The following is a 60001-nucleotide window of genomic DNA, read 5'->3' as shown; positions in this document are numbered from 1 at the left end:
GCCACAGGTAACCTTTAAGAATTGTGGAAGTGTTCGCAGAAACACCCTGTATATATTCTCTCTCTCTATCTATCTCTCTCTTTTTTTCTGATGCAGTGGCCTCTTGACTTTTGCTCCCGACTGTACATAGAACTGGGCCGCTATCTTGTACGCGTTCGAAAATCCAACGTTCGGTTTTCGTCTCACGCGATTGTCCAGGCCGCGCCGATATCGGGGCCTTGGCCATTCTAGGCCAGTCGCATGAGGCGAAACCGAACGTCGGCTTTTCGAACGCGCACAAGATAGCGGCCCTGAAATATATGACTGGCAGCAGAGGCGAAAAAAAAAGAAACGGGAAAAATACAAAGTTTTACGCACCAGTTTGTAGCCTTTCGGTGCACTGTCGCGCTCTATGTGAGCGGCCTGTGAAGTTTCGCGCGCCTCATGCCAGCCCCCGTTGACACCACTGTGTGGCACACGCAGGCTGTGCGGCTGCAGCCAGGCAGGCAGCGTGGACAGCCCGCCTTCGTGCAACCCCGACTCGGGCGTGTGCCGCTGCAAGGCCAACGTGGAGGGACGCCAGTGCGACCGCTGCAAACCCGGCTTCTTCAACCTGCAGCGCGACAACGAGTTCGGCTGCACCCCTTGCTTCTGCTTCGGCCACTCGGCGTTGTGCCAGAGCGCGCCCGGTTACTCGCGGTACAGCCTGATCAGCACCTTCGCCAGAGGTGGGTCCGTGTGCGAACTTCTGGGACCCGAACGACAGGGACGCGGACCCGCGTGCAACAAACACCCACCAAGTTGGCGCGGCCCGCGTAGATGAGACACCACTGGTTGCTGTAAACGGGTGCGAGCGGTGCCACGTTTAAACCAAAATGGCTGCACCACTCTCTTAAACGTGACCGATCCGATACACACTGCATAATTCTTCGCTCTCCCTTACCCCACAAAGCCCACTTGCCTCCATGCAGCATTCTTACACTACACGTGCATCTGCACGCGTCATTCTTCCGCCAACCTTGAACTCGCCGTTTACTTGACTGCATGTCTGCTCAACGTATTTAGATCTGGCGCCCATCCATGGCAGCTTCGCTGCACAACAACAATTTCAGCCGCGGAGCCTTCTCGAAACAAATACGGGAGCGCGATTTTCAGAAGAGAGAAAAAAAAAAATGCTGTCCTAAGCTTTATGGTCCAGCATCAAAACTTCTCGCACCGTCGTCCAAGCAAAAGTGCGCTACTAGAATGAGTGCATGAGCATGGACAGCGCATTTAGTCGGGGTATATATGTATTTCGGAGTCATGAGGGAGGTAGTGGCCGAATACTGCACCAGGCAGGCCAATTCCTGTTCTGGTGAGGGAGGGACTTTGATGAAACTTAGTGGGCCTTCCTAGTTTGGTTGCACCTGAACTAGTATAGCCCCACTAGCTCTCAGCGATATATTTTTTTCTTGCCGGTATCAGGCACCACTCCATGCCTGAAAATGTGGTGGACTCTAGTAGGATTCGAACTTACGACCTTCAGATTTGAAGCCGGGTATTCTACCAGGGGTAATTGGAGATCGCAGGGAGAGGCCTTCGTCCTGCAGTGGACATAAAATATAGGCTGATGATGATGATATGTATTTCAATGCCGTCTGCAACCAACATTTTGTACTCAACACACCCTTGACCACGCAGACAAGGAGCATTGGAAGGCGGCGGACATTCATGGGCGCAGCGTTAACACCCGCCACGAGTACGCCGCCCACCACTTGGCTGTGGTGGCACCCGGAAAAGAAGCCGTCTACTTCCTCGCACCAGGTGAGAGCGACTCTGTCAGTCAAAGCATGCTTTCGTGCATAGCAGTTGGCGTCGGCTTCCCGAACATGGGAACCGACCGTTCTCCAAGTTTCCTTGCAAACGCGGTTTTGCCAAAAAAAAAAAAAAAAAAAAAACTGAAACGCGAGTACGCTTTGGAAGAGCGCGAAGGGAACGTATACTAATAGGGTGTCGATTCTTTGCCTTGTTCTTCTCTTTGTATTAATGGTAAAACTACCAGTGTGTCGTGCGGCGATGCAGGACAACATGAAAGTACTTGTCAATCACTTACGACGCAGTTTCACTTTCTGCATTTCTCAATTAAGTCCACAGGTTTTACTCCCGCAGTTAGGGGTACGTCACAGTCCGTGTTTTGCGGCGGGAAATCAGGAGCCTGATGGAAATTAAACGCACAGGCGGCGAGCTTCCCGTCATTTTCGTCTCTGATTCGGCCGCTGTTCTTGCAGAGCGATTTTAAATGACTCAAATATTCACTCTATAGTGTACTAGCTCATACAGTGGAAGTGGCGAGTGTTAGTGTACGTTGTATTACTACTATCGCGGACTTTATTTAGCATAGTGCCAATACTGTTCGCTTTCTCCGATGACAACGTGTGCAAAACGTCCTGTAGGTTTCCGCAAAGCAAGCTACTATCTCCCCATAAACATTCTTGTGCATGATTTAGACCGCTCTTTGTACATTCTAACGTGTTTGTTTTTTTGTTTTCCGCGAAACAATTGATTGGCCTGCACGAAGCGATAGACTGCCCTTACCAAAGCGCGTGTTTCTCGTTTGCGGGTTCTGAAATGCAAGGCGCGAATACGACGACGGACAAAGAGAGAAACAGACACACAGGGCGCCACTTCCAACACTGTTTAATCAGATATACAACGCCACTATTTTATATAAGTAGCGCTATCACAGTTCATCAGTGCGCAGTCGCGTTCAGGTAAAGCAGTTCTTTGCGCGATAGTGAGATTGATGCAACACTCACGCACCTATCACCTGCCTCAATGATTCTTTTTGCCTCAGTTACTAATCTAACCCATTTGTCACGGCTTCTGGCAACCACAGCGTAGGCGTTAAAATAAATATGATCAGATTTAACAATCTGATCATTTCAGATCATGCTCAACAATCATGCCCAACTATCCATCCTAATCTCTTTTTGCGGCACCGCAGACCGGTACCTCGGCGACCAGCGCGCCTCGTACAACCAGAACCTGACGTTCACTCTGCGCATCGGCGAGGAGGGCCCGCAGTCGTCGGTGGAGGACATCGTACTGGAAGGGGCCCACGGCAGCGTGTCGCAGCACATCTTCGGCCAAGGCAACGGGCTGCCGTCCATACGCAACCTGGAGTACCGGTTCCGCCTGCACGAGGACCCGCGGTACGGCTGGAACCCGACGCTAAGCTCGCGGGAGTTCATCAGCATCCTCTCGAACCTGACCGCCATCCGGATAAGGGCCACCTACGTACCACGAGGTGCGTCTGCTCTATGACCCTGAACACATCCCCGCAGAACTTACTCGGAGGAGGAGGAGAGTTCGCGGAAAGTGCGTGTCATGCGACCATAGAGACAGCCTAAAATCGACGACGGGGACCTGGTTCTGGTTAATAGAAACAGAGCGATTTACAGCTCCCCAGTGAAACTGCTGGTTTCAACGATACCCTCGCAGTAAAACATTAACAAATAGCTATCTCGCCGATGGGCTTAATGTCCAGTGGCTGCACGAACATGCAAATGAGATTCATCATGGCGTACGCTTTATTTTTTTATTTTCATTTTTTGTTCGCAAGAACAGCTGTCAGCTGTTACCTGGTAGTGCTTCGGTAAAGGAAAGTGCTTTGAACATTTTTCAGTCCAGTTTTTGCAAGTCGTCGCAGGTGCTAATTTAATTTTTTTAAGTATAGCATCTTATGCAGTATTGGTGCTATTAGGATCACGTCATCATCTGGCCTTCTAAATGACGAATTATTTCTACCCGTCATCCCTTTCAGTGTAGATGTAGACTTCTACACCGCGGCGAAAACGTCCCTGGCCGCCCTCACAATGTCTCTTGCGCCTCGCAGGCACGGGCTTCATCGACAACATCCAGCTCCAGTCTGCGCAGCGTTCCGCCTACGGCACCGAGGCCGCCACCTGGGTCGAGATGTGCAACTGCCCCGAGGGATACGTGGGCCAGTTCTGCGAGTCGTGCGCGCCCGGGTTCCGGCACGACCCGCCGCGCGGCGGGAAGTTCTCGCGCTGTGTGCCCTGCAACTGCAACGGCCACGCGCTCATCTGCGAACCGGACACCGGTCAGCCTGTCTTGCATGCAACAATTTCGTGCGCCGCAGACGCGGCGGATCACGGAGTTTTTTTGGTCGAGTCCCGGGCACTTGCCTTTTATTTCGAAGTAATTCATATAAACTTCTTGTTAAAAAGAATACTATAAAGAGAAATGCTCAACCAGTTTAGACAGGCAAATGGCATTCCTTCAAAGATGTGCTTGCGCTTGTCTTGACGTAAAAGGTAGATTATTAGCTGAGTAAATTGAGGGCCAAACTTCTCTGTTTTGAATGTGGCGCCCAACAACGCGATGGTGATGTCGGTGCGACGTCACAATTTTCGTATCGTTGTCTCATATAAGGTTAATAAGGCACGATGTGCCATGCATTCCAACAAAACAGGCGCTCACAGGAAGTTGTAGACTTGAAATGATTGACAGGGATAGAACAAGATCTTGAGTCACAACGTTTCGATTAGGGGACATGTCTTTGTTAGGGCTGACGATGAAGACAAACCTCCGTGTCGAAATGTCGGCTTCAGCTGCATTCCTTGTTCGACCACTGTTGGCGTGCCAAGTGTGTAGCATAACTATGACTGCAAATATCGTGCTTGGAATAAAAAAGAAAGCGGCTTCAAAATAATAGAAAAAAAGGTTAGTTAATCAACTGACACGAAATTTGTCGATCTTCGCATCAGATTATGCGCCAATGCATTTTTCTTCGCTAACACGATTAGGGTAGTTGGCCTAAACAAGCGGCATTTAAGGTTGTGTCATAATTGATTCAATTGAATCAGGTCGGCTTTTCTGGTTTGTATGCAGACAACGCTAACTAAAACTCTAATTATGCTCTCACGTGGCTTCGTCACACGCTCAACATGACTAACGGTATTTATGCTAATTGCCGTCGTACGGTACTTTATTTTGGCAACAACTGAGTTTCCAAAGTGAAACATGAATAGAGTTGCGGGACGATGCACAGCCAACGTGCACTTGCCGTTCCTGACCTGGCGCTGTCAGTCGCGCGATAATCGTTAAACCTATATACGCTCAGGAGGCTGCCAAAACAAGAGTACCGTCTGGCGAACTAATTCGTGCAAACGGTCTTCGAATACTATCAGGAAAGGAAACCGAGCTCCTTGGTGTCAGAGCACTGGTTACTGCTATTCGACTGGACAACCAACCTCGGCTACTTATCTGCGGCGCGTCTAAATTATTCCTTGAGTATCATTTACGTAAAGACAAAAAAGTAGGTCGTGCTTCACTGAGTTCGATGCAAAAATCTCGTGACGTATTAAGGATCCTACAAAAATCTAGTTTTCAAGTCCTGTCACATTCGTGACGTGTACCTTGCCCGCGTGCCTAAGATGAAAAGCCCTCCCTCAAATTTTCGTTCTGCAGCACGCGCTCGAATATTTGCATCTGCTCGCTGATTGGCCCACATTCAAGACAGCAGCTGTAGCCTATACTTGAGCATGATGGCAAAACAGGGCAGACGGCAAACAGCTGTGCCCGTGTAGTGTAGCTGCGCTCCGGTCCCGAGTTGTTGCTTTCCTTTCCTATATAGAACTGATCGCGCGGGTGCTTTGCCCTAACGATCTGGTGGTGGTGGTTGCTAACCCCCTGGCTTGCGCGGGTGTAGGGCACTGCATCTGCCAGCATAACACGGCGGGCGAGTTTTGCGAGCGTTGCGCGCCGCGCTACTACGGCAACGCGCTGGCGGGCACCCCGGACGACTGCCAGCCGTGCCCGTGCCCCGACCAGGGCGCCTGCGCCGTCCTGCCCGACGAGAGCGTCGTCTGCCTCGAGTGCCCGCAGGGATATTCCGGTGGGTGGCGCCGCTTAACACTCCTGCCTCTGCTCTCTGGGCGGGCTGCGGCTTCTCTCTTTTCTCTGTCTCTCTCTACTTTTCGTGGAGCCCCGTTTATCGCGTCAGCGAGATCAAACTTACCAACGCGGGCTTGATAACAGTACTGACGTTTTGCAATTAGTGGTATACCATAAACTGCAGTTCCATGATTCCAGCATTACATTAAGGAGAAGTAGAAACGGGCTACACTACGTGTCCTGAATAAAACTCCAGTCATAGTTCACTTTAGAACGAGCAAATGATTCGCGTCGCCTATTTCGTAGTGTGGCGATTTTGCCTGAATCTGTCCAGCAAGCTTGAAATACATAACATTCATCATGCCAGAGTCATCAGTGTATATAGCTCCTTCCAGCACAAATGGACCATGAAGACTCTTTCAGCGGGTCCTCCAAAGGAGACTCCAATAATATTCCACCTTCTCATTTAAATAAATGCTCTAAATTGCCGAACTGATGCTTTAATGTCAGGCCTGCTTGCGGAAAGCTTTGAAAATATATTTGGCTAATATATTTTATAATATATTCTTTATAATATATACACCGCCTTGGTCTCGCTGACGAAAGTGTGACAAAAAAAAAAGTGAACCGTTATCGTAGATCGCTTCCAAGCATAATAGTCCCATTAACTATGGTGTGTGGGGTATCGTCTTCTGCTGCAAATTAAATGTTGCGGAGGCTTGGTATTTCTGATTAATAGGGATCTCACTCTATAACGCCAATATAACCGAAAGTCATCTCAGTGAATTCTGTGAGGCATGTTTCTGTGGTCGCTCAAATGCTCACGGAAACGGTGTATGTTTGAGTGTAAGAAAACATTTGCAACTTCATCCAAGTCAAATGCTGCAACTAAAAAACACAACGTAACCGGGTGGCAAAGTAAGTCTTTCTTTTTATGTTTTTAGAATTTAGAAAAGTACCTGATGCATTGTCTGAGGAATACCTTTACATCATTTATACAATGTATTTTCTTATGTTACCTATTTTTAAAAATCGGCTGTGGTAGATTGTACAATTTTATTTCTTGAGGTGGTATAGTCGAAGCGTCTGCAACACTAAAAGGAACATAGAAGTATATCCGCGTAGTTAAGGTTTTTCTCATTCTATCTTAGAAGCAAGAAAGCCTTCGTTTGTAGTAAACAAAAATGCTTTACTGAAAAGTATTACACGAATTGAGGCTAGGTGCTGCTGGTACAACATATTTGCGGGCGCTGAAGAAGAAATAGGCAGGCAGAAATGGACAGACACGGGGGATAGTGTGTGTCTGTCTCTGTCTCGCTTAGCTCTTTAAACGTGTGAATTGAAGTCGTGAGGTCGATCAACACTAATGCCTGACCTCACGGAAAGGGTGACCCACGGAGCTGTCCCACTTGAACGTGCCTGTGATGCAAGTGCACATTAATTGTGCATGAACATTTTGCACCTGCTAATCTCCGCGCAGTCAGATCTGAGCACCGCACTCCATTTAGGCTGGTCACTGTAGACGAAAGTGACCTTCTGCGTCTTAATTGCTACCATGTCATTCGCGTCACGTGCATATCAGCTCTTGCACAGAGCACAAGGAAAGCGAGACTAAGTAATTGTACTTCGTTATGGTTATATAACGCTTCAACTTGCGTAACGCAGGTTGTACGTATATCTCGGCGATTGACGGACTCCTAAATTCTCAGATTTATTTTGGCAGAGACACGCAAACCCTTGCGTCATTCGCAAGCGATAATCTGTGCGCTATTATCAAACACGCCCGCGGGGAACAGAACTTCTGTCACGTGGGGATGTATTAGGCTGGATCAAAAAGTGCACCAAGAGATTCATCGAGCGCGATGGTCATCGCGTACAGGGCGGAGGTGCGACCTGTGCTTCGACGGACACTACGGTGACCCACAAGGAAACTTCGGGTCCAAGGTTCCCTGCAAGAAGTGCGAGTGCAACGACAACATCGACCCCAACGCTGTGGCCAACTGCAACACGTGAGCGAGATTCCTTTGCATCTCCTTTCGACTAGCGGCTTTAAAGTCACATGCCGTGCGGCTTAGTGTTCATCGGAAAAGAAAGGCGCGGACCTCAACAAATGAAGCGCATCTTCAAATCCGAGTGTTGGACCTTCTCCGTATACTCCATGGTAGAAAACCTGCGTGTCACTGTAGCTTGATTGAATCAGCGCGGGCTTAGCCTAAGACTGACACCGTCACACTGAAGTGCGGAGACGAGTGAAAAGTTTTCCGAGCACACAATGTATACACATGCCAGGGCATTCGCATCACAACTATCGCCGAATAAAAATGCTAACCCGATTAACCGGTATATCTAATTGACTAATTATTCAATTAATCGGATTTGTGGATTTACATACATAAGCGGGGGGAAAAATGAAAGCCGACGAGTTCTCACTATGCACACACTTTGAACAAAGACAGAGCCGCGCTGTATTTTAATCGACAGTTTCCTTTATACTCGAACGGCACTCCGCGTAAGTGGACATTCTAGCTAACACGTGTACTGGACACGTGTGCGCTATTTTATTTCTATTACACACAATAGAAAAGCTACACATTTAGACAGACTTTGCAGCCATTACAGAACGCATATGTGGGCGCAGTTGGCGCTAATGGGTGTTCACCAAGAGAAGCGGGAGCGTCAATGCCGGCGCTTGCCCGATGTTGGTCACGTGAGCTAACCGATTATCCGCGTTGAAAAAAGAAATTCCTCGCGATAAACGCTTAAATCGAATAATCGGAAGGTCTCTCGATTTGTAGACCAGCCCTAATCACAATGTTTTCTGTGTTATTTCTACCACGAACGTTGTTCGAACATCTGTGGAGGTACATTTAGCGACGCTCTTATATAGCTGGAACAGATGACAAGTCTGCCGCTACCTGGAGCTTATCCGCTGGCTCGCCGACGGGCTGTAGTGTGAGCGTGTGCTTTAATTCTATAACGTCTGTAGCTGCTGAACGCATATGAGCTGTTGAGAGCTAACAGTGCCGAAAGATAATAACCAACAGCTAATGTATGTGGTGGTGCCTTTAATAAGTGATTTTCTTTGTGACCTGCGTGGCTTAATTCACTATCTCCTGAAAGGCGCGCATGTGACGGAATCCTTCATATTCTTGGGTTTAAGCATTGCCGCCCCCTTCGTGCCACGAATGCTACAAATCAACAACACTCGAGCAGAATGCGCTTCTCTTCAGGGCTATATATAGCGCGTGTTCACCAGATCCTAATGTGCGGCACATGCATTAGCGTTTTTTTTTGTCGCGGTAACTCAGTAATACGTTCCACTGTCCTGTTTATATTTGCGCACTCAGGTACCTTTTTCACGCGTTTGGTTGCACACTACACGTTGAATGAAACCACTAAAATACAGTGTTTAAAAGCTTAATATTAGACAGTGTCTCTCATTGTGCGTGTTTGTTGCAACTTCAACATCTCTTCTCTCAATCTCTTTCTATCTCTCTCTCTCTGTCTTTATTTCTTTTCTTTGGGTAGCAGAAATTGAGCCCTCGATCTTTTCGGGACGCTGTTTTTATGCCAGACTTGTGTTTGCGTGCTCTTCTGATAAAACTGTTTTCTAATCGGTGGAAATCTAGCGTAATTCTCATAGTATAGCATCATGCAGTGTTTGTTTGTATAGTACTCGTTCATTATTCTTATGCGAATTAGTTTTAGCGGGAAGCTTAGTTACCGCATATACCCGCTACGAGTACACGTGACCTTTCTGCCCCCCCCCCCCCCCTCGGCAGAACGACTGGCGAGTGCCTGAAGTGCGTCTACAACACCACCGGCTTCAATTGTGAGCGCTGCCTGCCCGGACACTTCGGAGACGCGCTGTCCGTGCCCAAGGGAGACTGCAAGCGTGAGTGTATCATCCTGACTGGCGGCGGGTTCTCAATATATACCCTACCCTCAAAAGGGTCTACAGTCGAACCCGGATATATCGAACCCGCATATAACGAATTATTGTGTATAATGAACAGCAGTAAAATCCCCTCGAAAATTTCTGTATGAAATTTTTATTTCATATGTTGAATTACCTATATATCGAACTTTCTAGTGCTCCCTTCAGGTTGGATATATCCGGGTTCGGCTGTTTACGCAAAAGCTGCGGTATAAGGAACGTGTGCCTAATTAGAGCAATAAGTATATCTTCCGGCTAAACGGATGGCATGTTCTCGCTCAAATTTCCCGCAGTATAGTTTCATTTCGCGGTGGAGTCATTTCAGTAGCACGTTCGTGAGAAGAATTTACCAGTTCTGTGTAGAATAAATCGGAAGTACGCGCCGCCTACAGCGATGTCAGACGTAAAGTTCAGAATTTGCGGGAACGGAATAGTCGCACCATATCTGGTCTTTGCTGCGGAGAAACCATACGCTATGGGCGAAAAACGACGCGCGTCTTGTTCCGGCTGTTAAAGTGACATATTAAGTTGCCGTGAAATGCTATACTGACTTTGTCTGGTTTCGCCACAGGCGACGCGTATACTTCTGATCCAGACCACACTAAATAGGGAAGTAATGCACCTAAACGTAGTGTTAAAATTAATCCACCGCGAAATCGTACCTCTATGTGAAATTTGAGCGCGTACGAGCCAGCAGTCCTGCCCGAACTTTGATGTATGCTTGGCGATTTTATGTACGGTGTGTTCGGTAAATACAAGGTGTTTCAGCGAACACCTTCAAAAATTGTTAAAGGTTGCCTGTGGCAGATAGCACAACTCTAGTTCATGAGCTGGTCTACTCGAAGAGGCGCGGACATTACTTGCACAAAAAATTGAAATGCATAATTGACTTATTAACAAATGTTTACCAATGAAGTTTTTGACTAATTACCTTAATTATGGCCCATATTGCAATTTACAAATTCTAGCCGTAGAGTTCGCAAGGCGGATCCACTTGGACCGAATTGTCAGGGTGACACCAGTTTCGAGATACTAACTCCCGAACTTTGCGGAGAAATGCATTGGCGTTCTAGTTACTTGCTTAACAAAACGTCGTTTTATGCATTGAAGGACAAAAGTAAGTGCAACGCAAATACATTTCTCCGCAAAGTTCGGGAGTTAGTATCTCGAAACTGGTGTCACCTTGACAATTCGTTCCAAGTGGACCCGCCTTGCGAACTCCACGGCTAGAATTTGTAAATTGCAATATATGGGCCATAAGGGAATTAGTTAAAAACTTCATTGGTAAACATTTGTTAATAAGTCGATTATGCGTTTCAATTTTTTGTGCAAGTAATGTCCGCGCCTCTTCGAGTAGACCAGCTCATGAACTAGAGTTGTGCTATCGGCCACAGGCAACCTTCAAAATTTTTGAAGGTGTTCGCTGAAACACCCTGTATATTCTCATCCAGTAACCTTGTATGTGTGTTTTGATTGGGCTGACCTGTTCCAATTAGTATAAGCGCCTTGTTTTCGCCTAGCGGCTCGTAGAAGAAAAAAAACGGTTGCGAGCAAATCACAGCTTGAAGAATACCGAGATTTCGGTCACGGTTGTTGTATCTTTATTTTTACGAAATATTTATTTTCTTAGAACGACGTGCTTATACCATTATGGTAGCAGCCCTTTATTAATTACGCAACGCGTATATGCTTCCAACAAACCGGCTATCGTCTGCAAAACGAAGTAAATCATTGAACCTGCCTTCGCTCCAGGGGTTATCCAGGTTAGCGCTTTTTTTTTTCGTTCTTTCTATTGATGGAACTATGCACGCACGCATGTATTCTTTTGAGGCGTGTCACTGGTGTCGTGTGCTACAGTTTGCAGGCTGTAAAACAAAATTGACATAATTAAGAGAGAGGATAGGTAAAGGGCACAAAGAGGTGGAGAAGGAAAGAAGCGCGACGGCACGAGTGAGAAACGCGATGAAATCTTGCAGCGTGCGACTGCCACCGGCTGGGCTCGATGGAGGGCTCCGAGTGCGACCCGCGCTCGGGCCAGTGCGCCTGCAAGGCGAACGTGGCGGGCCGCCAGTGTGGCCAGTGCCGCGAGGGCTACTGGAACCTGCAGAGCGGCGACGGCTGCGAGGCCTGCAACTGCAACCTGATCGGCTCGTACAACCGCACCTGCGACCAGCGCACGGGACACTGCCATTGCCGGCCCGGCGTCACCGGAAAACAGTGCGACCAGTGCCTGCCGTACCACTACGGCTTCTCGCCTGACGGCTGCGTGCGTAAGTACATGTCGCCCCGGGCGACACTTCCGACTCGTCGCTATAAGACGTGTGACTCTATAGATGTTGTCTCCACGCCTATACGAAAAGCTGCAAGGAGCCATTCCCTCTGGATAAACGTAAGAATACAACGCTGTCAATTCACTCATTTGTTTTTAAACTATATGCGGGTGGGGATTGGCTTATTCTTCGATAGCTCGGAAAATGGCCATACGTGGCCCTCGCACCATTAAACTGTACTCGTCGATCAGCTCGAAAAAAAAAACAATAATAAGATAGCGAACCATGCAATCAGAAAAGGGATAATGCAGTTTGTCAATAATTATACGCTTCTAGCGTGTCTTTGGTTGAACCACTTTTCCGCGCTCACAGTTATATTTCTTTACCTCGCACTTGCCTTATTATATTTCTTTCTCTCTATCCCAAAGAACATCATTGTATCTTGAGCAAATTCTTCGTTTTTTTTTCTGCTGTGAGCGCAAGCATAAGCGTCTGTGTACGTGATCGCAATCGCAACACGATGTTAATTTTCATTCGATTACATTGACTAAACTTCACTAATCCAACCGCTGGTGACAGTCCAAGTGCCAGGAACGTACGATAAAGACCTGTGAACCACTACGTATCGAAAACTTTGAAGGTCAAAACTTAAGAGGGCTAGTCAAGTTGGCCTGCGGGCGAATTTTTTCCGAGAAGCCCAGCATCATTTTTTGTCTCCCGTAAACTTTATGGGGAAGAAAGTCATTTCACTTCGGGTTAGGTGCGGAGGTGTCTTCATTTTTGGTACTGTCTGCTAACGTACGTCCTTGACATGTTTAACAAAAAAAGAAGCAGCGAAATTTCGGCATTCAGCAACGCCAGCCTGCACCCTTCGACGTCCTGTTAAGAACGCCCCTTGTTAAATGTACGCGTATGCGAGTATAGGCTTTCCTATGCTTAAAAGTCGTGTGCTGGGAGAAGCCTGCACAACTTGCTTCGTGTTTTGATTGCAAATTTCTCTAACTGTGTGTCCTCTCGTGTCACCCCGGCAGCGTGCGACTGCGACAGCCAGGGCTCGGTGTCGCTGCAGTGCGCCCCTGACGGCCAGTGTGAGTGTCGACCAAACGTGGAAGGTCGCCGCTGCGAGCGCTGCAAGGAGAACAAGTACAACAAGGAGGCCGGATGCGTCGGTGGGTCTCACCGTGCCTTTGCTGCGCCTTTGCTGCGCCGTGCCTTTGCCGTGTCTTTCCCCAGTGACGTCACTGTCTCGAGTCTTTTACGGAGCCGCCTCTCGGCTGAAGACTTCAAAACCTAACGAAGCGATAAGGGACACATGCGCGAGAAAACGAGCGAGTATACGGAACACAAACTTTACTTATAGTATAGACATTTGTTTGCGTATTCAAAGTAGCCTGCCGGATGGCGGGCGAAACTGAACGATCGTCCAATAAAAGCGCGGAAAACGAGGCGACGAAAGAAAGAAGAGACATGCACAACGCTGTATGTCTCATCTACGTTCATCGCTCGTTTCACGCTCTGGGCGGTCAAAATTTCTGCCCTAGAGAAACTCCGATTACTGAGGTTGCACACCCTAATCTCAATAACAAGAACCGGAAGGTACGTATAAATAGGTGTGATACACTCTCGACCCGTGGCATTCAAAGCGGGGGTGGTGCTTTCCTCTTCAAGCTATTTCCACCACCAAGCGCTTTCGACGCCTCTGTGTGCCACGGTTCAGGGTATACAGGTTATCATGCATCAATTTCCCTATTATTTTGACAGTCCTGCATGGCCGACGCCGAGTGACCGTCACTTTGTTTCCTTAAAAACTGAGGTGCGAGCCAGCGTTTTTTTTTTTTTTTCTTGGCACCGCGCACGCAGACTGTCCGACGTGCTACAACCTGGTTCAAGACGCCGTGAACGAGCACCGGGACAAGGTGGCCGAGCTGGCGCGCCTGCTGGACAACATCGAGAAGAACCCGCAGATCGTCAAGAGCGTCGACTTCGAGGAGAAGCTCGAGCAAGTGATGACCATCGTGAACGGCCTGTGGAAGGACGCCAAGCAGGCATCGGGTTAGTCGAAGCAACGATGAGCGCTGAGTGCTTCGCTTCTGCAAAAGAATGAGGAATAGCCAGCTATGCTCCATGTCGTCGAGTTTTAGGGGGTTTTAGGCTTATCGAATAAAATAATATGGTCATTCATTCCAGTGCATGCTGAAACATCGCTAATGCTTCTAAACTCCCAGCAACTTTCGAGCAGGAAAACATAGTAGCCACCGACTCCTTGCAGTGTTATGCTTTGCCGATTTCGCAACCACACTGAAGGTCGAAATTGCATCCATTGACAACTTTCCAAGGTGACGAGACCACCTGTCGATCATTAATATGATAGGACAGAACCGTGACAGATTACTTTTACTTCGAAGTCAGTGCCGTTAACGTATAGCGCGGGTTGATTTCTGTCCATAATTCTAGCATAGGTCTAGACCGATTGAAAACTCACCGGTAGGAATTCTCGTTTAATCTGGCCTCACTGTCTCTCCCCCACGTGACGCGTCAGGCACTGGCGAGAGCCTGGCCGAGCGACTGGACGAGCTCCTGCGGCGCATCAAGAAGGTGCAGGACATCGCCGGCAAGATTGGCCTCGAGATCGCGCTGGCCGAGGACATCGTGGAGGGCGCCGAGCGCAACATGACCAGCGCCGAGGCGGTCGTCGAGCGCATCAAGTCCACGCTGATGCAGGCGCAGAAGTACCTCGAGGATGAGGCGCAGAACGCGCTCAAGCGGGCGCTCGAGCGCTCCGACCGCTACGGCCAGCAGTCGGAGATGATGTCGCAGATCGCGCGCGACGCTCGCCAGCTGGCTGACCGGTGGGTGGCATGGGATAGAAGGACTTTGTACACAGTGGAAACTGATTCTTTTCGTGCGTGGTCGTTGGACCTAGCGGTGTGGCTTCAAATGGACGATTCTGGATTTGCCATTCGAAACAGCGCACTTTTTTTTCCGTCGGCGAAACAGCATTAAGCTAAACATCGTGTCAAAGAAATAGCATAAAGGAGATGCAACAGCTCAATAACACGGAACGTCTATGCGCTGTTTCTTCTCTCTGATAAGTCACCAACTAGCTTGCATGTGTACCTTAAAAAATATATGGGCGGGAGTGCTTGGGTCGACCATGAAAACGTTTCATTTCTCCTCGCCATTGCGTGCGCTCTGAATGCGAAGAGGGCGACGGCCACGTGAAAACGCCCCCAACCATTCACACGTAACCATCTTTGACCATCTTGAGAAAAATTAAAGCGCATCAGATAATGAATGCAAATAACTAAAAAAACCCGCCCTCAATCTTGCTGCAATACGCTGCGCTTCTTTTTGGCTCCTTTTTCGCTTATGCACTTGCGAATGTTCAGTGTTTTTTCATAAGAGCGAATTGGCGCCAAAGTTAAGAGTTATCTTTTCACCGTGCACCAAATCGACGAAAGATAGCAAAAGGTTGAATAAAAACAAGCACTTGTCCCCCAAGATTGCAGTGCTTAAACTTGAAGGAAAACGTTCACATGACGCATTTAACCTTAAGTCTTTACTAAATTACTGTCCACCGCGTGACTGCTCCTCCGGGTGGCGTAGCTGAAGTGCCGGCTTTTCTGAAGGCCGGGTTATTTGTGTGCTACCGCGACTCGAACGTGAGATCATTTAGAGCAGCGTTGGCTGCGAGAGAATATAGTCGAGGTATACTGACTACCTAGCAAACTACCTAACCTACCTACCTAGCCTGTAGCTTTGCGCCGATTCCAGCGGTTGTAACGGGAGACAGATTATGGGGAGCAGCGTCTGTCCAACCAAAGCCCCACAATGACCGCGCAATGGGTGCAAGTCTCGCGCGGTGGCCGAGAACCGCGACCGCTCTCACAGCAACGAGGACGGTACCAGTTGTTTAAGTTTTTGCCTATGGTTTAGTTTGCTAGTGCCTCATGTTAATCGCGTCATGAATGAAACTCTCTGACCTTGGTTCGCTGACCTTAGTACCTTAGCAGTACACAGTCACCAGTGGTGAGCTAGAACATAACGTATGTGCAGCTTCCATCGAGTGCAAACGTTTTAAGGACTCATCTTTGCCGGACCCCACAAAGATGCACCACTTCTACAAATGCTAGCACTGAATCGAGGCTCCCTCTTTTCTATACTTGTAGCTTTATTAAGCCCATCACCTTGGCTATCCTAATCAATAAGCGATTCCGGCACGGGTACGTCTCGAAATAGCCTGGAAATTAATCGTTCGAGCTTTGTGCGGCAAGATCGACTCTGTCGCACGTAACACAATGTGCGTGCTCATTTTGCTTGTCCCACTTTCAGACACGAAAGTGACGCCCAGGAGATCGCAAACTTGGCTGCGGATGCTCTCAACACTTCCATGGAGGCCCGGGCCATCGCCGAAGGCGCGCTCAGCACGCAAGACAAGACAGAGAGCGAGATATACCTTCTCAAGAACAGGTACCGGGACGATATAATAACGCACTTGTGCCTCATAGGCACCCTTCATTCTTTGCTTGTTTGTTTTGCCTCATCACTTGACCAAGGAGAACGGTTTGCCAGTTCTGTAATGTATCGAGGCGTCATGGGCTGGTCAGACAGATGGTTAAAAAGATGTTCAGTGACGCGACGCAGAGTGAAAGTTGCGTCTTTACTCTTCGTTGTATTCACTTGCCTCTTAGCAATAACTTGACCTGGGCTGAATGTGTAAGCCCTCATGCCGCGACGTATGCTGTGCGACTTGCGACGTCAGTACGTTGAGTACTCTGTGCTGTGCTACCGCAATCCTGTGTATGCTCATTCTGTCACCTTTAGTCCGCAAATTTTGCAGCAGGAAAAAAAATTCTAGGTTTCATGCCCTATAGTCGGCCAAGTAGTGTTACGCACGATACGTAGGGCGTCTTTGCACGTGTGATTTCACCTCTACTTCAGTGACCCGTGTGTCACATGACTACTTCGCTATCACCGGTGTTCATCACTCGGCGTACTGTACATCCCGCGTCGCGATACTTTAGATACCCTTGGTAATTGCATGTTGCGATCAGTTCGGCATAGGAATGAGACACACATGGTGCCGTTGTGATGCCTTTACTTTATTTACAACCGCAACTAGCGTGGTCGTAGAACGTTCCTGGTTACGCACGCGTGGATGATTTCAACATGCTTGATATCCAACGAAGCAATCAAAGCGGGCTTTTCCACAGAAGGCCTCTAATTGTGGAGAAGCCAGCTTTTGTGGGAATCTCTTTAGGGAGCTGTACTCGGGCATGAAGAGCGCGGCCTGTAGTCAGACAAGCATGCAACTCATTTCCTGACCTCTTCGGCGTGGTGTTTCCTGGTGTTGCCGCGTCGACCATGCGCGATTACCGAGAAGTAGTGACAACCGAAACATCTATATAAGCTGGTACACTGTGTTGTACACATCGGTTGCCACGACAACTTCGTTATGACGAGCTGTTAAATAGACGCTGCAACGCCGGGCGACGCCACGCCCAGAACATGCCTAAAATACGATACACGTGGCTGCCACTTATTATTACTCGTTCTTGGGCTAGAACATCAGTGAGCGCGAATTCGAAGACAAGGGTATCGATTCTCGTGTTCGAAATTCCGGTTACTGATTTTCGTTGTACAGCATGGATAGTGTTTGAGGCCCGTTGCAAGTACGACATACATACTTGGCTTGCATCATCATTGTTGAAGTACAATACTGCACGCAGAGCGATGTTATACCACTCGGGTCAAAACGATTATATTGCCGAGCTGAAATGCATAATTAGACGCCATAAAGACACAATGAGAAAAAGACGAAGCACACACAACGTTGACTTTCAAGTTTCAACCGAGCGGCTTAATTTCGAAGAAGGAAACATAATGTAGACCGAGCGCGCCTGCGTTTTGCGAACCCGGAATGCCGCTAAATGCTCGAAAAGGGAAGCGACCTACGTGAGAATGAACGCACAAGATGCAAGTCAACGTGTGTTTCGTCTTTCCTTGTGATCGCGTCTTCTCATGCCGTTTAACCAATCCGTTATTACTAACCAGCCCAACAAGCTACTCTATCGCGACTTGAAATGTCGCTGATGAATACAAGTACAGTCGGCCACAAAAGTTAACGGGACATGGTATTTGCGAAAAAAAAAAAAAAGCTGAATTCCCGTCAAGCCAGGGCTCATAGCCTCGAATTCAAAGATTCGGTCTATAATAGTTCTTGCAAGTTAGACAGGGATGCCTTAAATTTAAAGCCCCATGAACTAACAGACGCTAAATTCACATTGGTCATCGAATCTGTGCCGTGGAATCCGCGAAACGTTTTCCAAACCACGACCGTTTAAATTGCACTTCTCTTTTATAGAATAAAAATAGCAGGTTCACACCACTGTAGCATTATATACGTATGTAAAATTCTTTCAGCGCGCTATTCAGAAGAAAATTTTCACACGTTGTCTACTGTGCTGAAGCAGCGGATATTTGTAGTTTGCTTGTTTGTTTGTTCCCGCCTCTCATAAACTTATTGTGATGCGACCGCTTTTGGCGACTATATTCTGCACACAATACGGTAGAACCCCGCTGATACGTTTTTCACGGGACCGTAACAAAAAAAAAAATGTCACAGTTTCGCCCTAAGGGCGAAGCAATGAATGCGATAGCAACACAGCAATGCCATACGAAGTAAGGTGAGCGACCTTGGTAGCAATATGAATTGTAGTAAACATGAGCTGATTAAGTAAGCAGGTGTGCTGCGGCGTAATTAGACCGACATGAAGAGAGACTCGATGACCACGAGAAGGCGCGTGTGAAACGGTGGTGCTGATGAGAAGCGCTTCCCGTGGGCAGCGCGTGCGAAGGGACACACCTGTAGCGCTGCACTGCCGATCCGGGCAGCATTGCATGTGTAGCGTGCGTTGGAAAATGTGGCCCGACTATTACTAACTGAATGAACAAGCGTGGTGTGAGCGCGCACAAACAAGCATGAATAGATCACACTGAATGACTGCAGACAACGACTGTCAAAACGCTGGCAGCAAGCCCATACGCTGCAGCGGGCGAAGATACGTGCGGTCTATCGCTTCAACAGAAACTGAGTGGCGAATGCACAGTGCATAAAGGTCAGAGCCGTGTGGAGATAAGAGACGGTGCGGGCGAGCGACGAGCGCGGTTGTTGGCAGAGAAATGCCCCCCCCCCCCCCCCCCCCCCCCGCGCTTCCTCCGGCGCTGGCTTCCCGCTTCCTTGTTTGCTCGTGGGAGATTGAGTGCGTTCGCTCTCCGTGATAGCGCGCGTCCCCGCACGCTTCCGCTCGGGCATACGGCGCGCGGCGAAGATTTTATCTATACGGAACCTCACGGCGGCGGCGACGGCGACGCCGACGGCAGAAATCCGGTTGAAGTGTCCATATAATTGCTATCGCAATAAAATAATTTGACGTCACATCCGCTAAAAACAGAAGTGACGTCATTTTGTTCTCATAGGCGCGAAATTTGTTTTCGGAGGCCTGCCATTACAGCTGTATATTCAAATTCCCCGCCGATTCGACTTGATGGGCATTCCGAGCTTTCAGCGCGGAAAGCGTTGCAGGAAAAGGTCAGCCGTACGGGTGTCGAAATCGCATCGCTGCACAGAACATGCTTTCTTTGGAGGCCGACGAACGCTTTGGGCGTAGATTGCGTAGAGTACACGTCCTTTCGTCGGATGCCAAACCCGTCGGCCAGCGCTGTCGCACGAAAACAACTGAAGTAAACAAGTATCTGACGGTAGCAACTCACTACTTTTGACTGCACAGGTTAAGAAACAGCATACCTACCCGCGTAACCTAATTCAGACAAACGTCGACATGCAAAACAACACAGCATGTGAGGGGGGCGTACTGTAACAGTTGAACTTTACGAGCGTGCCTTTCCACGCACTCCAAGAGCTGCATTGCATTGCAGGCGATAGCGGCGTCAACGCCCGCCGGTATCAATGAGCGCTCTCACGGTGGGCGCTGAAAAAAGGTATTTATTGATAATGATCAAGTAAAATAGAGGTGTATCTGCTTTTGTCTCCATGCGTATATAAAATGGATTAGGAATTTTATTTTCGTTGAATGAATACAAATGCGTCTCGCTTTAAAAAAAAGCGCTTTTTTCTTTCCCAGCGTTTATTCGCTTCAAACATAGTCGCGCTTCAATCGCTGCTCCCACAACCACCCTTGCTGATGTCGGTGACAATTGGTTCTGAACCGCTTTTCGCCCGAAGCTTCGCGACCTATGTGGATCGACCTTGGCTATCCCTCCCCCCTCGCCGGTGCCTCGTGCGCAACGGAAGAAGGCGCGCTTCCTCCCTGCTTTTCTTTTGTTCGCGCGCGAGATTTAGACGCGATCGTCGGCTTCCCTGGCACGCTTGCACTTGCACATACAGCATACGGCGCGCGGCGACGGCGTTATCACCCTTGGACTTTATACGGAACATCTATGAGCCAAAACGAATTTTACGACCGCAACGCTTAATAGACACCACCTTTAGATAGCAAATACGGATCTCAAGCGCCAGACTTTTGCTGGCGGAAACCGTCATTACATCATAAGTGTCTCCCCCGGCACTTTGGGTGGCCAATGCCATCGTCAAGCAACCAAGCCAAGCGACATGAAAAGCTAAAATGGCCGCTCGGGCCGGCGCGGGGTGGCAGTTCGCAACGTATGATGCGGGAACGGTCCCACAGTTGCAACGTAACAGCGGGGTTACCAATGCAAATGCATTGGATTCTATGGGAGCTGTGCCGGGACCGGCCGGAAACGACTTAACAGCCGGGAAAACGCATCACCCGGGAACGTAACAGCGGTGTTCTACTGTAAAACAACGTATAGTTTGCTTTATCGCGGATTCTTCCAATAGCGCTCTTTAACGCTGTTCTTGCGATGGCACTGCTGGCTAGAATAATTCGCCCTAACTGATTCGCGGCAGCGTGCTACTTGTCAGCGCAAGTGATGCACCCGTGCTGAGGCCTCCGCTGTGTCGCCGTGTGCTCACGCAGGATGCGCGAGATCATGGACCTCATGCTGCGCACTAAGAAGATGGCCGAGGAGGCCAGGGAGGAAGTGCGCAAGGCGTACGACGATGCCCTGAGAGTCTTGTCGGATGCCTCGTCGGTGCAGATGCCGGAGATCGACACCGACGAGCTTTCCCGCAAGGCACAAGAAATCATCGACGAGGTATGTGTTGGCTTGGCTTGGCTTATCGCGTGTCTGGCGACGGCTCGGAATTGGGTCTTTTTGTATAGTTTGACAGTATACGTTTTAACGCATTAGCAGCGCACTTTTTCTGTACATCAGCCCGTGACGCGACCCTCACGGCTCTGTGGTTCAGAAGTCACTGCTGCCCCGAGATAATTTTCTGTCAGCCTCGGTTTCAGCCGCCTGCTTACCTGACCGTTGCACGTAGTTTATTCAATGTGCGATGGCACCGTAATTGTGCTGCACGACATCGTCGCCTCGGCCGAATGACCGTACGTGAATGCTACTTGGTCTTACTGCACGAACGTCGCGCAAGTTCAACCTGCATTTGCAGTGCAAGCCTAGTATAGAATGCAGGAGCGGACGTCACGTACTGCGTGACGTCATTCAGTGCCACACCTTTTTGAATTTCTCAGCCGTCTACGTCATTTCAGAGGCGTTATTTTAAGTCGCGCCTGCCTCCGTTGCAATTGAAGCACGGTGCTATGCTTTGAATCAAGAAAGCCTACGGCGCTCTGATGCTGAGCACGAGGTCACGGGCTCGATACCCTGCCGCGGAGGCCGCATTCAGACGGGGTAGAAATTTAAAACAAAAACGTTCGCGTACTTTGGTTTAGGACCACTTCAGAGAAACCCCGACCCACCGCGGTAGTCGATTAGCCATGGCGTTGCGCTGCCGAGCTCGACGTCGCGGAATTTCGGTCGCGGCAGCGGCGTGGCTCATAATCAGATCGCGCTTGTGGCGCGTAGAACCCCAGAATTTAATTAAGTTACATGACCCCAGGTGGTAAAATCTAAACCAGTGTTTCACTACGGCGTCCCTCGTGGCCCATACACTGCAGTTTCGGGACGTTAAACCCCGCAATCTAAAGAATCATTTTATTTCTTTTTGATTTTGTCGCGTAACGCTTTTACTTTGCCTCCATATGTTGCTTGTCGCCTGCAAATTCACTGGCTCGTTCCAGCGATGTCGAATGCTCAGAACACGGTGCGATTTAGGGAGACATATACCTTTTCACTTGAGACAAAAGGAAATTTTATATTTGTCGGGGATAATGTCCTCTTAAAAAAAAAAAAAAAAAAAAAAAAAAAAAAAAAACACGACAAGCTCGAAGGATGGTTAAAGAGCAGTTTTTCTGTGGCGGCAGTAAAATTTCACCCTGAAGAAAATTGAATTCATACAGCGGGGCGCGTGTATGAAAATGCGCTTTAATGTCACATTGCAGGACCAAACAAGATAGCAGACTTCGCCTCAGATTCGCACAGTCTCAGCCTTGCTCACGTACTTAGCGGGTCATCAGCGGGTTGGGAATTGCCCGCGCTTTTGTCACTATTTCTCACGTCTGCCCGGAATGCGGAAATCGGAAAGGAACACTCGACATTGGTCGTCACTATAACTTCGAACGCTTCTGTGACAGAACACGCTTTACATTGCCTTGTGGTTTCTGTGTGTACGTAAGTTCACGCTTAGGACACCGACTGCAGCCAGGAGCCAATGTGCCGGAGCCTGCAATATGAATCGTAAGCTACGAGGACTGAATTTGCTTCTTTTTCAAGAGACCACGGTGTGGCTTGTTCCACCATGCGAGAGTAAAATGTGCTCGAGTGGTAATATGTAGTGCGTGGCTCCTTCGAGCGACGTTGTAATAGAGTCAAGTATAGGCTCGACAGAGGTTCGGGGCAAAAGAAAAAGCCTCACTGTCTCCTGGACCGTCGCAGGCTGGTCGCATCCAAAAGGAAGCCGACGAGCTGCTGGCCAAGCACGCCGCCGTCCTGGAGAGGGTGGGACCGCAACGCGAGGAGGCCGAGGATCTCCTCGCCGAAGCACAACGCCAACAGCAGGTACGCGTGTTTCCTCACTGTTTCGGATGTTTGCGCAAGTGCGCACGGCAGTCTCACTGTAACTCCACGTGCAAGACTTTACTTCTTAAATGGCGGACAAATGCCCTGCAGTGTGTATAACAAGCAACCGCGCGTGGAGTTGAGTGCGCTTCGCTCTCGAGGCCGCATAGTTAGTAGTTCGTATTAAACTTGCAGTAGTACGGACAGGGTATGGGCAAAGGAACGAGCGCAAGAAACACGGCGATACGTTTCCAACTGACATTCAGTGAAAGATTAACGTGATATACCTAGGAAATGCCAAGATAGCATGCATGTGGTCAAGGAGCGTGTGCAAGGCATACCAGAGTTCTGTACCCGATAAGGACAATGACGCAAGTCTTCTTCATCCGAACGTATTTCGGCTGTTTCGATTATTTCCCGCGTGTACTTGTCCCCGTTATACGGGAAATAATGGTGCGATTATCAAAAGACAGCGATCACTTGCAGCTGCTGCAGTAACGTGGCAGGTTTCTATTGTCATTCGTAGAGCACTTGTGTTGTTCAGTCTTGTCCGTATGCTTTTCTTCGCTCTTTTAATTTTACTATCTACCTTGAACCAACTAGCCCAGCAGCAAGCTTTGTTACGCCCCTGCCTGCTTTGCGAACTAGATTACCGTGCGTTCTTAGCCGGCCGTACGTCTAGGCATTGTCCCGCCTGACCTACGTAATTTCTATCGCATCTCTGTATATATTGTGTTAACTTTCCAATAAACGTATGTTGTGTTTGTTGTACTTGTTCCTTTGATTTCGTACTGTCCGTAGCGCGCGTTTACAAGTTAGCGTAAACAGGATTACAAAAGACAAAGTGCGGAACGGTGGCGTTGCGATAGCTCGCGTAAACGTAAATTCCTCGCGGAACGCAATTCACAAGTTCGCTGCGGCCGGAGTCCAAAACTCAGTTTAGAACTTTGGAACTCGATTAGCGGGCGTGTTATCACCTCAGTCGCAAGAACGATTCTTCTTCAATCACGCCAGTCTTGAAACTTATTCTTTTCAAAGTAAATCTGCTGCGGTTTTACAATCGACAAAAAAGGCGACGCGGTAACGGGTCGACGCGAGTGACGACGCAACGCAAAAGCAGTTGTCGTCGAACAGTTGAACACAAACAAGCACTGAGTGGCTCGCGAAGCAATCAGAACCAAGAAAACGAGAAGAAGCAGAGTGGAGTTCAGGAGACTCGCTTATATACGTCGAGGCACAGTATCTCGAGCGCCCGCAGAAAATGATCACAGCTAGGTAAAAAGCAAATACAAAATTTTAGAGAGTTTTACCGAATATGTGGTTTCAAAAGCAATCTGGTTGCGTCTAGCTCCTGGACTCTGCAATGCCGCCACCTCTATATTTCTTGCGTGCGCAAGCCGCAAGGAGTCGCCAATGGCTCTCGAACTGCCAGCGTTCGTGCTTTAAAAGTTCCCTTGGCCTCCGCCCTGACTTAGCGCGCAGAAGAGAGCCCTATTGCGTCCGTTCCGTGAAACTTGTCCATTCTTGTCTATTCCAGATTTTAAACACTCAGCTTTTCGAAGCGCCGTCACACATATCTTGCGCCGTTCACAGCCGAGTAAAGTCGTCTTTGAACGACATTGTCTACTGTCCCAGCGGGGCACGTCCACTACCCGTCATAGTTCATTCGTAGCATGATGGCCCAGAGAGTGTCAAAGAGAGAGCGAGAGGAAAATGGTGGAACCCACCGCGCTGTGCGACAACTGTTAGCACTAGGGTCGGCATTAACAAAAATGTGCTTGCACTGTATAGAACTGTTTGAAATAGCAAACGCTGTCCAATCGTGTTGCAGGGCAGATTATTAGCAAAGGGGACTGGCCAATGGGGAAAAAAGCACTTACGAACAAAAAGCTTCGCGAATGTAGCCCCAGTTCGTTACTTTCCGAAGTGATCTTGCGACCGTTTCAGGGACGGTGCAATGCGGACGTCGCACCTATAGGAAAGCGTCGTTCTGCACTTCAAACGCGTAACGCACACGTTGGCTGCTCGAACGAAGTAGTCGGACACCTCTCTTGATGTGGTCGTCCGGGAGCGCAATCGCGGTAAGAGAGATGTTCTACAGTGCGCTTTCCCACGCAACGCATAGCGGCACATCCTGAAAGGACGGTTGTGGGAACGCACACAAAGAGACTTTTTTGCCGCAGCAATGAAAGATGTGCACGCGAACAGGCTGCTTCGACGCATTGTGCTGTAGTGGTGTGTGCACACTTATGTGTGCCGTCAGTGAACAACGAGAATAGGATCAATGGACTGCCGCACACCACTGCCATGCCGTTAATGTCAACCTATTTCTGTACGCCTGGCATATACGATACAGATAGACGAGGACAGAAGAATCAGCGGGCATCGGTAGCACAGTTTCAACACGGAACGCTCTTATTGGACGACTATGGCCATACTATTGTGGGTATTCGCCGTGGGCCTAAGCTTATACGCCTTCCAAGGATGCCATGTTCTTTTAGCTATAGTTGTTCTCTGCTATACCACTCGTTCATACAATAAAAGGCCGTCTGAAGTGAGACTATATAGCTGCCCTGTCCGGAGGAGTTTTTGTTTTCATGGTTGCAATGGCGCAGAAGTTCGATAACCGTGCGAGAGCACGGTGCTGCACCCAAAACGGTCACCTGACTTCATGCTTGAGTATATAATTTATTTACATTTTTTTTTGCTTCAATAGCAAAGAGCGCTATAGCGGAGCATAGGTAAGACTGCGTGTAGAGTGCCTATACCAAGAACACAGAAGCTAAAATAAACTCTGGTATTGATAATGAAGAAATACCCGTATTTCAGCCCTTCACTTATAGGGGGCTGCCAAAGGTCGCTACGCACCGAGCCCACATACCGAAGGAATGTAAATGTTACTTTCGGCGGCTTATGTTATTTGAATGATGGCGCGCAGCAAGGCGCAATTGAAGTGCGAATATGACTATGTAGAGAGGAAGTAGTGACATGAGCGTCCTCTCATTCGCCAGACAACGTTAAGATGGTGACACGTTAGCGTTGCAGCGTGCATCGCGCAACTTAGAATAGCACAGGTCCCAGAGTGACTGCCAGTTTCTCCTCTTTTTTTTTTTTTTTACCTCCCTCCTGTACCCGCATTCCTTTAGATCACCGACGGACTGCTGGCTGAGGTGGACACGGCGTTCGCTAAAGCGAAGGAGGCGGCCGCCGAGGGCGAAAGGATTCTCGAGGAAGCCCAGAACACGCTCAAGGTGCTCAGAGGTACGTTCTTCGCAATGAATCGGTGTTAAAATAAAGTGCCAACTAAGTCTAGCGGCTTATTTATTATTATTTTGACGCGCCAGGCCAACGTAGGCCGCTCTTTTGCATTTGGATTCCAGCTGTCGCTGTTTTACCAAGTAAAAATAATATGCGGAGATTGACTATACCCGAGAACGCGCATTGTGAGGCGAGGCTTACACGTCCAAATGCGTTCCGTGCGGTCAGACCTCACTAGCCGCTTTTACATGAACGCGACAGTTGCGCGTCGCATCATAATTCTGGCACATCGCACTCATGTAAATGAGGACGATGCGCTCAGCCTTAGTGCGCCAGCCGGGGGTAGACTGAGAAGTCACCTTTCATGAATTCATTGCCTGGGATCAATGGGGAGAGAGCGAAAGCAAGGCGTCTGGCGTTTGCTTTCCTCCAATCAGATGCCCCAGATGTGGTTGCTAAATACAGACGCGAGCATATTTCGAACGTCATCACGCGAGCGTTGATGTTGAGGGTGTGCCTGCGATGCTCCAATGTCGTATCCGTGTAAGCGCGGCTAGCGAGGCGTCACCATTGACCATGAATAGTGGCGACGTTGAGCGAAGTGGATCGAATGCGTTTCGACGTCAACCGAAGCTTTGCCACGGCGATGAGCTGACGGCGGTGTCGAATCGCGCAGAGTTCGACGAGAACGTCAAAGCGAGCAAGGACAAAGCGTCGGCGGCGCTGGAACGCGTGCCGGAGATCCAGGCGCTCATCGAGGAGGCCGAGAACAAGACCCGGGACGCCCGGGGCGCGCTCAAGGACGCCGAGGCCGACGCCAACGCTGCCAGCGACATCGCAAAGGAGGCGCAGAGGATCGCCGAACAGGCGTCGAAGGTACATTCCGCCGCCTTCTTCGTTCGAGCCTGTGACCTCGCTGCGGGTTTTGGTGCGTGAATACAGCAGGCGCGTGTGTCGTGCGCATGCAGGAACACGCGCGTTACGATGTGCCACAGGCCAACGAGCTCTCTCTCGCCCGCGATGCGAGACGCGACGAGTTGCGAATCGGTGGTCCGTATATATGCTGCCGCACCTGTGTAGCACAAGTCTTGTTGGGAGGAGAAATTGCATAATAGGCTCTTGTTAGCCTTTCTTTAAACAGCGGAGCTGTTTAAGCCGGCCGTTCGTCCCTGATTCGCGAAGAGAAAATGTGGGCCGATTTTGGAGGTTGTGCAGAAAGGGTCCAATCGCAATGGCACATACCCCTGTGAACTAGCGAAGCTGATCCTGGTTAAGTCTAGATAAGCATGGTTGGGACTACTTAAACTTAGTCAGTCATCGATAGCCAATCGATAGCCAATAAATAGCTGATCGATAATCGATCAATAATAAATAAATTCCTGAAAATGCTGCGGATCACTTGGTAGTGCTTAGCCTAGCCCAAATACGCGGCCAATACCTTGCGATAGGCAATCGATAGCAAATCAATATCTAATCGATAATTGTTCAATAATCAATAAATTCCGGAAAATGCTGGGGATGAGTTGGTAGTGCTTAGCCTAGCCCAAAAGCCATGACTAGCTAGGTGCCAATCAGCTCCGCTGTCTGTTCAGCATTGGCCTCCAGTGCTAGCTACGCTAATTTTTGTATCTGTGATAGTTGCCAATGTTTCTTTAGTTGCCAATGTAAGCGGCGGTCTTCCAGAAGCGAAAGACATCGGCAAAGAAGTCGCAACTGAAACTTTATCTGCGGTTGTTTCGCAGACACAAGCGAGTTACTTTTTCGCGCGTGACTGGTGTACTGTCTTCGTTTCGCAGGACGCGATCAATGTGCGTGATGAAGCGGACAACGCTAAGACGTCGGCGCGCCAGTTGGGAGACGAAGCCGAGGACCTGGCGCGCAAAGTCGAGGACACTGATGCGCGCATGCGCCAATTCGAGGAGCAGGCCCGTGGGGACGAGGCACTCGCTAAGGAGGTGAGTGCCTCTGTACAAGAGCCCAACCCCCTATTAATAACATCAATTGCGTGGCATGTAGTTGAGCCGTCTATGCACCATTATGGTGCATCACGTGCCGACTGTGTATGCGAGGGGGGAAGGCACGTTGCTGGCAGATGCACCGGAAAAACAGGCAATGTGCCCCTGGTATTCCTTTTTCCCCACACAACATCCGGGCCTATGCACTCGCTGCATTGCATCGTATATTAGTGTTTATGCTTTATTTGCGTTACTGTCGTGTGCCTGGTATTGCACGACTCTAAACAGCCGACCAGTGCAACTCACTACGCATTGACATAAGTGTGCTACGCGCACTGAATGAACATAGGTCACACGTCTTTATAAAGTGTTTACCAGCTGTCCGAAAACAAACACAAGTGCATAAGAACGAGGACCAGTGAATGTCGCTTAATTCAGTGTACCTTTGCATGGTGCGTTTCTTTTTCCGACCTGCTGTCACATTAAATGTTACTGAGAATGCTTTTAATGCTCACATTTTTATCGTATATTGACACTTCTAGTGTTTACCCAGAAAAAAAGAAGACTTTTCCACACTTTTTAACATTTCATCGTGCCCTATACTGCGCAGGCCCTGGAAAAAGCCAACGAAGCCAGGACAGGTGCGAAGCAGGCCTCGGACAAAGTCAGAGCTGCGCTGGCCACGGTCAACGAAATCCTCAGGGCCCTAGGTATGTGCTGCGAACTGTGGGCTCGTATCATATTCTTTTACCTCTAGGCCCATGTCATGCTTATACCGAGGCACACAAGACGCTCTGTCAAACCGATCTTTTCGCAGCTAGCTATGCCCTTCTGTCTGTTTTCGAGGTCGGTGATGCTGCGGGTCGTTCGCTCCGAACGGTAATAGCTCCAACCATTTCTTGATTTGACATGTGTCTTCCTTTCTCTCTCCTCGCCCACTCATATCTCTCTGCCTATGCGTCCCCACACCAGAGAGACAGCCACAAGCGACATACGTCTGCCACCCTCCTTTTCTTTCTTCCCTAAGCCCCATTCAACCCAACAAGAATTACTTTACACTGGTGCAAAGCTGAGCCGCTTTAGCTGTCGCTTCCCACAGCAAACACTCAGGGCTCGTATTGTTGGTAATAGAAGACGCGAGCCAATCGTAAACTTGGACGTATTATTAGCGGGAGAGGCCGCCCAATGGCAAGCAGCAGTTACGAACCAGAGGTTCGTGAATTGGGCCCCAGGGCCCGTATTCGCAAAACCTTAGTGTAAAAGCCATTCGGCATTGGTCATCGCCGCGTCGATCGCTGTCGTGAGGCGCTCGCCAGAACGACGGCCACTCATGATAACTATCCTCGTGATAACGAGATCATCCCCGCGGTGAGCGTACAATTTCGGATGGTACTTAGACAAAGAAGTTTTTGACCGCACGTGGCCGTACATCGAATTCGCGGAGCTCTGCACATGGGTAAGGGCGGTTCATACTTGACCAGTGCTCCTGTGCTGACCATGCAGTCAGGATAACCGACGTGATCCGAGACGATGGCCAATCATGAACCGTTCTTAAAAATAAAAACTTAAATTATGGGGTTTTACGTGCCAAAACCACGATATGATTATGAGGCACGCCGTAGTAGGGGACTCCGGAAATTTGGACCACCTGGGGTTCTTTAACGTGCACCTAAATCTAAGTACACGGGTGTTTTCGCATTTCGCCCCCATCGAAATGCGGCCGCCGTGGTCGGGATTCGACCCCGCGACCTCGTGCCCAGCAGCCCAACACCATAGCCACTGAGCAACCACGGCGGGTAACCGTTCTTTAGTGTGAAAAGCTTTGTCAATTTGACCGGCAGATTCCCACTTAAAGCGTCTTCTCGGCAAAACCTAGAAGCTTCTTCTTCTTCATCTCTTCGGCAGCGACGGCAATGAAGACGACACGCGAGAGCTCGTATGCCTTCTTCCTTCTGTTCGCCCGCGTGTTCCTACCACTATGATTTCCTAAAATCTAGTACCGAAAAAGGTGACCAAGTCTTACGGAAAGATTGTGCATTATGGTAGCACCTATACCGTGTTCACTTTAATGCAGGTCGAATTAGGCAATCCAATTAATGATTGCCCGCAGTCTAAGTAGTTCGTGATCGTGGTTGGGGTTTGAATGCACGGCTCTAAACACGATCCCACATACAGAATAATGCGTCGTTATCCTGGGTGTGTGCGTGCGTAACTTTGTGACGTTAAACCAAACCATTCGGTCAGCCAGCCAATCACTCCATCAAAAGTCTCAGCCACAGTTGTGCGCCGCTCGTAAAAGCTTCGCAGCGATGTCACGTGACGCTTTTTGGACACCTCTCCGCTCTTTCATCTACACTCCGAATTCATATTAGGATGCCAGCATACAACGGCGCGACCGAGCCGTGGTTGCACCACCAAGCGGTCTTAGGCGGTAAAACGAGAGGAAGAGGATCCCTATACGGGGGATCCCTATACGTGGTATTGAAGCGCAAACAAAAACATATGCAGACTAGTTTAACTAGTATGCGCTTGTTGTGTCTCGGTTTTCTGTGTGTGTCTTTGTTTGGGCTTCAATGCCACGGATATTATACTACCACCTAGCCCAGCTGTCCACACTTCTGCAGATGACAGTTTTCAACGCTGTCTCGAGAGTGCCTGTATCGGTCGCACAGTGTGCGCTCAACACTTTTTTTGCTCTTTCTGCGCAGCGAACGTGGACAGCGTGGACCCAGGCCGGCTCGACCAGCTGGAGCGACGCCTGATGGAGGCTGAGCGCGAGGCGGAGAAGGCCAAGCTCGACGAGCGGCTGGAAGAGCTGCGCACCGCGCGCCAGCAGCAGCAGGGCTGGATGCACGACTACGAGGCACAGATCGAGCAGCTCAAGAGGGACGTGGCCAACGTGAAGGACATCAGCGACTCGCTGCCCAACCGCTGCTTCCGGCGCATCAAGCTCGAGCCCTGAGTTCATCGGACAGGCACGCGGTGGTGCCCCCGTATAACAGCGGGAGGAGCGGTGAAAGGAGGGACCCCAGTGGGAGAGAAGGACAGGAGAGGAAGGAGCCAACCTTCACGATGAAAGCGGTAGGACAGAGCTGGCGAGAACGACGACAGACTCCGCCGAAGGGACGTCGTCGGGGAAAATAGTTTGTGGCGGCGGAACGGCATCTGGAGAGGTTCTCGAAATGCATTAGGGAAGAGACATTCGTAGCGATTCGTATGGTCGTTTTGAAACGGACCGCATGTGCGTTGTATGTGTTTCTTGTCTGTTCTTTGTTTTTACTTGTTTTCACCGCAAACAAAGAAAAACAAAAGGAGCTGTCACGTACATACGTGGACGTCATGTCTGCGTTTAGTATGCATTTCTCTCTCGCCCCGTCTAACGTATGCAACGGAACTTGGTAGTCCAACGCTGTAGCTCCCTCCGTTATTGTGTGTCATTGTGACAGCTAATATTGGCAGTCCTCTTAGCGAGACTGCGTACGATCGGCATTGGGAAATCTCGTCGTTTGGAAAAGAAAAACTGGAAATGCGCTCTTCATTTCATGGTTTCTGGGGACCAATGACGAAGGAGCTTCGTCAAGCTCTGACGCAATGTGGGGATACAAAGTCGAAAAGCACCACGAAGTGCATTATCAAGTTGGGTGTCTTTTTCTTTTCATTTATAATGAGAAAATATCATGAGATAGCTGCGAAATCGATAATTTTAAACCTTGTTTCTATACGTGAACGAGGATGCGTGCAAAAAGAGCCTAACAATAATCACTGTCTACTGGTAACCTTTTACTAGAAAAACAGTGCTCTTCATGATGGCTTGCATGTCTAGCCTACGCCAGCGAGAAGAGAACGAGGTCCACCGCTGATAGTCATTGTTGGTTACCTCGTCAAGGGAGGAATTAGCGTCATTATTGCCACTGATATAGAAAACACAAAGAAGTGTCCTTACTTAACGGAAACGGCGTTTTGGAAAGATAGGCGCTGCCGGGCAACGAACAGGGTGGAAGGATGCCATAATGAGTCAGAAAATGATTTTTTTTCCAGCATTACGTGATCAAACAGGTCAAGGAAGCTAACGGATCTGGATTATGTTGTCCTCTTCCCTAATAGTTTCACACTGCAGTGCTGTGAAAAGTCTTACTCTAAGCAAAAATTATTCGCACATATAATCAACTTTCGACCAGACAGGCTACGCTCCCTGCCTCGTTCACCAAAACACCGCTTACTGATCTGCTATGAATGTGGGTGGTCAAAAAGGAGTTCGTCAGTTACATCACCTTCAAAGATATATTGTATATCTACTTATTTCTTATTCCCAGGTCACAAGCAAAAAGAAAAAAATGCATATAGAACATCCCATTTCACTCAATCACATGACTGTGTTTCATATGTGCCTTTCTCTACACTGCGGCGAACGAGCTATTCAGGTCCGTGAGGAATATACATCTTGGAAGTATTTCTGTGAAGTAATGCCGCGGACGAGGTAGCCTAGAGTCCGGTTTCTCCTAGGTGGAGCGTATATCATGCTTAAATGCTGTGTATGGGAAAAAAAACACCTCTTGCGACCTTAAAGTCCTCCGTTGTTCATTCGTCGCAAGTCGCTTAGTCAACAATCGACGCGAACCACGAGGCGTATAGAGCGCGAGCTTCACCCAGGCTCCGCCCATAGTCGTACGTGCTAGCAGTACTAACAATCTCGAGTGGATGCATTTTCGCCTCATTTCAGAAACTGAATTTGAAGGATTTAAGTTATTGCAGTCGTCCTCCGCGAGAGCTGTGCATAATCACATTTCAAACTATGCTTACCCTGCACCCTGTACACGTCGTATCCATATCGTGCGAGGAACGACGCTTTCCTACGACGAACTCCGCCGCGCGCAAAAAAAAAGGGCGCTGCTCTTCAACGTGACAAGCTGCAATAAAACCACCACTTTGTTATTACTCTCTGCTTGGGCAGGCGAACATCATGTGTACAGAGTGCAATAGTATACTAAGAGATTGTAGGATGCATCTCATTTTCTTTGTTTGTTCTCTGCATTTTGTATAACCTTTCGGACATATTACGATTAATTTTGTTTTTGTGACTTGTTACTCAAAAAAAAAGAAGTCATTGTAAGAGATCAAAAAGTACTGGTTGTTTTGAGACTGCCACTGTGTGCTAAATGCCAAACTGAAACCAGTGCCAAAGAGTATGTCCCTTAATTTTTTTTTCTCGTCATGTGTGCATTTAATAAAGAGCAATTAAACCCGTTGTTTTGTACATGTGTTGTTTCTATCATTGAAGCTGCCGATTAATTTGCAAAGCCAGCGGCAGTTCCTCGGGAAAGCCTTCATGCGCTGGTGATGGTCAAGCGTGAACCCAAGCACCACCTGTTGCTGCCGTAGCACGAGGTCACGATTTCGATTTGCGGCTACCGTGAGCGCATTTCGATGGGACGCGGAATGAAAAAAAAAGAATCAGTGGCGAATTAGCATTAAATGCGAAAGAAATGTGTTGCACTGTGTCGGCACCTCCTTGCAGTTACGGATCCGCGGTTTAAATCGCGTTCAACACATCGCAAAGGGTTCTTTCAGGTGCTCAATCTTCGAGAAGTGAAGTGCAAGTGACGGTTGGTCCGTCGGCTGGAATTGTCGCAACAACTGTACACTCCCAGTTTGCTTAAGTGGCGCCGCATTTCACTGCCTCAATCGCTATGGCAAAGGAACCGCTGAGCCTGTTGTATTCGGAGGATTGAACCCAATTCAGCTCATGGAGTCAGGGATCATAAGAAAAAGAAAGGAAAAGATACAGCACTAGATGGAGAGACAAAAATTGGGTGCTGAAGGTCAGAATAAAACTGCAGGACAGGAGACGCACATAACTGCGCGAATACGAAGAGGTTACGAAAACGCAATACTCTATATAAGATAATGCAGTATGTGCGATCGGGTTACAATAAAACGTCAAATGTAAATTAAAAAGGAAGGAAAATAACGAAATATAAAGGATCGCTGCGTGGCGGCCTTTTAAATATGCCGTCGCCTGAAAACTCAGCACCCAAAGATGAGAACCATGCTAGTGAGGAAACTAAATTACGTATCGCACTTTTTTTTGGGAAGCGTCATTCTTTCTCAATAAAGCGTAGAGAAATCATCAGTGGAACACAGAATCTAGAGGGACATGGATAGAAAAATCTGGCAATTATTGTGGGCAAATGAAAAAAAAAGAATAATAAAGTAACACAGAAAGGAGAAGAAAGCTAAAAACGGAAGGCAGTCCTGATAGAAATTCTATTTAAGCATTCTTCTCTCAATCACATGAATCGCATCACAATCAGAGACGGTTGAGACCGTACTTGAAAGACTCGCTCGCAAGTACTTGCCACTGGGCAGCTCGAGCGAAGAAGACTATCCGCCCTACAAAGGCTCATCTTGCCCCGAACTAGATGTCCCGTTAAAGTCATGCGAAGTAAGGGAAGCCCTCCAGAAACTAAATGGCAGGTCAGCCCCTGGTCCTGATGACATCTCCAACCGGGCCCTCAGAAACCTGGACGATGGTTCCATAGAACGGTTGACAGAAGAGATAAATGGAACATGGGAACGAGGGGTGGTCCCGCAGTCCTGGAAAATGGCCTCGGTCGTCCTCATCCCAAAGCCTGGAAGACCCCCAAGTCTCACAAACCTCAGACCCATTTCACTTACGTCCTGCTTGGGAAAGGTGGCGGAACATATCATAAACAACCGCATCTCCAAGCGCATCGAGCAACAAGGATTGTTTCCCTACAACATGATCGGCTTTCGTCCGGCCTTGTCAACGCAGGACGTGGTGAAGCTCATCAAGTGTCAAATCATTGACAATACCACAAGAGATATAAGAGGCATCTTAGGCCTAGACCTGGAGAAGGCGTTTGACAATGTCTTCCATACGCACATTCTGAACTCCATCTCAGAGCTCAATTTGGGCAGAAGCCTTCCACAGATACATAAGCTCATTCCTCAGGGATCGCAAGGCCACGCTCAAAATTGGTGACTTCCAGTCTGACAATTTCAGTTTGGGCCCCAGAGGCACGCCACAAGGAGCGGTAGTCTCACCACTACCTTTTTAACATTGTCATGAATAAACTATCGGAAAGTCTGTCCAACATAGAAGAGATCAATCACACGCTCTACGCCGATGACATAACAATCTGGTGCACCGGAGGAAGCGAAGTAGATGTTAAATTAGGCTTACAGGAGGCTGTAGATCAACAGAGATGTACCTGGAAAGTACGGGGCTTAGATGCTCCCCGAGCAAGTCTGAGCTCCTCCTCTACAGGCCAGTCAGGAGAGGTCCCAAACCTAGAAGCTGGACACCGTTGGCTGAAATAGACATAAAACTCTACACTAAAAGCGGCTGTAACCATCCCCAGAGTAGATACCATTCGGGTCCTGGGCATGTTCATCGAATCCAATGGCAGTAACAATACGACGCTCAACAAGCTCACAGCCAAAACCGAGAACATGATCAGGCTCATCAACAGAGTGTCGAATAGGCGTGGAGGCCTTCAAGAAGAAAACCTCCTCAGATTATTCCACACCTTCCTCATGAGTCACATAGTTTATGTGGCAGCCATGCACAATTGGTATAACTCCGAAAAGGAAAAAAACTTAACACGCTCATCAGGAAAGAGTATCAAAATGAGTACTAGGCATTCCGTTACGGGCGAGCACGGACCTCCTTATGCAACTAGGAGTGCATAACACTTTAGACGAGATAATTGAGGCCCAGGCGTCGGCCCAACTGGCCCGTCTATGCCTGCACCCCGGCTGGAAAGAAGATCCTGGCTGGTTCTTGGGATCAACCCTATACTCATAGAAGAACGGAACTATTAAATCTCAGAAGATCAAAGGAATAATATACGAGTCACACCGTTTCCTCGTAATGTTCATCCTCAACACAACGTAGGCAGACACAGGGCCAGAGCCCTCGCTCTCCTCAAGAGTATAAACGACTATCCCCACTCGGCATGTTTTGTCGACGCAGCCCATTATGGATAGTCGTCTAACTTCGCCACTGCCATAGTTGATCACAACGGACAGATAGTGAATGCAGCTTCCCTGAAGTGCTCAACTCCATCCAGAGCGGAGCAGGTCGCAATTGCTATGGCACTCCTAGACAGCAGCAAAACACAAATCTTCACTGATTCGAGATCGGCAGTCAGGGCTTTCGCTTCAGGGTCCATTGCTGAGGAGGCTCACAAGATTCTCAAGAACAAGATCATCTCTACGCACACCATCACGTGGTTTCCGGCGCACCTCGGCCTCCAGCTTACTCCTTGCCCAATCTCAATGACATCGCCCACTCCCAAGCGCGCGCACTAACCCACCGCGCGGGAGCAGGGGCGAGCTCAGAGGCCGGGGTTCTCCAGTTTCGGGACACTCTCATTACTTTCAACGAAATCACTAAGCACTATCACCTGGGTAGGAGGACCTATCCTCCACCTCATAGAAAACTGGCTAGACCTCTGTCGTCCACATTACGCATGCTTCAGACTAAGTCCTATCCCAACCGGGCCTTTTTCATTGCGATCACTCCGGAGGCTTTTAGCTCTACTTGCCCCGACTGTGCGGCTGTTAGCAATCTAGAACACATGCTCTGGAGATGTCCCTCGTTACAGGGGCCCAATCGCATCACAGAAGAAGAATGGAGCTCTGCCATCCAGAGCTCAGAACTGTCACGACAAACTTGGGCTGCGGCGGTTAGGCTCGGCCTACCCGTCCCCACGTGGGAGCGGCCCGCAGCTCTGCCCTAGGGCAGGGCTTCTCAGGACCTATTTAATAGAGTTCTTTGTCTGTCTGTCTGTCTGTCATAATTATAGCGTGCTGCACTCTGTAGCTGTCACGGAGTCCAAACAAATAAGGAAAGCGGCTTTCATCGGAGCCAAATTCTGAGCGAAATCAGTAGCCCAATGACACAACTCATAATATATGCACGGATCATAGCATGCGCAATTAGGTAACACTTCTATTCAATTTCCCATGGCTGTACAATCAGGGTGACAAGCACTAGAACACATGAACAGGCCTCATGATGCAAGGGTGCTCAACACCGTCAGCACGCAGATATTTTGTGAACAATTAGGAGACGGTAATAGAGTGATAAGAGACGCGTTGAAAGCAAATAGGCAGCAAGCACTAATCAACACAATATTTTGAGAGTGTGCGTTCATGAGCGGCCCGTATCTCGACCGCGTCACACAAGCACTGCGTTGAACAAAAGCTGTGGCGCAATTCCGCCTCGCTATCTATCGTTCTAGGGCTTTTCTTTTGTTTGGTCAGGGTAGCAGAACTGATAGGCGTGGCTCTATGAAGATCCGGTAAAGAGTGAGAGAAACGGGAGGAAGCCCACATCCGGATAAGGCGCACGTACTCGCATTGTTTCCGGCTTCGGCGTTCGCGCCTCCTTCCGGCGTTTTTGTGGTGGGCTCGACGATCAGCCGAGTATATGGAATCATAGCAGACAAAGTGCAAGAGCTTGCGGATGGAGTTTAGTGAAGGTGCTATCCACGCGCCTACGTTTTACCGTGATTATACGTATTATCGGGCGAAACCAGGACGCCACAGCTTTTGTGCTGGTTGTATTAGACACTGATAAACTTTGGTGAACGCCCTAGAGCAACAACGTGGGCAGATGTGTGCTTCAAGAGAACAGCTTCTTAGCCTGGTTGATGACTGATGAAAGAGGTAATTGCTGCGAGTAAGGCACGCACAAGAAGGTCGATACACAGACGACGACAAGGGCGGTACTTCGAAGAGCTGAAGTGTCGCCCTTGTCGTCGTCCATGTGTGAGCCTTTTGGTGCCTGTCTCATTTGCGGCAATTATAGTATTTCGACAGATGAGACGCCGCCAGACAGGGCGCCTAACATTTCCCCACTTGTGGAGTTTTGACGCGCAGCACAATCTTTGTGAACCCTCCATTTATTCTTCCATCTCAATTCTAATGCGTCTGCCGCAAGGGGGACAAAACTGCCATCACCTGTTCATCACAATTTGTTCAAGATGTACCAATCTTTTTCTCAATTTGAAAACTCTGGTAACACCTTTTTGGGTGGCCCTTTAGCGGACGAGACTTACAAATACCCGAAAGAAATGTTTATTGTCCATCTAAAAGTGCAAATTTCACTGACAATCAGAACAATGAAAGAACATAAAATAGTAAACTTTGATTGAACTGCTTAGTAATAAGTGGCCAGTACCAGGTAGATTAATGAAAGTTCGGTTCACCCCGAGCTGCATATGGCTTCGTGTGCATCTAGTTCCGACAGCACACGTCATATGTGGACCATAGCAGTCTATTGTATTTATTTATATTACGTGTGTGATACTACTGCAGCCGGACATGTTGCATCGGTTTATGAAATCTGAACTAGCTTTCAAAAGAAAGCGAGTCACGTGCCAAACTTCTCCTTCCTAGTCCTGTGTTCGGGCGCTGATGCAACAAACGACGCCTGCTGCCCGTAATTCAGTGTTGGCCGACTATATTAGGTCACGAACTCTGTACTCAATACCAATATTCAGGAAGAAAAAAGATATCCGATATGTTGCCAGAAGGCGCCACTCATTCATAAATGCATATGTTGTGTACCCAGAATTTATGTAATAACATTATTCGTCTTTAAGGGGTCTTTTGAGAAATAAAGTGAGGTCAATATCTCATCCCACAAACACTGCTTTCCTTCGAGGAAGAACGGTCAACTCACAATGGCATCACAAAGGGTTGGTGAATACTTCCACGAAGAATTCCAGCGATGGCGTGCGCGTCGCTGGTGCAGAATGCAACGAGCGCGTTGCTACACTGCCTCAAATCTACAGAACTTCGCTGCCGTTTACAGACTTAGTGTGGACCTCATTAACTCCTATACATCACATACAAAACCAATAATACTAACGTTCACTTCATATCACAGCAGTGCTTGCTCGTTGTGTCAAGGTGTTTATTGACAGGATACGCAAGGATTGAGAGGTCGAACTCGGTGTGGTAGTCAGAACCCTGCGAGCAGTCACAACCGGCCCCATGCGTAAAGCACTGGTGATGCGCCTGACTGACCGGCACTTCTTCGTTACATGTTGTTGTTGTTGCCTCAAAACATGGCTCGTACCCACAGGGGGGATTGGCCACATTAGATTTGAAATGTGCGTCTAACAAAACAAAATGGGAGAAAGGCACATTTATTACAAAGCAATATTCAACTCAATGCCAACAAAAATTTGAGAGGGCATATTCATAAATTTAGGGGGGAAAAATAAAGTGAAGTGTCCCACGGTCGGTACCCTAGCAGTGAAGCCTTCCTGACGCTTCAATAAGCTTGTGGATAGCAGAAATCATTAACCCATGGCTTGTGCCTAATTGACACGCACCAAAGGACAAAATGTTTGGTGTAGTAAGCGCTAAACCCAGTTTACTTGTAGGAAATACTAGGAACATTCTGCGGAGGGAGGAGAAGCGGCGGCAAGAAAGAAAGAAATGGTCCATAGTTTCTGGTTCATTACAAAAAGAACAAAGGTTAGTTATAGACAAACCAGATCTATGAAGGTAAAAATTTAGGTGGGGATCTCTACAACGGAAGCTTGATAATGTCACCTCGCATTGTCGTGAAAGGCATTTGCTCGTGTTCCACCGGAAATTTAGATGTCGAAAATCCTCTGCGGAAAGTAGGGATGATTTAGTACAATTTAGAAATAAAAAGCGTTTAAATCTAGCACCTGTTATAAAAGCGAAATCAGGAAGGATATTTAAGACAGGACCATTTAGTGACAATGATGCGAGCGAGTCAGCTGATTCATTTAAAGAAATTCCACTATGACCGGAGACCCATACAAAGCGGACTTCAGACAAATTGTCTGGAACAAGAGTCGAAAATATACTCAGTAGGTGTGAATGATTTGTAGAAGTTAAATGTCTACAAACCGACAGCGCATCGGTAACAATTATTACTTTCGATGTCTGGGTACCCAATTTTCTAATCGCTAGAATGATGGCCAGAAATTCTGCAAGAAATATTGGGGTGTAATCTGCTAGACGAAGAGCAAAAGACCAGTTAAGCTGATTTGAAAAGATTTCGTTACATTTCATACGCTGGAGATGCGCCGGGCTAACCAGCGCTTCTTCTTCGTTACATTTGTCCCCCGAAGAAAGAGGCACCATCCTGGCGATCTAAGCATAAGGTAGCATAGATTGATCGTAGAAGGGCTTGAGCCGATCTACGTGAACAGTTTCGCGACGGCGCTGATTAGAAGACGGCGACACAGGCTCTACAACATAGTTCACGGGGGAAGTTTGTACAATAACACGGTAAGGTGACCGTGATAGCAGCGTGGAAGAAAGGCCGGGATATAAATTTGGAACCTACAGCCAAACTAATGAATTGGAAGGGAAGCTTGAGGGGTCAGAGCCACCACGACGAAGCTTCTGTTGTGTCTGATCTGTGGTCGACAGCGGGCGACTTGCCTGCATTCTTGAGCATGCTGCGCAGCTTGAGTGACAGGAACACATTCTGATGAATCAGGCTGGTAGGGTAGAATGGTATCGATGGTGCAGGAAGGTTCGCGGTCGTACAGTAAGAAAAACGAAGAAAAACCAGTGGTGGCTTGGGTGGCAGCATTATTATAGGCGAACCTGACGAACGGAAGCACAGCGTCCCAGCTGGAATGGTCGGACGCGACGTATATGGCGAGCATGTCGCCAAGGGTACGGTTAAAACGCTCCGTCAACCAATTCGTGTGTGGATGGTATGCGCTAGTGGTCCTGTGGATTATGTGACACTCTTCAGGAGTGACGTCACACCTTCAGATAGAAACGCGTGGCCTCGATCACTAAGAAGTTCCCGAAGGGCTCATGACGAAGAACAAAATGACGCAGTGTGAATGATCCAACGTCTTGAGCAGTGGCAGTTGTAAGTGCAGTGGTTTCTGCATAGCGTGTGAGATGATCCACTGCAACAATAATCCAGCGGTTACCAGCCCCCGTACAGGGAAGCGGACCGTAAAGGTTGATTCCGACGCGATCAAAAGGACGGGACGGACAAGGAAGCGGCTGCAAAAGTGCGGCAGTGGAAGTAGGGACCGACTTTCGGCACTAGCAGTCGAGGCAGCAGCGGACGTACTTGCGAACGAACGTGTACATACCAGGCCAGTAATACCGGAGCCTAAGGCGGGTGTAGGTCTTTAACACGCCACCGTGGGCACATTGGGGATCAGTGTGAAACGATGCGCATAAATCAGCCCGAAGATGACGCGGTATTACGAGGAGCCATTGTCGACCCTCGGGGAGATAGTTGCGACGGTAGAGGAGTTGATCGCGGATAACAAAGTGATGCGCCTGCCACCGTAGTGTCCTAGATGCTGTAACAGTGGCAGGAATCAGCGTTAAACTCCAAAAGCGAAGAAATCCACGCGTCTTTGCTCTGCTCAGAGCGCATGTCATCGATGGCAAGTGCTGACAGGACAAAGTTGAGTGGGCAAAGACTGTGTACGTCAGGTGAAATTGGCGAGCGGGAGATAGTGTCGGCATCGGTGTGCTTGCGTCTAGAGTGGTACACGACCCGGATGTCGTACTCTTGCAAACGGAGCACCCAGCGTGCGAAGCGGCCAGAGGGGTCTTTCAAAGAGGAGAGTCAGCACAGCGCATGGTGGTCCATCACTACATCAAATTGGTGGCCGTATAAGCAAGGTCGAAATTTCTTAAGGGTCCTGAGTATGGCTAAACACTCCTTTTCTGTAACAGAGTACTTTAACTCCGACTTTGTCAGTGTGCGGCAAGCATAAGCAACGACGTATTCGTCAAAACCATATTTAGTAGTAGTAGAGGTTCGGGGTGGGAAAAGATGCATATTTATATTTGCGTTGGGCAAGAATCGGCCTGACGTCGACTCCACTAGCGTCTGTATGGACCTCAGTTGGGGCAGTGGGGTCAATACGTTACAAAATAGGAGGAGAGGTGAGCAGATGGCGAAGGGTCGTGAACGCGTCACTGCATGCTTGCGACCAGGCGGATAGGGCGTTGTCTCCAGCCAGTTGAGTCAAAGGGGCGATGATCATAGCGAAGTTTTTCACAAAGTGGCAGAAATAGGAGCAGAGGCCGACGAAACTGCGTAGTGTCTTCAGGTTGGTGGGTTTGGGGAACCCCGCAACTGCCCGTAGTTTTGCAGGATCCGGAAGCACTCCTTCTTTGGATACGACTTGACCTATTATGGTAAGATTACGGGCAGCAAAGAAGCATTTTTTGATGTTAAGCTGCAGGCCAGCCTTAGTAAGGTAGCTTAATACGCCCCTTAGTCGTGGGAGGTGAGTCGGGAAATCAGGTGAAAATACAGCGACATCAGCTAGGTAGCACAAACACGTGTGCCATAGGCCGAATGGCATGACATTAAGTTCGTATAATCCGTCTGGTGTGATGAAGGCGGTTTTCGAGCGGTCAGCCTCTGCCGTGGGGACTTGCTAATATCCAGACCGCAAATACAAAAAGGAAAAGAACTCGGCACCTTGCAAACAGTCAAGAGCATGGTCTATGCACGGTAGGGAATATACGTCTTTGCGCGTAATTTTGTTAAGGCCTCTGTAATCTACGCAGAAGCGAATAGAACCAGCTTTCTTTTTTACGAGGACGATTGGCGACGCTCACGGGCTATGGGACGGCTGAATCACGACACGCCGAAGCATATGGCTCACTTGTTCATCGATGACACGGCGTTCAGAAGCTGAGACACGGTAAGGACGCTGCCGGAGTAGGGCGTGCGAACCTGTGTCGATGCTGTGCGATACTGTATTGGTGCGGCCGAGAGAATGTTGATGGCAGTCGAAGGAGGCGGTCAATTCGCGTAGCAAGCTGATAAGTTGCGCGCGTTGTGTGGTTGTCAGATCACTGGAGATTGAAGGATAGAAGCACTCCAACGGCGGTGTATTGGCACTGTCGAGGGCGGCGAGAGACGTCGAATGTGCGTCGTCGGGAGCATCGAAGAGCATTTACAAATCCACAGTTTGAACGTAACCGAGGCACTCTCCGCGATGCAAAGTAATCGGCAGAAAAGACACATTGCACACACACATGACACCACGGCCAGCACTGAGGGCTATGACAGCAAAGGGAAACGAAAGGGAACGGTGATGTGCGAAGAAGTTACATGGCGTGAATAGCAAGGTTGCGTCACGTGCTGATGCGCAAGATACGGAGATGATATGAGGGATATCAGTAACTTCGGCCTCAAGCATTTTTGTAGACGTCACAGGATCCTGGTCCATGGCTGCATCTCCAAGACAACTCCACCTCGGCGCGGGCACAGTCAATGATGACATGGTTTGACGAAAGGAAATCCCAGCCTAGGATAACATCGTGGGAGCAGGACGGCAGCACAACGAATTCAATTACATGAAGCGACTCCTCGATGACAACGCGTGCAGTGCAGGCTCCCAATGGTTCGAGAGGCTGTGCGCTCGCAGTACTCATTTACACTCCGGAAAGTGGCGTCGTTACTTTTCCTATTCGTCTGCAAAGTCCTGCACGTAACACCGAAATTGCTGCGCCCCTATCGACCAGGGCGAATGTTCAAATCGCTTCGACGTACACCTCAATGATGTTGCAGGGGTTCTTTCGAGGCCTTTGAAAAATCGAAGGGGACGCCGTTCTCGCCTCGGGAACTGCGACATTTAGTTTCCCTGAGGTAGAGCGCTTGGCCGGCGTCTCATCGGTGAGATGGAGCGGCGGCGTGGGGATGGAGAACGACCAGCATGGTTGAGAACAGGGGTTTCATCCGGCGGCACTGGATATTGTAGCTGTTGAGGGGCGTAATTGCTCATGGGACGGCGGTTATCATAAAAAGGCAGCATATGGCGTCGACAAAAGCGCGGAACATGTCCCGGAATACCACAATGGTAACAAATTGGGCGGTTGTCCGCTGTGCGCCAAGGATTTGGCTGACGTGGTAGCTGTGGTGCAGGTGGTGAGAAGGGAAACGGGGACGGTCGCTCAACAGCTTGGAAAGGTGGACGTGAAGCGAAGGGCGGCCTTGCAGGGACGTCAGCGTACGTCAGGGGCGCCGCGACGGTAGGCGGTTGAATAGCAGCTGGCAGGCACTCGGCGACTTGCTCTTTGATGACGCTCTGTAACCCCGGTGTCAATGGAGAGTATGGTTGCGCGTTCGTAAAGGGCACCAGGGAAAGCTGCCGAGCAACTTCTTCTAGTACGAATTCCATTATCTGGTTGGTGCATTAGAGGCAACTCGTCTACACCTAGCGTTAGACCTGAGACAGCGGCGAATTCTGAGGACGGATGTCGTACTCGCTGCCTTCGAAGTTCGGCGTAACTCCGACACAGCGCAACGACGACAGACACTGTGGTCGGGTTTCGGGCGACCAATATCTGGAAGGCGTCGTCCCCAATTCCCTTGAGGATATGCCTGATCTTGTCGGCTTCTGGCATCGTTACGTCGACTCTTTTGCACAGATTAACGACGTCTTCGATGTAGCTGGTGAAATTCTCACCTGCTTGCTGGGCGCGTCCGTGCAGGCGTCGTTCGGCCTGAAGTTTACGTACAGCAGGACGACCAAAGACTTCCGTGAAGTTGGCCTTGAACGCCGAGTGGCGGGAGGTGAAGAGGGCTGCGCTTGTCAGCGGCGTCCGCTGCTCAGGTCAGTCCACGGTATCAGCGTGTGTGACGGGGATCTAAGTAAAACTTCATTTAGGCCCTAGTTGGTACATAGTTGGCCCTAGTTGACCCTAGTTGGTACGCAAACACCTAAGACGGACCACAAAATGAAGATACGACACACACTGGCGCTGACCAAAGCCAGTCCTTATACAGTCAGATTTACCCCCACAGTTCCGAGCATAAAAGCTTACACAGTCTCTTGGCATGGCCCCACGATGGAGACGATAAACACAGGAGCGAACGCACAGGAGTGGACAAAGCGCTCACATCTGTCGGCACAAGTTCTTTGTGCAGGGAGGACCCGTAAAGTCTTGTTCGGCAAGTCACAAGTATGATGTGGCTGAACAATGCATTGACGACACTAGAAGTTGAAAAACTGGAAGATACACAAAAGAGGGACCCACTGCACTAAAAAGAAATTTTAGGAACCTAAACTTACAAAGGAAAAAGGAACCTAAACTTAAAGCGCAAACGACGGACGCGAAACACCGAAGACCGACATTTTTGTGTGTGTATATATACAGGGTGTTTCAGCGAACACTTTCAAAATTTATTTAAGGTTGCCTGTGGCAGATAGCCCAATTCTGGTTAATGTGCTGATCTACTCGAAGAGGCGGACATTACTTGCACAAAATATTGAAATGCATATTCGAATAATTAACAGAAATTCACTAATTAAGTTTTTAACTAATTGCCTGATGGCCCATATTGCAATGTACAAATTGTAGCCGTGGAGTTCGCAAGGCGGATCCACTTGGAACGAATGCTCGGAATGACACCAGTTTCGAGATAATGATTCCCGAACTTTGCGAAGAAATGCATTGGCGTTCCAGTTAAGTTTTTAACAAAACGTCGCTTTATGCATTGAAGCACAAAATTAACTGCAAGGCCAATGCATTTCTCCGCAAAGTTCAGGGATTAATATCTCGAGACTGGTGTCATCCCGAGAATTCGTTCCAAGTGAATCCGCCTTGGGAACTCCACGGCTACAATTTGTAAATTGCAATATGGGCCATCAGGCAATTAGTTAAAAACTTAATTAGAGAATTTCTGTTAATTATTCGATTATGCATTTCAATTTCTTGTGCAAGTAATGTCCGCCTCTTCGAGTAGACCAGCTCATGAACTAGAATTGTGCTATTTTCCACATGCAACCTTTAAGGATTTTTGAAAGTGTTCGCTGAAACACCCTGTATATGGCTGTCCAATGCAATTTTACCCAAAACATCCAAGAGCCATGAAGCTGGATAGAACCAAGGAATCAACGTCATCGCTTGGTTAGAGCAAGTTAGACTATATTTATATTTTGCCTAATTACCCATTTCGATAATATTAGCTACCGACCGCTCACATAACACGTTAAGAGCACAAGCGTAAATAAAAAAGTCGTAAAGAGCCAGAGGTTGAAGGGCGTTAGCAGAGGGCCCTATCGGCAGCGTATAAATAAGACTGCCGCCGTATATGCACAAGGTCCCACACAACCTTAAAAGGGTTTCGAATCGGCACGACGTGCCTGTGGTTTTCTCCGCGCCTAATAAGCTGTGGAGGCTCTGCGCCCGCATTGCCTCTCAACGGGCCAAGCCTGCACGCACAAATGAGCACGCCAAGCCTTTACTGCGCTGTGCCGTCGGTACAGTCTACGAGATACATCTGGTTTGTGGCCGAGTATAGATCGGCCAAACTTGACGTTGCACTAACGACCGATTAAGGGAGCACAGCTTATCGATGCAAAATGGTACATGTTCTTACTTGCCCTTTTATTGTGCTTCGTGTGGCTGCGTGCCGCCTTTTGAGGACACGCGTCTACTTGGGTGAGAGTCGGGCATCCATGGCACGGGAATTGCTGTAAGCGTCTTTCATAAAGAAAAAAGGGTAATGCTGGTGTCAGTGTGCTGTCGGTGTCACTGCACAATAATGAGTACCAATTTTTATATTCACTATGGCGAATTGAATTTTTTTGTCTTGCTGGCTTGTATTGTCGATTTGCAGGGAGATAACGTTTTTTACACCTGTATTGCACTTGATGGCTGTGCGCATGCCAATCCTGTTCCTATTAATGTGGGTGTTTCTATGTAATAAATTCAGTTGCAAGTTGGCCCTCTTTCTGGCCTTTCTTCTCTGCACTTAGTTTAGCTGTGCCAGAACCAGATGTCAAGCACTTAAAAGTAGGTGATCCAGTTGTCTGCTGCTAATAATACACACACACACACACACACACACACACACACACACACACACATATATATATATATATATATATATATATATATATATATATATATATAAGTGAAGCATAGAATCACAGGATTCGGTACAGAAACAGTTCAAAGAATAGCAGCACGTAATAAAAATACCACACACACACAGCACACACACACATATGTATATATATATATATATATATATATATATATATACTGTGGCTTGTTGGCTTGCATTTGAAATACAAGGCGTACTTGTTATTCGTAGAACGGCCGATTCTGAATTTCAGACATTTCCTGTTTAAGCATTCGCATCACAAGTCTAGATCTGGCTTGCATTTGCAGAAGCAGATATGCTGCTCCTGCAAATGCTTTTTTTTCTTAACATATTGTAAATTAAAACCACAAATAAATATACTCCGCAAATGCACTCTTAAGCTTACGTTATTGACAACCTGGAAATGTTCGTTTCTTTCTAAGCGAAAAAAAAATTGCATTTGAACGGAAGAGAAACGTCATTATTTCTAATCACAGCCATGCACGAGAAAAAAAGTTCTTGGCACCAAATCAGCACGCTTCCTTACTCGCAGGGCACAGGCGACCAACCTCTGACATCATTAAGGTCTGCGTGGTAACGAGCGAGCGACGGACAAATTAGTCTGCGCAGTGATTTTCACTAACTGCGACACCGACAATTTCTTACGGTGTGCTGACAGCCGCTGATTACTGTTCCAGCTTAATTTTTCATACTAATGTCTCGTGTTCTCTCTACAGCATTTATTAATACATTTTTTATATCTTCTGGCACAATTATTCCCACACAGGTACCTTTGAAGCCGTCCGTTTTCATCTCTCGAGTTTTCTGAACGCTCTCGTGGCGTAAATAAGGCCTCAGACATGATACTTTTCACTATATTTCATTTTATCCCTGTTAACACACAGTTCAACATTGTATCTTGCGAAACAAAATTTGTACGCAGGTCAGAATAGTTACATGGAGACTAATTACTAGAAATAAGTACCCCGCAGCGAAGAAAATATTAAACGTTCACATATAACAAACAATGGCAACAGAAAAAGATCCCCTACACCATTTTTCACTCGGAAAAGAAAAAGGAACTAAATTGTCAGTTATATGAAGGAATAACAAACGTGATGTGAGGTTACCTCGCGGTTGATAATAAATGTATGTGCGTGCTTCCAAGAACTCAATTACTAACTCTATCACCACAAAAAGATTACCGAAGGATGTTGGTTGAGGAATTGGTAATTCGACATGCGAATTTTCGTCTACCATAGTTAGTACAAGGTCACTTTTCTAGGGAATGTCGTGTCGCAAACTCCAGATCTAGTGCTTCCAGAGTTTTTTATAAAAGGAAATCAGCTGTGTGATTTGACGGAATATGAAAATCGCGTAATTAGGCGTAGTCACTGTTCCGGTATTGCCGACGACACTTCAGAAGTGTGCTTGCAATTAGCTCTCACCAGTTTGCTATTCTGTTACGCTCTGTTACGTGCGTATACTTAGTTACGGCACCCTCCTGCCAGCCCCCTCTCTCCGCCATGCCCGCCGTTCCCAAAGTCCTGCTTCTACGTACTGATATAGATTCGCCTAAACTGTATGGCGTTTATTGTCAGCCGTCAAAGTCGGGAAGCCGCCCGAGAAGGGTCACGTTCAGGGGTGCATTGGAAGTCTATATGTCGCAGGCCGGTGACACACTTACCAGGAAGGTGGCGAAGCCAACGTCGAATAATAAACCAGCTAATAAAGCTAGCTTAACAACGGCTCTGGGGCTCCTATCTAAATACTCGTAAATGGGAAAAATGAAATACGTTTTACTCGCCAACCACTGTACCATATTCTATGAGGCGTGTTGCACTTAGAAGAAAAAGTTCAAATCTAGTGACTGCACGTTGCGAACTTTTGATTTAGATCGGCAAATTTTTATTACAAATTGCCGAAAACCGCAAATTTTAACTAAACGAAGTTATCATGTTTAGGGCTCTCTAACTCAGCAATGACAAGGAAATCACAATTCTATAAACTGAACCTTCTCTCCTACGTGCAACAAGTTTCGTTAAATTCGGCCTGGTGTTTATCCCAGATAAGCGTTTCTGCGTTTTGTATGTATTTGAACAGGCAGCATTGGAGTTGGACCCGAGCTTAAGCTTCCTCTTCAGAGGACATTCGTTGCGGCGACATGCTCAAGAATAGCTGACGCTGATCAAAATCATGAAAAACGCTGACATGAGGCTAACTTGATGCCACGGCCTTGCATGCGGGCTACAAACTTTCTAATGGCCGCATAGTCAATTCGCGAGTGCACGAAAAGTCTTACAGCGAACCTATGATATCAAACGGTAGGCCACTCATTCGAGAAGCGGGCGCCGTGTTCGCGACGCAAGAACTATTAGTTACCGCGACGGCATCTGCCGCAACCGAAAGATCCAGCTAACGGTGTTTGCGCTGCGTAGGCGGCATAATAATTACACATCGTAAAGCAAACAATCAGTGGCAGCAGCGAGTATCCCTTTCCATTGCCACCGAAAAAAACCCCAAGCTGAGAAGCGCAGACATGTGTGCAAGGAGTATAATGGACGTGACTATTTGCATTCTACAAAGGTATACGCATGCGTCGTTTGGCGGTATGCCTATACACAGTCGCGTGCTTGTTCCCGATTTGTTGAGCACACCGCTTTCGCAAGAGCTGTCGTGCCTGTTTCTGATATCCAGTTTCCTCTGCGAGCAAAAGTAAAGGTAGCTGCTGCTGCGCGCAGATGCAATGCTTTCTAGACGGTAATACGGATAGTAGGGACGACGGGCCACGTGAGGCATACTCAATATGAATAACACTTAGCACGTGGCACTTAAACAAGAACTCCGCTACCCAGAATGCCTCCTTTTGAGGCAGCAAACATATTGCATCTGAAACAACAACATTGCATTCAGTTTATATTCATGTAACAGAGAAACATGCCTAAAATTGTGCATACGTTCGTGCTATACAGAAAATCTGCACTAACCAAGACGAGGACCAAGAAGTCGGGTATGTTAACACATGTCCGCTGACTCTGCTTGAGGTTTGTATATATATACAGGGTGTTTCAGCGAACACGTTTCAAAAATCCTTAAAGGTTGCCTGTAGAAAATAGCACAATTCTAGTTCATGAGCTGGTCTACTCGAACGCCAATGCATTTCTCCGCAAAGTTCGGGAATCATTATTTCGAAACTGGTGTCATTCCGAGCATTCGTTCCAAGTGGATCCGCCTTGCGAACTCCACGGCTACAATTTGTACTTTGCAATATGGGCCATCAGGCAATTAGTTAAAAACTTAATTAGTGAATTTCTGTTAATTATTCGGTTATGCATTTCAATATTTTGTGCCAGTAATGTCCGCCTCTTCGAGTAGATCAGCTCATTAACCAGAATTGGGCTATCTGCCACAGGCAACCTTAAATAAATGTTAGGTTGAGTGCGCTCTTTCTGGATTGGAATGGGTGGAAAACGAAAAAGTGAGGTGATCAGACTCATGACGTTTCGGTTTTTATCGCTTTAACGCTTGCCCAATGCCCACTATTAAGTCGGTGAAATCGCGCCAGGTAGACAATGCGTGGTTAGACGTCTTAGGGAACGAGGTGGCGAGCCACCTCAATACATGCCCCTCCGCTCCTTGATGCAATCCTGCGCATGAAGTGGAGGGTTGGTGTCGATGTTCTGCGGATCTTTCGAAGCCATAAAGCACCGGATACAGACTGGTGAATTTCTAGTCCTAGCGCCCGCCCTTCCTCTGTCTCTTGTAAAAGTGTTTGGCAATCGTCTGTAGAAAGTTAGCCGGAGGCGCCACTTACCAATCAGACGTACTATCGGCCTGCGTATAAGAGAACACGTTATAAGTGCAGTGGACATAATATTGTATAGGGTAAAGTGATTGTAGAGCGAAAAATTTGTAGTTTCGCCCTAAAGGCAAAGCATCAATTGCGATAACAAATTAGTAGAGAGCTATTCGGAGTAGGGACAGTAGTTTTATCAGCTGTATAAACTTGGCCATGCCGCCGCACCAGCAACGCGCAGAAGTGTTGTCGATGCCCTCGCCGTTTTGCCCGCGTTCGCACCGAACGCGCGCGACGTTGGAGACTGTTGCCAGGGCCTCTGGCGGCGGCTCGGAGGTTTTCGACGAGATCCGAATGGGACACTCGTCGAGCTGTGTCGGAAATCACAGCCACCGTCTCGCCTCGCCACGTTTTTATATAAATACGCATTTGGTGCCACCGCTAAACGTCGCCTCCCCTCCCTCCATACCCCCCCTCCCCCCGGCCTTTAGCGCGACGGAAAAGGTCGCGTTTGCTCTCTGTATATGGTGATTGCAAAGGAGAAAAGAGACGCTTAGTTCTGCCGCTCTTCAGGGAGCACGGCGCAGAACGCGCGTTGGTTCTCCGCCGTGCGTTCGCTCCCCGTGAAAGCACGCGTCCCTCTTGCCCTTTCACTCGCACATACAGCGACCGGCGCGCGGCATTGGCGCTGAGCCGTGCTCCCTCAAGGGCTGCAGAAGATAGCGCCAACCTTTCCCTTTCCCTCAAGAACCACTTATCTTATCGGCATTAATTTCATCGCCGTTGACATCATATGGAACCTCACGGCGACGGCGATGGCGACGCCGACGGCAGAAATCCTCTTTGAGTGTCCGTATAATTGCTATCGCAATAAAATAACGCACATAGGTGAGATATACTCAAACCTTATGATACTGGCCTGAGCCGACGCCCAAAGAAACGTTGACGTAATATTTGCGGAGAGCTAAGATATATTCTAGCCATCTAGGGTCACTTATGCACTGTATACTCAACGCATCACAGGGTTCTTGTAGCCCACGCGACCATGATTCGAACAAGAGAACTCGGCTGGATAAGCAAAATCCAATCAGTGCGGGGCCGCTGCAGCACATTGTATACTCAAACTTTCGTGGTGGTCAGGCCTTTAATTAGGGTTTCAAGGCTCTAAGAACTTAAATGCCAAGCGCAAAAGCCCTTCAATCATGGAATGCACAAATGCAACGCATTAGTCCAAAAGTGAGTGAAAAATCAAATATTAATTTTTTTATGACTCTCGATAAATACTTGTAAATAGAAACAGTGGTGCCTTATAACATGAGTATGGAACTGTTCTCCATCTAGAGTCTTGTATTCGTTCGACGAACATACCTTTAATGGCCTTCTACACGGACTTTGCGGCACAGGGACGAGCCTATAAAGCTTACACTGTCATTACTCTAACTAGAATAGCCCCACTAGAACCTGGGTGCACATACGTGAAGATGCGCGTCTCCAATAACGCAAAGACACCGTAGCGCGACGGTAGGTTACAGTTGGAATATTTGACGCAATAAATTCGGAGAGAAAAACCAACTAAATTTCTTAACTGGACTTCGAAAGAAACGCGTGAAGGCAAGCCATAACAGGACACGCTTAGAAAACAGAGTTCTGCCTGCCTGGCTGGATTTTGATTAGAGGGGCTCCAACTTTGCAGTATATTTTTAGTGGCAGCGATAGTTTTCAAGGCCCCTGGAGAGACATTAAAGCCGGCCTCGGCGCGGATTTCCTCGCAATGTTTGCGGGACACAACAACGCCGGAATGGGCAAATGGAAAACCCCGGCCTGCACGCCATAGCAACGAATGCGCTCCCTGTGGTTTGGGAACGGCCATACAGAAGAAAACAAACAAAATAGAAAAAAAAAGGGGGGGGGGGGGCAGACAGCAGAATCGCTACGCGGAGAAAGCAATTCGGCGTGATAAATTACGCTTCAGATGATCTCGAGGGATATCAATCGCGACCGACGAATAGAGTTGTCAGATTCTCGTGCTTGCTCCATTCACAAATGAGAGAAAGAAAAGTTAACAAATATATTTCTTTATTTCGTGCAAACGGCCATGCCACAAACCCTGCCCTGAACACGAAAAGAGAGTCCACCAAGCGAATAGTGGACAAAGATGAGTGCAAGGTCCTGTGCTGACGCGAAGGGGAAAATATCAATCTTTACAAGCCCATTATGCACGCCAGACACGCACTTAGGTTTTGTAGATCAGGACGAACTTCGACATTTAGAGCGATGACTTCTTCAGACGCCAAGTGTGGGCGACCGTCGTCAATTCTCGACACTGGCAATGAGACTGTACTGCGATACCGTGTTCGTTGTCTTGAAACCTCTTCTCGTGCAGGCAATAATTTAGTTGCATTTAGTTAAATCAAATACCTCGTCACCGTTATGCAGCTGATTGTGCTGCACGCAAATACTGTGGCTCTGAAGTCACCAAACTCCTTCTGTTACCGCTTACCACCGCCTCTTTCGCCGCAGGTCGTGTTTTTCTTTTTTTTTCTCTTTTTTTTGCCCGTGAAGTTTAACTACCGAACCGGCATGATCCGATATGAGGGACGTCGTTGTGGAGGTCAGCGGTTTAACTTTGGCCATTGCATGGGGGCGATGAGCGAATCTTTTTGTCATGTGCTCTTGAATTGTAGCATCGCGCCTTCAAAAAGAATTACAGAGCGCCACGATTCATTGCGGCGGGATACACGCATGATCCGATTATGACGATAATCTCGATGCTCTTACTGCCTCATTTTCGGCAGCATTCAAAGTGACGTTATCTATGAGCTGCGCATAAGCATACAATTCAATTACGTTAAAAGCCTACGCTGCTCTCCACACCGGCCGCTCATTACCTCGATGTAGATTACTGGCTGGAATAAAAAACTAAACATTGAAGCTCGGAAAAAGAGACAATGAGAGCTCCTTTCATTATTTCTTGCGCGCCGGTGGAGCGATCGCATCCAAAAGCGGCAAAACATCAAAGTGCAGTGGTGCCAGCAGAATTCTGATGACCAGCTCGGCTACTGCGCCCGCGGCGAGGTGATGGCTGAATCGGAGAACTTATATGACCCCCCCCCCCCCCCCTCCATTACAGCAGCAGCTTTTCAGATAGTTCGCGCATAAACAGCAGCAAAGAGCACTTGAGTGCGAACGAAGCGCCGAGAGGAGCGAAACAGAAGGGTGCTGCAACTGATACGGGCGCGTACAAAAGGTTAGAGTCGCATGAGCGACGACTAATCCTATTACAGGCAGCCCATTTAGGAAGGAAATGAGCGCGTGTGTTGCCAGGTGGTATAGGAGTGCTCTTGCAAGCGTGGAAAGGTCTCTTTCACGTCACGGGATTACTAAGAAGAGAAGATAATGAAATTACGATCACCTATTAGCTAGCAGCTGGAGGCGTTATAAGGCGTCCAAAGTGACGAAGAACGAGAATGGTTCGTAGAGTATCAGTACCAGCGCAAAACAACAATAAAAATGGAAATTATTCAAGAAAAGAAGACATTGCCACCCTTTGAAACCCAGCACCGTCATCTGCAACTCCACCGCCCAGCATTACGTGATCCCTAGAAGCACCCATTTTTTTGGGAACGTTCGTTTTGTGAATGCTACATAAGGCACCTGAGGCAGTGATAATACGAGCAGCTTTCTAATTCTTGGTGTCGGAATGGTAGGCGGTGTGCTAACTTCGTTCACAAACATAATCACGACGTTGTGATATCGAATCGCGGCCACGGTGGCCGCATTTCGATGGGGGCGAAACGCTAAAACACCCGTGTATTTAGATTTAGGTACACGTTAAAAAAACCCAGGTGGTCCAAATTATTCCGGAGTCCCCCACTACGGCATGCCTCATAATTTTTTTAACAAACACCTCCGTTTTCATGACACCACGATTTGTGTTCTTCTAAATATGAGTCTCACGAACAGTTACACATTTGTTTCATGGGGTACCAGGACGGTAGAGTGCCTCTGGCACCTCTATGTTTACTCTGAACATAAATAAGTACTCCATTATTCACTCATTAAAACCGTTTCACATTCCGTGACTAGAGTTTAAGGGATGGGGAGTTCGGCGCAGGTTGCATTGCGATTTTCGGAACGTGTTTTTCGCATGCCTGCGAATCCGCTGATGAGACCCCCGAGATTAATTGCTGCTAATGAGAGTGGTGCGTGTGGCGTAACGTTCGAAGGAGAATGCTAAAAAAGAGCCTCATGTTATTATATCATTGGCTTTCGGTTAAATAAAGCAAGCAATACGCGTGGTTCATAATTTCGCGCTTCGAATCTTCTGATCATTTGAGTGCGCCTAAGCAGTTGGCCAGTTTCAGCACGAGAAGGCTTGATGCACGTTTAGGTCCATGTGACAGACAGCTCCGGCGGCTCCAGGAATGAGAAGTGTTTATTACGACACCCTCTAATTTCGGCGATTCCTAGCGCGTGTGAATAAACGGAAGGGTGAGGTAAGAAATCTGATATAAACCCCATTTAAGAAGCGAAAGTGAAAACTATTTGACTTGTGAGCGTGGTCACAGCGCTATACCTTGCCGACAATTAAAAAGGACGTGAGAACATCTAAAATGAGAGTACGGGCGAAAACGTACAAGCTTCCATTCACCCTAACTTATACGCGTTTAATTGCATCCTCGAAGTACGATTACAGGATAGCGCAGTTCTAATGTCACGGCCTGTTTAACGGCTCGGCTCGGTCACTTTTAGTAGCTCTTTTAGTAAATCATTTTTTTCTTGAAGCCAAAGACGTAGAATATTCGCACCATGCGAACAGCCAGTTGAGGTTTCGGCTTTTTGAATGGCAGGCGGTATTTTCCGAAACAACAAAACCAATACTAACAGCGTAATAACATTTGTGGGCATGTCGCTGGCCTCACGTCGGCATCATGTCAAATCCGTTTGTTTTCTTCATGCAATTGCTCGCCTTTGGATCGACAGCGGCGGCCAGAGGAATGAATCGCAAGCTCATCCTCGCTGAACCCATGGGACATTTTGAAGACTGCACACAAGCCTTCTTCAAATCATGCTGGGAGCTATCACGTTCGGCTACATTGACGTCACCAGCACAGGACATAAATGCACAGCATTCATAGAATTTCTTCAGTGGGCATGTTGGCTGGCCTCGCGTCGGCATCATGTCAAATCCGTTTGTTTTCTTCATGCAGGTTAGTGACGATGTTTCATCCGTCAAATGCGATGACCCGTTCTTTGTCCAGCTGACATGCCCACGCACCTTATGCATAATCTGCTCTGTTGGACGCGAATTGCTTCTCTCTTTGCTTAAGTTGTGTGGCGACGTCGAGCCTAATCCTAGCCCAGACGTTCAACAGTTGCTTACGGAACTATTAGAAGGTCAGAAAATTATTCACAAAAGGCTGGATGGTATTGAGTCGAAGTTAAAGAAAGTAGAAGAAGTCGCTTCTGCCATAACTGAAATGAAGACAATGACATATAAGCTGGAAAAAAGGGTCGGAAGCTTAGAAAGCAAACTGGTAGACCTTGAAGATAGAAGTAGGAGAAATAAATTGATTGTTTTTGGTATCCCGGAAAAAAATTAACGAAAGTACCGACGAGCTCAGTGAAAGCGTACTCAAAAGCGCATTTTCTGACGTCTCAGGCACCCAAATATCGTCTGCAGAAAGCATTCACGGAATTGGCCGCAAAAAGCCAAGTAAGCCTTGCCCAATAATCATGAAACTTATTGATCATCGCGATAAAGTAGCTGTACTAAAGAACGGCTTAAAACTAAAAGGTACAACTATCTCGATTTCGCAGGACTTTTCAGAAGCGACATGGCATAAAAGAAACCTTTGTGAAAGCACGGCGGAAAATCGAAGGGCAGGCGAAAAAGTGAAATTAACCTATGACAAAATTCAGTTGATGGTACTGTATTCGTTTGGGATGCAGACCCCAAATAAAGAATACCAGTTCAAGGGAATGTCGTTAAGAAATCGCATCAGTGAACTGAAACAGAGCTAGGCAAATTACTTCAACGTATTCAGTTTAATGCCCGCAGTTTTATTAATAAACTTGATGACTTGGAAAGTATCATACTTGCACATGCACCGCATTCATTGTAATCCCTGAAACCTCGCTATATTCAGAGATTAACGATGATGAAATAACACCTCCAGGGTATAACATCTATCGGAAGGACAGACCTTCCCGTGGCGGTGGTGCAGCTATTATGTTTAAAAGCTACCTAAATGTGACCAGGCTGCCTGGCATAGTTGGTATTGAGTGTGTCATTATGAAAATATGTATTGAGGAACTGCATCTGGTTGTGGGTCCATTTTATCGTCCTCCGAAAGCCGATAGAGCCTTTTTTGATGAAGTGAATGATTTTCTTTGTACCTGTAATACAAATTCTTGTAATGTACTCTTAGCTCGCGATTTTAATGTTCCTCACGTTAAATGGGACAATGACTTTCCAGAGCCACTTTCTAGTGCTGCTGAGCCTTTGGTCGACATTGTCCTTTTCCATGACTTAACAGAGCTAGTAAAACAAGCCACCCTTGTTCAAAGCAACACGCAATCTATTCTGGATTTTTTTCTTGTGAGCGGCAGCATCCTTCGTCGAAATCTTACTTTGCACGTGTTTGATGGTGTATCAGACCACCGAATGTTATCTTTAAGCATTCCATTGCGCATAATGAAAAAAGTGAAAGAAGAAAGCATGGTGCCAAACTTTACACGTACTAATGACGTCGCCATTCTTGACTTGTTAGATATATCATTTTCTGAATTCAGTAGTTTGTACGAGTCACGCACTTGCTGTGTTGACGGTTTGTGGTTTTTTCGGAAATCTTCTAATGAAATGCGTCACAAATTACGTTCCCAAAAAGATTATCAGAGTACATTCTGTTCGGCCACTCCGCGTGCACACTAATTCTCTTGTCCTCACAAGAGAAGTAGTGTGCACGCGGAGAGGCTTGTGTATCGAAACTTTCCGATATGCGTCTACAGTTAAATGAAGCTATAAAAAAATCTAAAGACTACTATTTTAATACATCTTTGAAAAACTTTCTGCTTTCGTCTCCCGTGAAGTTCTGGCGACACTTGTCACCTAAGAAGCGACAGGCGTACAAAATCCTAATTGACGGTGAATGAGTCACCGATGAATCACTACTTCCGTCATCATTTAACAAGTTCTTTTGTTCTGTCTACACGGTCGACGATGGCAAACAACCCGATTTTGTAATTTCTGAGGGCGTCCCTCAAGTTACTGACATAACGATAACTGAAGAAGGCGTTTTGTCACTGCTTCTTATTACTGACGTAAAAAAACACCTGGAATTGATTGTATACCAAACAAATTTCTAGTAAGGTATGCCGAATGGTGTTGAAAGTACCTCTCTCTTATATTCAAAGAATCGTTATCCACTGCAGAACTCCCTACAAATTGGAAGCGTGCGAAAGTTGTCCCTATCCCTAAAGCTTAAAACCCTTCACTAATTACTTCATGCAGACCAATATCTTTACTTTGTGCCTGTTCAAAGATGTTACAACACATTATTTTTAAGCATGTGTCAAATTTTCTGCAGCAAAATGACGTGCTTGATCGGCGACGACACGATTTCCGTAAGGGTATGTCGATGGTTACCCAACTCCTTGAGACGATACATGATTTTGCCTTATCGTTAGATAAGCACAATCAAATAGATATTATCTTTTTGGACATCGAGAAGGCATTTGATCGTGTATCACATCAAAATCTTTTAATAAAATTAAAACATATACTAAGAAATAATTCCTTGTTGTAATGGAGAGAGGCATACTTATCGTCTAGGAGCCAATGTGTATCAATCGCAAACTCGTGTTCATGCCCGACACCATGAAAACCGGTATTCCGCAAGGGTCGGTCCTAGGGTCATTATTCTTTTTATTATTCATCAATGACATCGTAAAAGACATACCTCTACAAATCAAGTTGTTCGCAGATGATTGTATCTTTTACCATGAGGTAAATAATCCTAATGACCAGAAATTATTAAGCAGTGCTGTAGACAAACTGCATATTTAGTGCGAAAAATGGCAAATGAGCATCAATACAGAAAAAACATTTCGTATGACAATATCAAGAAAGAAGGCGCCACTGACTTTTCCGTACTCGATTAACGGTCGCTGTCTTACTGCTGTAAATTATTATAAATACCTAGGTGTGATAATTACTTCAGACCTCCGGTGGAATGACCCCATCACTTTTATAGAAAAGAAAGCCTTGAAAAAAGTTGGATATCTAAGAAGGTCTCTACGCCAGACGACTCAAGAAATTTAATTATTGGCTTATAAAACCTATATCCATCCACTTTTGGAATATGCCTCCTTGGTTTGGGATCCGTACACTAAGAAAAATATTGATAAACGTGATAACGTACAGAGAAAATCCGCTCGTTTTATCTTTTGCTCGTATAGTCCCCATACTTCAGTTAGTGCTTTTCTTCAAACAGCGCAGTTGCAATTCTTGCAACTACGACAGCATTGCGAAAGATTTAAATACATATACTTGCTCTATCATGATAAGCTTGGGATTGCCTCCAGTGCATACATCGAAAAAGTTACGCGATGACCCACGCGGGCGTATCATTCAAAGAAATTAAAGAAATTTTCTTGCAGGACTAACACCTACAAGCATTATTTTTTTCTGCGAACTGTACGTGAGTGAAATGGTCTCCCGAGTGATGTCGATGCAGCAACAGTGCCTTTTTTTAGCGCAGCTGAAACAATTGTAACAACTTTTTTTTGTCATCGTATCTGTTCTAATCCTTTTTCTGTTCTGACTTTGGCACATCTTTCAGTATATGTTCTGCATTGCGTAATTTATTTGTATTTCTCTAAATATGTTCCCAATTGTGTGTTCAGTGCTTTATTTTTTGTTCAACACTTTTTTTTAACATTACAGTGTGC

At 47.7% G+C, this 60001-nt stretch overlaps 1 protein-coding gene across 1 annotated transcript; it reads left to right on the top strand.

The window, feature by feature from the left end:
* Positions 1-462: 462 nt before the first annotated feature.
* Positions 463-33603, top strand: LOC119434728 (laminin subunit gamma-1; the record flags this gene model as incomplete). Its single annotated transcript, XM_037701808.2, has 19 exons — positions 463-707; positions 1660-1782; positions 2963-3265; positions 3854-4081; positions 5693-5878; positions 7757-7886; positions 9660-9772; positions 11791-12084; positions 13116-13253; positions 13945-14136; positions 14624-14933; positions 16417-16554; positions 21105-21282; positions 23023-23145; positions 26292-26406; positions 27080-27279; positions 28200-28358; positions 28969-29068; positions 31067-33603. Coding segments are annotated over 19 exons (3529 nt in total), but the record flags the coding sequence as incomplete, so codon positions are not given.
* Positions 33604-60001: the final 26398 nt, after the last annotated feature.

The sequence above is a fragment of the Dermacentor silvarum genome, unplaced genomic scaffold (assembly GCF_013339745.2).
Source record: "Dermacentor silvarum isolate Dsil-2018 unplaced genomic scaffold, BIME_Dsil_1.4 Seq204, whole genome shotgun sequence".
Classification (NCBI taxonomy): Eukaryota; Metazoa; Arthropoda; class Arachnida; order Ixodida; family Ixodidae; genus Dermacentor; species Dermacentor silvarum.
This window is presented reverse-complemented; position numbering and strand designations above follow the sequence as displayed.